Source organism: Callospermophilus lateralis, chromosome 5 (genome assembly GCF_048772815.1).
Source record: "Callospermophilus lateralis isolate mCalLat2 chromosome 5, mCalLat2.hap1, whole genome shotgun sequence".
Taxonomy (NCBI): domain Eukaryota; kingdom Metazoa; phylum Chordata; class Mammalia; order Rodentia; family Sciuridae; genus Callospermophilus; species Callospermophilus lateralis.
Genome location: NC_135309.1, coordinates 123,347,849 through 123,419,937, shown reverse-complemented (window position 1 = coordinate 123,419,937; position 72,089 = coordinate 123,347,849). Strand labels below are relative to the sequence as shown.

Genomic DNA, 72,089 nt, shown 5'->3' with positions numbered 1-72,089 from the left:
TTTCAACAAGAAAACAGAAATAAAAATTTTAGGAATCATAAAAAGCTCTACTAGGAAGTCATTGTCCAAACAGGTGGACTACAGGGTGGCATAAATTTGAGGAATCATTATAGTTTTGGAAAAGATAATTCAATTGACTTTGAGTCTTGAAATGCAATGTAGCATTACAGTTTGAGGGGCATGGGATTACACTTCTTTTTCTACAGGTATAAAATACTAGTTGGTTCTGCTGCAGTTACAATATTATTATTGTAAGTTCTATCTATTGATGGTTAAATTTTTGAATTAAGGTATAGATAAAACATGGAAGACCTAAAAAAAGGAATGTAAACCTTACAAACCTTGAGAATGTAAAATTAGTAGTATAGGTGAAGATTTTTGAAGGTGGAATAGGGGAGAAGAGAGTTGGTAGGAAGGTTAAAGTAAAACTCTAGAGCAGCATAGTTCAATGGAAATACAATGAGAGCTTCATTGTATCAGGTATATGGTGTCCTGGAGGCAGTGGTGTCTTGGAGCCAGTTTGTATTAGCTCAAGAAGGGTGATCATTAAATTTTCAGGAATTTAGTTGCCAGGCCTAGCCATTGTTAAAAATTAAGTCATATAAATTTAATTAAATAAACTAAACTAAAAACAAAAACAATAAATAGCCGAAACAATGGTAAATGCTACTGCACATCTCTTTCCAGCTTAGTATATCACATTGGTAGCTTGAAATTGCATATTGTAGGAGTATTTGTACCACAGCAATCAGCAAATGCAATGAATGAGAGCTTTTAAATTTTTTCTTTGAGAAACTATTGTTAAACATTTACCAGCATACCACTACCTGGAAGTCAAGAGAAGGTAGATTATCAAGGAGAGTGACTGTGTAAAGTGCTGTTATGAGGTCAGTAAAATGAGATCTGGGAATTGACCATAAGATTAAGCTACCTGGATTTTACAGTGACCAAAAAAAAGACAATCACTGCCTTCATGGCCCTTGCATTTTGATGATTGACCATTGCATTTAACAACTGGTATTTGGCAGTAAATAGAATAGAAAATGAAAAATTTCTGTCTTCTGATCCCTGGTTTAATGTTGCCTAATACATGGACATGTTGAAGGACCTTCTGCTTTCAGAGTGAACTTCATACTATCTTCCAGGCTTTCCATATTATTTATATTTAAACTGCTAATTTGCTGCTTTATTCTGCTGGTGTACATCTGTCTATTCATTCTTTGAGATTTGGCACAAATGTTTATTCTTTTTTTTGATACCAGAGATTTAATGCAGGGGTGCTTGACAACTGAGTCACATCCCCACCCTTTATATATATATATATATTTGTGATGGTGCTGGGAATTGAATCCAGGGCCTTGTGCTAGTCAGGCACTCTACCAACTGAGCTATACCCTCAGCCCCCTGCCCTATATATATATATATTTTTTTTAAATATTTTTTTAGTTGTTGATGGATCTTTATTTTATTTATTTGTATATGGTGCTGAGAATTGAACCTTGCTCGTCATGCATGCTAGGCAAGCACGCTACCACTCAGCTACAACACCAGCCCCTGCCCTTTATATTTTGAGACAGAGTCTCATTAAATTTCTTCAGGCCCCACTAAATTGTTGAGGTTGGCTTTGAACTTTCAATCCTCCTGCCTCAGCCTCCTGAGCTGCTAGGATTACAGGTGTGTGTCACAGTGCCCAGCATATTTGCTCATTTTGAAAGCCTTTTCCAAACTTTCCAGACAACTTCCCTGAACATGCCCATGTTTGTCTCACTCCTATATTTTTCTCACTTCTCTTAACAGTGGCCTGTTTCTATATCCACCCTACAATGAGCCTACCGATGGTTAACAATTGGGAAATTAATCTTTAAATCTCTGGAATTTCTATTACCCTTAGCACATAGTAGATGCTAATACATATTTAGAGACTGAAAGAATGAAGTAATTATTCTGTCACATAAGATATTGAGACCTGATCCAAGGCAGAGACCATAAGACCTGCTCTTTGGAAGGATATAAATGGTGTCAACAGAGCTGTGATTCTTTCAATCTCAGGACCTTTGAGATTCTCTTCCTTTATTCTCTTCTTCCCTGATTTGAATATCTCATCTGGGGTCTGACGTAATCAAAATATTATATTAAAGAAAATTTGTTTCCTTTTTATTCAGAAAGCCCCTTTTGTTGCTAAAATTTCCCATCTGTTACATTTTTTTTCCTGATAAATTTACACTTAAATTTATTTGCTTAATAATTTCCATCACCTCATATTTTCTTAAAACCAAGTTACTTCTGAGCATCATTGTTAAGTTATGAATCATTTGGTTGCAAGGAACAAAAACTTGTTTAAGCTAACTTTAATAAGCAGCAGTTTGTTGCAATCATATAATAGCAATGTCATGGACATCTACAGGCAGGAAATTACACATCAGTAGCTCACATGTTCCACATGTGCAGCTGGAAGTTTGGGATTAGAACTGTTGGCCATCATGTGACTCCCACCTTTGTTTCCCTCTTTGCTTCTCTTTACTTCACTCTTTTGAATCTTTCTTTCTTTGCATATCTAACACAGCTGTCGGGACCCCTGATGTGATAGCACCCTTGTCCACCACTATACAGTTAACTCTCTTTCCCATTCCTAGGTAAGAGAACCTAAAGGGTTAGCATGGGCTCTTAGAACCTGAGATTCAATATGGATGAGAGGATGTGTTAGTTTTCTATGGTTATCATCACAAATTACCACAAACTTGGTGGCTAAAAACAACAGAAATTTGTTCTCTCATCAGTCTAGAGATTGAAAGTACAAAATGAAGTAGTCACCAGGCTTCTGGTGGTTCTGGAAATCCTGGGTACTCATCGATTTGTAGTTGCATCATGACAATCTCTGCTTCCCTAGTTACAGTGCTTTCCCCTGGTGGCCCCCTCTTAGTTGTGTCTCCTTTTCTGTCTCATAATGACACTGGTTATTGGATTTAGGGTTCACCTTAATCCAGGATGATCACATCTCTATTACATCTGCAGTGACCCTTATTATACTTAAGGTCATATTTTGGGGTACAAGGTGGATATCTCTTATGGGGGCCACCTTTAGATTTACTCTGGGAGGTAAAATCAAGGGCGATTTAGCATGGCTTCAAGGCTCCATTTATTTCTGGTAAACGTCTGTAGTCTCCACCTCTACCAGGAATATTTGTTTTTATCATTTTGTATCTTTTCTTCCAAATAACATGATCTGCCAAAACAGTTTTTGTATTGTAGTAACTTTCTGGAGTCCTCTTTCCTTTGGCTAAATTAATGGCTCTTCTTTTCTTTTCCTGTAACACTTTATATACACCTCTTTGACAGCTACTTTTTGTTTATAGCACTTTATTTTACATGTCCATTTTGCCATTTAAGCTGTGCACTTTTCCTGGGTGGGGCTCTTGCCTCACTCAGTTGTATTTCCACAGTTGTATTTCCACGGTATGTGATGCAGCCAGAGGGGGCCTTCGCCAGAGGCCAAACAATGGAGCCCCCTGATCTTAAGCACAAGACCTAATATTAAGTTCTTTGAGGTATGGAGTTGAAAGCCTTGTACTGAGTCTTTCCCCGCCTTCAACCTCATCGTTTCTTTATTAAATTGTATTAATTCTCCATCCTAGCCAGTTTTATTTAATATTATCCTGTGTTATGTTCTTTGTTACATGCTCAGATCTGCCCCATCTCTTCCTTTCCTGATGCTACCATCTAGTTTAGACTTCCTCAGCATAGTCTTGTTGCCTTCTGTGGTTTGGAATAGTTTGTCTTCCAAGGGTTTTTGTATTGGAAGCTTAATCCCCCCATGGCATTGTTAAGAGGTTGTGGGACTTTCTAAGAGGTGGAGCCTAGAGCAAGGTAATTGGGTCATTGGGAGCACTGTCCACAAAAGGAATTAATATAGTTTTTGTGGGTCCCTGGTTAGTTCTCATGAGAGGTAGTTATAAAAGATCAATCAATCTCAGCCTCTCTGGTTTATGTCTCACCATGTAATCGCACCTCTTACATGTGTTGCTGTTGTAATATCTCCTGCCATGATGTGATGTAGTCAGAGGGACCCTCACCAGGGGCCAAATAATGGAAACCTCTGATCTTAAACTTTCAGACCCCCAAATTGTCAATTAAGTAAACCTATTTTATTTAAAGTTACCCAACCTCAGGTATTTTATTATAGTAATGGGAAATGTGCAAGTATACTACCTTAGGTTCAGTGAGCCCTGCATTTCAAGATGCCCCCATGCTACTTTAATTCACATTAATCTTCCCTGTTGTACAGATATGCTCATTCATGGGTATCCATTTTATACATTTTTATATTGGTCTTTAAATCTTAGCCATGGTCAGTGTATAGTATTTTGGAATTGCATTATTAGTACCAAATTGGGTTTGAAAAGGGGATGGAGGGAACGCTGTGGTCCTAGAAATCATAATGGAAAGAAAATTAGGATGTCAGAAAATATTGCTTGGTTCTGCAGGAAGTAAACAATGTTTTTTTTTAAAATAATTTCAAAAGAGCAAAATATGTCAATTTTTTCTGAAGTGTCTTAGGTGGCAGTAGTGTAGTCAGTGGTGGGAAATATGTCCTCCGTTCCCTGTTAAGTTCCCTGTGGCAGGTATTGAATATTGCCAGTTAGAGGCTAATCCTTTTTAAAGGTTGAAGAAAATTAAGCAGCTGTGAATTTTCAGTTGAACTGTCTTCTTTCTTATATTCTACCTGTTGGTCTACCCATGTCTGCTAGAGAGGAGTTGCAGTTTCCAGACAAAATGGTCCATTCTGCTTCTTCTCCTTGCAGTTCTTTCAGGCTCTGTTTCACGTGTATTGATACACTGTTTTTAGGCACATACATATTAGAGATTATTGAGTTTCTTGTAGAATTGACCCCTTTAACATTATATAATGCCCTGATAAGTTTCCTTGCTTTTCATACTTCAGTATGATCTGTCTGAAATTAATGTTATTCCTATTTCTTTTTGATTAGTTACTACCGTGGTGTATCTTTCTCCATCACTTTACTTTTTAATTTATATGAATGTTTATGTTGAAAGTAGATTTCCTATAAACAACATTTACAAGATGTTGATCCTTGTTCTTTTGATCCATGTGAATAATCCCTGTCTTGTAATTGGTGTATGTAGACCATTAAAATTTAAAGTGCTTATTGATTTAGTTGGATTAATACCTATCATACTTGTTACTGTTTTCTATTTGTTGTCCTTGTTTTTTTTTTTTCTTCTTCTTATTGTCTTCAACTACTTTTCTGCCTTATGTGGTTTTTAACTGAGCATTTCATATGATTCTATTTCACTTCTTGTTTATCATATTAAACTTTTTAACTATTTTAGCAATTGTCCTGGAGTTTGAAAAATACATGTACAACTAATTCAAGTCCACTTTCAAATGACACTATAATGCAAATAATCCCAATCCCTCCCTCCTGTGTCTTGATTCACTGCAGTCATTCATTTGGTTTATTTATAAACTATACTCATTCCCAGAGTCTTGGGGGGCTAAGGCAGGAAGATTGTAAATTCTAGGCCAACCTGGGCCTGGGACCCTGTCTCAAAATAAAAATGAAAAGGACTGGGAATGTAGCTCAGTGGTAGAATATCCCTGTGTTCAAATCCCAGTACCACAAACAACAAAGCAAAAACACACACAAAACCACAACCAAAACCCTGCAAAACTATAATGATTGAATACATTGTTGCTATTATTATTTTGAATAAACTCATATGTTAAGTCAATTTACAATAAGAAAAATAAAAGTGTTTATTTTACTTTCACTTGTTCTTTATTTAATGCTCTTCTTTTGTTTAGGTAGATCCAAGTTTCTGACCTATATAATTTTCCTTCTCTAAAAAAAACAAAACCCTTTTTTTTTTTTTGACATTTTTTTACAATTCAGGTCTACTGGCAATAAATTCTCTCAGTTTTTATTTGATCTCAGAATATATTTCTTTTTAATTTTGAGGGATAGAGATAATTTCATAGGATATAAAATTCAAGGTTAATGCATGTTTTTTCTCTCAGTGCTTTAAATATTTCACCCCACTCTTTTCTTCCTTGTTTAGTTTCTGAAGAGAAGTCAGATGTGTTTCTTTTCTTTGCTCCTCTATACATAAGGTGTTTTTTTTTTTCCCTCTAGGTTTTTGGATTTTTTTTCTTTATATTTCACTTTCTTTGGTTTGAATATGATACACCCAGGTCTAGTTTTTCTGAAATTTACCCTGTTTGCTATTCTATGTGCTTCCTTGATGTGTGTGGTTTGTCATCTGACATAAATCTGAGGAAACCCAGTCTTCATTGCTTTAAACATTGCTGCAGTTCTGTTATTTCATTTCTCGTCTTCTCCATCTGGTGTTCCTATTATGCATATGTTAAACCTTTTGTAGTTGTCCTACAATTCTTGGATATTCTGTGATTATTTATTAAGGAGTTTTTTCCTCTTTGCATTCCAGTTTTTTCCTCTTTGCATTTGCGAGTCTGTTGCTTATCCTCAAGCTCAGAGTCTTTCTTCAGTTATGTATGGACTATTAATGAGCTCATCAAAAACCTCTTTTAGAGTTTTTGATCTCTAGCATTTCTTTTTTCCTTTTCCTTTTCTTTTTAGAATTTCCAACTCTCTGCATACATTATTCATCTGGTCTTGCACTCTATCTACTTCTTTCATTTGAGCCTTTAGCTTATTAATTGTAGTTGTTTTAAACTCATGGTCTGGTAATTCTAATATCCCTGCCATATCTGGGTCTCCTTCTGATGCTTTCTCTGTTTCTTTCAAGTGTGATTTTTGCCTTTGAGTATGCTTTGTGATTTTTTGTTGAGAGGCAGACATAATGTAATAGATAAAAGGAACTGTGGAAAGTAGACCTTTAGCAATGTGGTGCTAAGATTTGGAGGAAGGGGAAGTGTTCTATAGCCCTGTGACAAGGTCTCAATATTTTAGTGAGCAGGTGTCCCTGGACTGTGAACTTTACAAGTTGAGTCTCAGCTTTCTCTTTCCCTACCACTTAGGTGGTACGGGATTTCTAGAGAGATTGCAGTTGGGTATTTCCCTTCTCCCATTAGATGAAACTCTGGTTTCTCTCAAGGGCAGGCCTTGTTAAGAACAGAATGCTCTGCTATATTTCTAAATGATTACTCTTTCCCTCCCGCTGCCAGAAGCCTGAGATTTTTCTCCAATCATTGCTATGAGAGCTTGGTAGAATGTGTCCCCCCACATTCCATAACAGGAATGTGACCCATAACAGGGTCACCCTGGGATATTTAACTCTCAGACTTGTCCCCATTGACCCTCCAGCAATTCATTAATTACAATCTGCTATGTAAGCCTGTTGCACTGTTTTCACTTGCGATTTTCCTTGGTCATCATTCTTGGAATTCTGTCCTCTTTGAAATTCTGTGTCTAGGCATCCGTTTTTCCCCTTTTATTTTGGTTTATGCTCTTGTTTTGTGTGTGATTTTCAATAACATTTTGAAGAAGGGTTTCTGGGAGAAATGTTTCTTTAAACTTTACTTTTTTAAAAATACCTTTATTTGATTCTCTTCCCTTGATTGATATTTAGATGCATAGAACATCCTAGGTTAGAAGTAATTTTCCATTAAATAAGGCATTGATCCATTAGTTTCTAGCTTCTGATTTTGCTACTGAGAAACTGAAAAATTTGAAACCATTCTCATTGCTGATCCTAAAAAGCTTTTTTCCCTTTTTTATTCTTTTTTATCTGTTTATTACACTCTTCTTTTTGTTTGTTTTTTATTAGTGAATTATAGTTATACATAATGATAGGATTATTTTGACATATTCATAAATACCTATAATGAAATTTACTTCAATGCAACCCTGAGTATTTCCCTTTCCCTTTCCTCCTCTCTTCCCAGTCCTCTTCCTCTGTTCTGCTGGTCTTTCTTCTATTTATTGATGATTTTAAAATTGATACATTATAGTTATACATCAAAGTGGAATTCATTGTGCATACACCTAGCATTCATGCATACACCTAGCAAAGTTTAGTCAACTTCATTCTGCAATTTCCTCTTTCCCCTTTTCCCATCTATCCTCCCTCACCTTATTTATTTATTTATTTTTTGAGAGACAGGGTCTTTCTGTGTTGCACAGGATGCTCTCAAACTCCTGGATTCAAGTGATCCTAACAACCTTAGCCTCCCAAATGCTGAGATTACAGACATTCACCACAACACCTGACTTTTCTTTATTTTTAATATTCTGAATCTTCACTGTTTTGCAATTTAGTGTTAATTTATTTTCATTAATTATGCTGAGGACAGCAAGGACCTTTCAATCCTGGAACATACATTCTTCAATTCTTAGAAATGTTATTACATTATTTCTTTCCCTCCATTTCTCTGTCCTCTATTTATGTAACTTCTAGTAGTCAGATGTTGACTGATCCTCATCTCTTTGTCTTTTCTTTCATCTTATGGGAAATTTCCTCAATTGTATTTTCTAAGCTTTAAATTTCAGCTCTCAGATTAGTAATTTCTAGAAGCTCTTGTTCTCTGATTATGCCTTTTTCTTAGCAACTTATTTTATTTTATTTTTTAGCATTTAGTAACTCTAGGTCATATTTTATAGATACATTTTTTATCACTTTTTACTGAGGGGTTAAGTAATAGTTTCATGATTAAAAAACTGTTTGTTTTCAGCATTGCCTGTGTTTCTTTCAATTTTTTTTCTAAACATTGTTGAATAGGAGAAATTTAGTTAATTTGACTTTGTGTCTGAAGAAGAAGGGGAAGGTCTTTTTCAGATTTTCAAGAAACTTCCTATTTTCATTTCCCACAATTACAGTCAGTTCTTACTGTTCCTGATGATTGTTGAAAACTCCGAATGAATTAGCAAATACCGAACCACTCTCCATAGAAGAAATACATGGTTGACTTCCCTTGAGCCTCTGGTCACGTTTTCATTAACAGAACTATATATAACCTGTTAGATATGTATTTCTGTTTAAAGATACCTTATTTAATATATATTGTTGATTCATTAACATGGAACTCATGCCCAAGTGCTTCTACTCATGCCAAAATGAAGCTTATCTATCACTTATTTTCCTCATGAGGCACATCATACAGACTTCTTTTTTTTTAAATTTTTAAAAATTTGTAGATGGACATATTACCTTTATTTTATTTGTTTATTTGTTTTTATGTGGTGCTCAGGATCAAGCCCAGTGCCTCACACATACTAGGCCAACATTCTACCCCTGAGCCACAATCCCAGCCCTCATACAGCCTTCTTGTTCTTAAGACACTAGAAAGCAGTTCAGCAAATGCTCAGGGGCCATTTGAAATAGTGAAATCACTACCAAAAGGCACAGAAATGCAAAACTCATGGCACTAAATAAACCATGGGAAGGGGGTTGGAGTTTTAGCTCGGTGGTAGGAAAGCGCTTGCCTAGCACATGTGAGGTTTGATTCTCAGCAACACATAAAAATAAATAAGTAAAATAAAGGTATGTATCCATCTACAACTAAAGATATTTAAAAAAAAAAGACATGGGAAGATGCTTGTGAATAGTCTTAGAGCTCAAACAAGAAGGCAGAGTGTTGCTTTCTCCCAAATCAGCTGGGAATGTGTGCATAGGGTAACTTAAGTTTTCCAATACTGCATGTCTATGAATTAATGAGAAAGCATGGTGAGTATTGATTTGGAAATTATAAATAAATTTTAGCAAGTAGGTGAATTAAAAAATCAGAACTACATGAATACTGAAGGCCAGTTATACTGACGTGATGTCTCGAATTCCTGAGTTGCTGGGGCTGGGGCTATAGCTCAGTGGCAGAGCATTTGCCTGGGTTTGATTCTCAGAACCACATAAAAATAAAATAAAGACACATATTTCCCCTCTCTTTAAAAAAAAATTTCCTGAGATGTGTGTGATGGCAAAATTATGCTTACTTCTTGTCATCCCTTTTATGAATTTCTAGGTTTCAATTTTCTCATCTTTACCAATCCATTTACTACTGATTTACTTCTCATACCCCCCCACCCCGCAATTTTTTAGTATCTTTGTTATTTTCTATTGATTGTTTTCCCATATGTTTTGCTTTGTGGTTCTATACTATTCCTATACATTTACTGTGATTTTTCCGGAGTTTCCTGAGAGAGCAGAGATAAAGTCAGATGCTTAACTGGCCAGGTCTTAACTAGAATTCTCTGACACACAGTACTTTTAGTAAAGTGTTATAAATATAATAGGTGTTTGCATCTGTTACATTATACATATACTATATAGATAATAGATGTTTGCATCTGTTTAGTTGAATAAACTAAAAAAGTGCTTGTTTTTTATGTTAATATTTACCTTTCCTACATAGAACACTATAATGGGATCTTAAGTATTTTATATTTTTATTTACTATGTATAGACTATCTCTTTCCTCCTTGTTTCTGTTAACCTCTCCGACTTAGTGGAACATGAATTAAGGAAGATGAAGAATGGGTTTTTTAAAAAAGGACTAGAAATCATACCTTGTTTTTAATCTTAGGTTGGGTTTCTTTCCTATTGCGGCATAACCTCTTCACTAGTCTATTTATTTTCTTTATGGTTTTATCAGTTATTTATAGAAGGTTGTAAAAAATTGTAGTGCTCAGAGAGAGCCCAGAAATCCTAATTTGACCCTTTGGTTTACAGAAATTGAGAGTCAGGCTGCCTTGGTTCAATTCTTGGCTCCACAACTTAACTCCACTACTTGTTTTCACTTCAGTTTCTTCATCTGTACAATAAGAATAAAGGTACTGCCAATGTCAGAGGATTATTACAAAGATTAAATGATTAATTTAAAAATTTTTAGTACCATCCCTGTCCTATAGTAAGAGCTCTATGTATTATTAATTATCATATCGTTAGTAGTGACTAAGCTGAGGCTCTTGCCTGCCAATTTAGTGGATTTTCCTTTACACATGAATAAGACTTATAAACATTATTTCAGAATCAGCTATCATTATTTTCTTTCCCTCAGTTTTTTCCTTGTTTGAAGATAACTGCATGGTTGCACATTTCTGCTTTCAAGCTAAGATACTCTAGGATTTCACTTATTACCACATTCATAAGAACTTCCTGAATAGAAACTTTAAAATTTAGTCACTTCTTTTATGGTTCTTTCAGATGACACTTCTCCTTTAAAGTTGAGTGGCTTGACAGATGAGTATGATTCTTTCTTTATTTATTTCAGTTACAATAATACAATCCATTTCCCAGCATGAGTGGATAAGTGCCACCCTGGGTTGGGCTGGGCTTAAAAGCAAAGGAAAAGCCCCCAGACAAGTAGAGAGGAAATGCACATCTTTGTGCATATAAATTAAAGTCCAGATCACCCTCTCGCTTCTGATTTGTGCTGTAGAGAAAGGAGTTGCCTTTGAGGTGGATCCTTTGAATCATCACCTGTGGAATACCACCTAATACTGAAGGTGAGTGTCATTTAGAGCAGTGATAACCCAAGCTCTTTTCTTACCATGTAAGAATCTTCTTCTCCTGTCTTCAGTCAAATTATGGGTCAGAACCCATCACATTACAGTTTATGTTGACAGGTACAGGGAATCTACTCTTTCAGCAGGTAATATTTTAACACTGGGTGTTGGTGGGGAGTCATGGGTGTCAGGAATCAGAGACTGGGGAAACTATGTAAATATAATGGATTTATCTTTCAGGAAAAAAAAAGAGAAAATTAGCTGAGGAGAGGCAGAAAAAAAAAATCCTATGTGTACTGGTGTTTCACAACAGGAGAGCTAGGGGAGAACAAATGATGAATAGCTACGATATGGTTTTAGAGGAGAGCCTATGCTTTGGAATCCGACAGCGTGGTTTTGAATCCTGTTTATGCCACTTAGAAACTATTATTTTTAAACTATTTCTATGTTGTCTCTGAGCCTCAGTTGCCATCTCTGTGAAGTGGAGATACCAACTCTACAGGGATTTTAAGGAAAGAATAAAATTCATGTAATGTTATTAGCACTTGTTGGTCTTGTATGTTACATTATGATTCTTTTCTTTCCAATTTTGTTTCTGGTCATCTCAGAATGTTCTTGTATAGAGGCAGCCCAAATCCCAGGTGGGTCTATAGACTTTAAAATGAAGGCAGTCATCTGATAGCTCTTACTCTTATCTTAGGATAGCTATGTACTCAGTGTCCTCATCCAAAAAATAAGGATACTATTACTTTATTAGGTAAAAATTGTCACTGTTTAGCTGTTTTGGGCAATTTTGAAAATAGCAATTCCATATAATTTAACCTAAAATATAATAATAGATGCATTATAAAATACACAAATGTAAATATTAAACATTTAAATAAAAAAATGCAAATATCTTTCCTATTTACCTCAAAGGGGGGGAAGAAAATTCTTGGAAAGTGCCCTGCAAATCTAAGGCGATTATTATTGCTACAATAATATCTGCAGGCTCCAAATCAACAATTAAAAGGGAATAAGAAATTCTAGTTGATCAATGAAGTAAAACTTTAAGCCAAATCCTTCTAGTCTGTGAGGAATTCTGAGGGACCAAGGAAGGTTGGACAGCCTACTGCTTCCTTCCCAGAATATGGGTGGGAGTTTTAAAGAATGGGCAAAGAGGAGGGAGAGAATTCTAGAGACAGTATTCCAGTCAGTGAGTTAACTATCTATAGACTGCTAGCTCTGGGAGGGGGAATCAAGCAGCAAGGCCACCCATCCTCACTCAGTCCTTCAGAATTTCTCACCAACCACTAGAGCTTGGTTTCAAGTTTTACTGTTCTGTGTTTGGCACAGAGTGGCTACCAACAAATATTAGTTGAATGAATGTATGAGCAACTCAGTGAATAAAGGAGTAGAGCCTGCCCTGGGAAAATCACATGGTGCTACATTTTTGTACAAGTAAAATAAGATCAAGTTCAGCCTCTAGGACACAGCCTTGCATGAGAACTGATTTGCCAGAGGATAATATGTATGTGTAGGGTGTGTGTTATGGGGGAGTGCAGGGCAGTACAACAGCCACATTCTGTTTCTTAACTTTGGTCATATGAGATAGGATGTAGGCAGATGGGGATAATTTAACATGATAAAATTTGCAGCATCTACTGGCTGAGGCCATGGCACCCCTCTTTGCTTCTCCATCCTGCCTTGTCCCTAGTCACTGCTGGTAGCCAGCAATAATTGCTTGGATTTATTTCTAGTCATCCTAGTCCTAATGATGGCTACTTGTAAGTTTTTGTCCTTAAAGATAGGACATCATCCCTTGCTTAAGCAGGATTCACTGTGTATTTAAGAGTCTTTTAGTCTAGCATGGCTTGTTCATAGTACTGTTTGAAAATTCTAGGGTTCCATTAAATGCTTTATTCAAATGAAGTCTCTCCAGCAGGAGATTATCTATTTCTAGGAAGTGGCCTCTCTTTAAAAGTCAGTTATTCAAGACTTTTCCATTTCAAAAGTAGGACTGATGAGCCAGGGATGCAGGAAATGGTTGATGGTTCTTCTCAAGAGCACAGCAGAATCTTAGGGAATTTCCTGTATTTCAGATTTGGAGAGGACAATTTGCCTTCAGAAGACTGACATATTGAAACACGTGAGGGATAGAGTTTCCATGGACTGGAAGGTATACATCTCTTGTTCAGGGCTCCTCTTTTGTTAAGTCATTAATCTGAAAAGGCTTCACAGAATCTGAGCATTCAGGGAGGGAGGTTCTTGGTTTTGAGGTGTCTTTCATCAAAGCTGTGGTGAGCTCTTGTGGCTGCACTGCTAGAGTCTATTGCTCTCAGTGAGAGGAAATTTCATCATTTCCTCCTATAGATAATACTGGTTAAAAACTACCAACTTTTGCATATTAGCTATTAATGTTGTACATTCTAAGCTGGCCTCTCCTTTCTGCCCTTAAAGTGTCCTTCCATTTAGGACTCAATTGGTTGAGTGGTTTCCTGCAACTAAAAAGCAATTAAGATTTTTTCAGATCCACCTGTCTGATCTGTTTCCTTGGCTGGAATCCTGAGTAAATGCAAGTTCTCCAAGTGTATAGTGACCACCAAAGACAACTAGGATCACTTTTGTGTATAGATTTTACTAGATGAACTCATTTAAACTTAATTCTAAAATTCTGGGAATTATTTCACATTAGTTTGCATTTACTACCAATAAGCAGTCATTTCTTTTTTTAAAAAAAATGTTCTTTTTAGATATTCATGACAGTAGAGTGTATTTTGACATAATATACATACACAAGTGTGACTTATTCTAATTAGGATCCCATTCTTGTGGTTGTACATGATGTGGAGTTTCACTGGTCATGTATTCATATACGAACACAGGAAAGTTATGTTTGATTTGTTCTGCTGTCTTTCCTATTCTCATCCTCCCTCCCTTCCCTTCATTTCCTTTTCTCTAATCCACTGGACTTCTATTCATCCCCCTGTTTATTTTGTGTTAGTATCTGCATATCAGAGAGAACATTTGGCTTTTGGTTCTTTGGGACTGGCTTATTTCACTTAGCATGATAGTCTCCAGTTCCACACATTTATTAGCATAATTTCATTCTTCTTTATTGCTGAGTAATTTTCCATTGTGTGTATATACCACATTTTCTTTATCCTTTCATCTGTTGAAGGGCGTCTAGGTTGGTTCCATACCTTAACTATTGTGATTTGAGCTACTATAAACATTTATGTGGCTGTTTCACTGTAGTGTGATGATTTTAAGTCCTTTGGATATATGCCAAGGAGTAGGATAACTGGGTGAGATGATTATTTTTTATTTCATGTTTTCCGAGGAATCTCCATACTGCTTTACAGAGTGGCTGCACCAATTTGCAGTCCCACCAGCAATGTATGAGCAATGTATGTATAGAGGGTCTCAGTTTTTAGAATGCTACTCTCTTCAAGGGCTACAACTTCCCCAGCTTCCCCCCCACATCCTTGCCAACATTTAATGTTTCTTGTGTTATTTATAACTGCCATTCTGACAGGAGTGAGATAGAATCTCAGTTTGGTTTTAATTTGCATTCCTCTAATTGCTAGAGATGTTTAACACTTTTTCACATATTTGTTCACCATTTGTTTTTCTTCTTCTGTGAAGTGCTTATTCATTTCCTTTGCCCATTTATTGATTGGGCTATTAGTTTTTTTTTGGTGTTAAGTTTTTAAGTTCTTTCTATATCCTGCAGATTAATGCTCTATCTGAGGTGCAGCTGGCAAAGATTTTCTCCCATTCTTTAGGCTCTCTCTTCATGTTCTTGATTATTTCCTTTGCCGTGAAGAAGCTTTTTAGTGTGATATCATCCCTTTATTGATTCTTGATTTTACTTCTTGTGAATAAGCAGTCATTTCTGTGGTGGTCCTTTAGTGAGGGGGAAAGTGGAAAAGTTTCTGGAGGACAGATAAGCATTAGAATAAGGGTTTTGTCAAAATGGCAATGCTCATTGGCTTTCCACAGTCACTAGCTCATTTCTCTCCATAGGTGCTCTGTGGGATACTATAATTACAGCATTTACTATGTGGTATTTGAAATAAATGCCAATGCTCTATCTCTCCAAGTCGATCCATGGCCTTCAACCCTTTAATGCTCAAAACCATGGGAGGAATTACAACACAAGAATCATCAGTATCTAACTCACTGTAGCATTTGTAGTTTGAAAAAAAAAATGCAACTGTTCTCCTCTCTGTTCTTTATCTTCTTCCCCTTATTAAAAATCACTGAGCTAAGGGGCTAGGGCATGGCTCACAGCAGAGGGCTTGCCTAGCACATGTGGGGCACTGGATTCAATCCTTAGCACCATAAAACAAATAAAATAAAGGCATTCTGTCCATCTACAACTACAAAACAAGAATTTTTTAAAAAATCACTGAGCTAGAATGTGACTTCCTTCAAGTCATGATGGGCTCTTCTTTTATTCCCAGTCCCTAACCTGTGGCTGGGACAGTGTGAATGAATCCAGGAATGCATGAGGTCATTGCCAGCCAATTCATGAGAGCACCAGGGTTGGAACATAGAGGGTCTCAGTTTTTAGAATGCCAGTCTCTTCAACTGCTACAACTTCCCCAGCTTTGTCTCTGGGTGTGATTTAGTACTGTTGACTTTTAATTTTCAGTTTCTTTTTAAAATTTCACAAATAATTGGTATGTATTCTCTTGATGAAGGAACCAAGCAATACTTACCATTAACTTAAAAACATTTTAATATATTAATATTTTATTTAATACTTAGTAGTCATAAGATTTAAAAATGCAAAAATACTTGGCAAAGTAGCAGTTTTAACTTTAGCAGACACAATCACTAATTTATTAAATTATTGAAACTGTCAACATTTCTGTTTTTATAGTGTCCACAGTTGGACCTCCTTCACTCACATTCCGAAGTGCTTTTAGGACATGTAACTAATGGAAGCTGATATTAAAGGTGTGTCTTTTACCCAAGAGATGGAGAAAAGTGAGACAATGTTCTGAATGATTAGACACAAAAGAATGCTATTAGTATTATGATTAATTTTTTAAAGACACATTTATTCTTCTTCCCTTTATGTTTTATACTCATTTAAATCAAAGTGGCTATTTCATGAGAGAGAGGGGAAAAAAACCTTCTACACAATAGCATAGGCACTAACTGTTGCTGTGATGTAACAAGTTTTTGAAAAAATTTTAAACAATTTTATTATAACTATTAATGCAAATTAATTATACAAAAGAATGAGTTTCTTTTCTTTCGATACTGGGACTTGAATCCAGGGGCACTCAACCACTGAGCTACATCCCCTGATCTCATTCCTGATTTTAGAGGAAATGCTTTCATGTTTTTCCCCATTCAGTATTTTTATTTTATTCAGCCTTTTTAATTTTTTATTTTGAGACAGGGTCTTGCTAAATTGCTGAGGGCCTCACTAAATTGCCAAGATTGGCTTTGAACTCGCAATCCTCCTGCCTCAGCCTCCTGACCTGCTGGGACTACAGGCGTGTGTCACGACTTCCAGCTTGGATTACTTGGTGTTAGTTTTTTAGTTTTTTATATATTCTGGACAGAATATATGAATAGCTGGCAAAAATTTTTCTCCCATTATGTAGGATATCTCTTCACTTTTTTTAATTATTTTTTTTTAGTTGTAGATGGACATGAGATTTTATAAAATAAAATTTTATTTTTTTGCGGTGCTAAGGATCAAACCCAGTGCTTTCCACATGTGAGGCAAGCATTCTACAATGAGCCCCAGCCCCAGCCCGTCTCTTCACTTTTGATTATTTCCTTTGCTGTAAAGATGCCTTTTCATTTAATATAACCCCATTGTCAATTCTTACTATTATTTTCTGAGCTATTGGAGTCCTATTCAGTTCATTGTTGCCTATATCAATATCTTGAAGTATTTCCTCTGTTTTCTAAAAGTAGTTTCAGTATCAGGTCTTATATTAAAGTCTTTGATCCATCTTGAGTTGATTTTTATACAAAGTTATAGGAATTTAGTTTCAGTATTCTACAGGCAGATCTCCAGTTTTCCTAGCATGGTTTGTTGAAGAGGCTGTCTTTTCTCCAATGTGTGTTTTTTTCCAGAATCAGATAGCCACAGATGCATGGTTTTGTTCCTAGGCCCTCTGTTTTATTCCATTGGTCTCCATCTCTGTTTTTGAGCCAATTTCATGTGTTTTTGTTACAGTTGCTCTATAGCATATGTTAAAATCATATAAAAACAGTACCTCCAGCACTGTTCTTTTTGTTGAGTATCAATTTTTATTAAGGGTTGCTTTCCTGATTTCTTTCTCAGTGAGTTCATTGTTGGTGTATGTTCTTTTTGTATCTTGCTACTTTGCTGAATTTGTTTCTCAGTTCTAAAAGACTTTGGGCAAACTGTAGAGTTTTCTAGGCATAGAATTATACGATCTGCAAATAGGGATAATTTGACTTCTTCCTTTCTTATTTATATCCCCTTTATTTATATCTTTTGTCTGATTACTCTGGCTAAAGTTTCCAGTGATATATTGAATAAGAGTCGTAAGAATGGGCACCCTAATCTCATTCCTGATTTTAAAGGAAATGCTTTCATTTTTTTCTCCATTCAGTATGATGTTGGCCATGGGGTTTGTCATATGTAGCCTTTATTATATTGAGCTATGTTCTTAATATACCTAGTTTATTCAGAGTTTTTATGATGAAGGGATGTTAACTTTTATCAAAGCCTTTTTTCCTGTATCTATTGAGATGGTCCTGTGTTTTTTTTTTTTTAATCCTTGATTATATTTGTGTGGTAAATTACATCTATTAATTTGCTTATGTTGAATAAAACTTACATTCCTGGAATGAAACCAACCAAGTTATGATGTATGATCTTTTCAGTGTGATGATGACTTCAATTTGCAAGTATTTTATTGAGAATTTTTGTATCTATGTTAATGCAGGATATTGGTCTATAGTTTTCTTCTTTTGTTGTTGTTGTGTCTGCATCAGGTTTTGGCAGCAGGGTAATACTGGCTTTATAGAATGAGTTTGAAAGAATTCCTTCCCTTTTGATTTTATGGAATAGTTTGAGGAGCATGGGTGTTAGTTCTTCTTTAAAAGTTTGGTAATATTCAGCAGTGAATCCACCCAGTCCTGGGCTATTCTTTATTGGGAGACTTTATTATTGCTTCAGTCTCAATGCTTGTTTTGATCTATTTCATTTTTTAATATGCTCTGGTTCAATCTTGGTATGTCATATGTGTTTAGAAATTTGTCCATTTCATCTAGATTTTCCTATTTACTTGCATATAACTTATGAAAATATTTTCCAGTGATCCTCTGGATTTCAGTGGTATTTATTATAACATCCCCCTTCTTGTGTCTACTTTTGTTTTATATGGGTATTCTTCCTTTTGTTGACTTTGGCTAAGGATTTGTCAATTTTGTTTATCTTTTCTAAGAACCAACTCTGTTTCATCAATTCTTTTTTGGTGGTTGTATTTTTAGTCTCTATTTATATTTTAGAGACTAAAAATATTTCCGATATTTCTTATTCTTTTCCATCTACTGATATTTGATTTGGTTTTGTTCTTGTTAACCTAGGAATTGAAATGAATCATTAGGTTATTTATCTGAGACCTCTGTTTTTCTACTGTAGATATTTACAGCTATAAACTTCTCATAACTGCTTTTGCTGTGTCCTATATGTTCTGGCAGGTTTCATTTTCATTTTCATTTGATTCTAGAAATGTTTAAATATCCTTCCTGATTTCTTTAATGATCTACTTCTTGTTAAAAAGTGTATTGTTTAATATTCATGTGTTTCTATATTGTCTGTCATTTGTCTTGCTGTTTACTTATTTTTTTTTTCTCTTTTGGTGTGATAAGAAGGAAAAAGTATTTAAAAATTTTATATTTGTTAAGAGTTCCTTGATGGTGTAAAATATGATCTATTTTAGAGAAAGTTCCATGTGCTGATGTTATAGCTTAGATACGAAGTGTCCCACAAAAGTGATGTATTAGACAATGCAAGAATTTTCAGAGATGAAATGATTATGAAATATAATCTATTCAGTGAATTAATCCACAGATATGGATTAACTGGATGGTAACTATAGGCAAGTAGGGTGTGGCTGAGGAGATGGGTGAGTGAGATGTGCATTTGGGGTTTATATTTTGTCCCTGGTGAGTGGAGCTCTGTTTCCTGTTTCCATGTCCTGAGCTGCTTTCCTCTTCCATGCCCTTCCACCATGATGTTTTGCTTCACCTTGGGCTCAGGGTTATGGAGTTGGCCTTATATGGACTGAATCCTTTGAAACCATGAGCAAAAATAAACTTTTCCTCCTCTAATTGTTCTTGTTAAGTCTTTTTGTCACATGAAAAAGGTTAACTAAAACATCTATTGAAAATAATGTATATTATCTAGTTGTATCTAATAAAATAATCTGTATGTGTCAAGCCCATTTGGTCTATAGTATAATCTGTGATGTTTTGTTCTTGACTTTTTGTCTGGAAGGTCTAACCATTGATGAGAGTGGGGTATTGAAGTCACTATCACTGTATTTGGGCCTACACCATATCTCCCTTTATGCCCTACAATGTTTGTTCTCTAAAATTTGGTGCTCCAACATTCGGTGGATATATATTTATAATTCTTATATCTTGATGGATATTCCCTTTTTTGTCTCTTCTGACTGATTTTGGCTTAACTTCTATTTTGTTAGATATGAGTGTAGCTGTTCCTGCTTGATTTGGGATACTATTTGATTAGAATATTGTTCTACATTTTTTCATTTTCAGTCTGTGGTAATTTATTCTGTATATCATTGCTCACAAGGAGAGTTTCTTGCAGACAGCCAACAGTTAGTCCTTTCAAAAATCCAATCAGTTAGTCTGTGTTTATTAATTAGAGAATTCAGGCCATTTTCATTTAGGGTTATTGACTTGTCCTGTCAGTTTGTTGTTTTTCTTCTGGTTGTTTTTAATGATCTATGTTCATTTCTTTCTCTCCTATTCTTATCATTTTTATGGTTTACTGAATTAATCACGGTTGAGTTATATTGCCATATTTGATTCTTTTTATTGTTTTTTAAATTATGTATGTCATGAGAGTAGAATTCATTTTGGTGTAATTATAAAATAATGGAATATAATTTATTCTAATTAAATTCCCAGTACTTCCCCTTCCCTACCCATTCTCTCACCCCCTGTTCTCTTCCCTCTACTTACAGTTCTTTCTGCTATTTACTCATAGTTTTTCAAAAAAATTAGTGTCTGGTGGATGTATATGATGGTGAGATTCACTGTGGTATATTAATATATGTACATAAGAAAGTTAGGTCAGATTCATTCCATTGTCTTGCCTTATCCATCCCTCTTCCTTTTCCTTCATTCCCCTTTGTTTATTCCTTTGTCCACTGATCTTTCTTTTATTCTTTTTTTTTATCCCCCTCCCAATATTTGGAATTACCTTTCACATGTCAGAGAAAATCTTTGACCTTTGATTTTTTTGGAACTGGCTTATTTCACTTAGCATGGTAATCTCCAGTTCCATCCATTTATGGGCAATTGCCATAAAGTCATTCTTCCTTATGACCAAGTAATACTCCATTGTGCATATGCCACATTTCCATCACCCATTCATCTGTTCAAAGGCTCCATAGCTTGGCTGTTGTGAATTGTGCTGCTATAAACATTGATGTGACTGTGTCATTGTAGTATGCTGGTTTGAAATCCTTTGGATATATACCAAGGAGTGGGATAGCTGGGCCATATGGTGGTTCCATTCCCAATTTTTTGAGGAATCTCCATATAGCTTTCCAAAATGTTCACACTAATTTGCAGTCCCACCAACAATGCGAATCTTGTTTGATTCTTAATTCTCATTTGAGATTCTTAATTCTCATTTGATAGTAAGATTTATTCTTTCCCATGCTTTTATGATTGTGTTTGTCTTGCCTTATCCTTTATGTATAGGATTCCCTTAAGTATCTTCTGTAATTCTGATTTAGTGATCATTAATTCCTTTAGTTTATGCTTATCTTGGAAAGTTTTATTTCACTTTCAATTCTGAAAGATTGCTGGAAGATTAGCAGTTTGTTTTGTTTGTAGGGTTTGGATTATAGTACTACATACCCTCCTGGCTTTTAGAGTTTCTTCTGAGAAATATGATGTTAATATAATGGATATACCTTAATAAATGACTTGGCACCTCTCTCTTTCAGCTTTCAATATTCTTTCTTTGTTGTGTACTTTTGGCAATTTAACTACAATATGACGTGGAGATGTTATTTTCTGGTCATTATCTAAATGAATCCTTTACTTTGATGTAAGCATCTCCTAAGATTAAGGAGATTTTCTCCTGTTATTTTATGGAACAGATTTTCTATGCCTTTAGTCTATACCTTGGCTCTTTTGTCTAAACCAATTATTTAGGTTTGGTCTTTAAATTTTGTCCCATAGGTATTGTATGCCCTGTTTGTGATTTCTTTTTTCCCTTTAATACTCTCTGAATGTGATAATTTGTAATCTTTGTCTTCAAATCTTGATATTCTTTCTTTTGCTCGATTTAGTCTATTGGTATGTTAATCAGCTTTTTATCACTGTGACCAAAAGACCTGACAAGGAGGAAAAGTTTATTTTGGCTCACAATTTAAGAGGTTCACTTCATGGTTGGCCAACTGCATAGTTCTGGACCTAAGGTGAGGCAAAACATCATGCAGAAGAGCAATACAGAGAAAAACTACTCAATTCATGACAGCCAGCAAACAGAGATCTTGAGTGCAAGGAGTCAGGGATAATAAATTCCCAAGGGAAACCTCCTGTGATTTAGTTCCATCATTCATGCCCTACTTGTTTATAATTATCACCCATTGATTCATTCAAATCATTAATTTATCTAATTAATTAATCCACATATTAGGTCACAGCTCTCATAATCTAATCAATTCACCTCTGAATATTTCTGCATTTTTCACACAGGAGCTTCTGGGGGACTCCTCATAACCAAATCAAAATAATTGGTGAGGTTTGCAGTTGAGTTTTTTGTTTCCCTAAGATTTATGACTAGTTTATTTTCAGAATCGTCATCTCTATTGAATTGTTTTCTCATACCTTGTATTCTCTTCCTTAATTCATCAGTTGTTTATTTGTATCTTCTTTGATGTCATTGATCATTTTAAAAATCAATCTTTTGAATTCTTTGGCATTTTATCTAGTTTGATGTTTTTGGGTTCAGTTATTGAAGAGTTATGAACCTTTGGAAGAGTTATATTGCCTTGTTTTTTTCATTTTTTTGTGTTTCTTGTGTTTCTGTATTGAGATTTGTGCATCTTTTGGGATGGTTCTCTCTTCCACTTTTATGTGAATATCTTATTAGCTTCCTTTACTTGATGTCTTGGTCCCAGTACAACTCAGGAGAAAACAAACCATGGTAATAATAACTCATACTTGCAGCATCATCAGGTTTCCCTCCCTACGGGGGGCCAGAGTCATGGACTGCTTTATGCTTTTCTCTGAGTTGCCTTTTTGCTTTTCTCTGCTTTTTAGTTTTCCCATTACCTCTTTATTCATTCTCAGGGCCCTTCCTCTCTTTTTCTTCTGAAAATATAATTTCTCTTTTGTTGCCCTGACTCTTGTAAATCACATAAAAGACACTTTTATTTCACCTCTTACCTGGAAGCCTGTGACCAGTTTTTATTGATGATATCTTTATATTTAAAGATCTACATTCTCATTCTGCTTTATTACTTCAGGCATGTTGGATTACTTATATATTTCAGTTGGTTCATATATGGGAAAATTTTATCTTTGTAAAAACTGCATGTGACCTTTTCTGAAATAATTATTTTATTGAAAACCTTTTTTTTTCTTATGGATGTGTCAAATGAAAATATAGCATCATTCATTTCTTCTGAAACAATGAGTTATTGTTTTTGCATTTCTTTTATCTTTAGACTGTGTCACAATCTCATCTAGGATAAGACAAGGAGCCAGGATTCTTTTTGTCCTAATAAGCCCTTAGGATACACAAGCAATATTGAATGTCTAACATGTAACAGACATTACCTTGAATAACAAGGCCTCAAAGAGGCATCAGAGAGGTTTCACTTTCAGAAAACTGGCTGTGTATGGGGGAAGTTAGCAAGTAAACTGTTACACAGTATTCACTGTGACAGGTGCCATAGCACAGACAACATGTTGGAAGGGATGACTCAAAGGAGGGATTGACTGCTCAGCTCTGTGTGAGAATTCAGGGACAGCATTTTAGAGAGGGTTAGCTTTGAGATGAGTTTGGAAGATGTTTAATTTGCTCAGGAATAAGGGTGTGTGTCAGGAAAAACAAAATGTCTTGATTTTCTTCTAATCTCATACCATAATCATCACATAATGCTTCTGACATCAGGTGGGTAGGGATTTCTCTCACCAGCAAGCAAACAATTAGTTCTGTAGCAGCAGATATGGCTGGGTGTCCTGTAATCCAATTATATTCTGTTGGAGGTAGCAGTAGATCCCACATGTTGGAGGCTCAGTCTCCCAAAATCCCTCTCCCCTATTTTAGATGCCATGATAAAATCTAGGTTGTTTTTTCTGTGCTTCTGATTGACTGGCTAGAAGTTGGAGTTTACAACTTCCTACTTGAATTCAATTAATTTGTTTAAATGGCTCACAGAACCCAGGGAAACAGGTTTATTGGTTTATTATAAAGAATAATACATATATTACCTATAATACTATGTACATATGCAAGGTTATATTATATATATAATATTAAAATAATAATACAAAGAATACAAATATTGGGGGAGGGGTGCAGAACTTCCACCACTCTTCAGGAATGTCCACCTGTTTAGCTATCTGGAAGCTCCTGGACCCCTGTCCTTTTGATTTTTATGGAGACTTAATTGCATAGACATGATTTCTAATAGACTGGGAAAAAACAACAAAACCTGTATGTGTAGTGTTTTTTCCTCAAGAGTATGGGGAAGGATCCCTGTGGATGAGGCGAGTCCTATGGTCTATTGTTTGATAGGACAAGAATAGGTCAGAAAATTTCATTATGTCTAGCTCTAAGACCAAAGCAACAGAAGGTTTGAGTTTCTATGACCCAACTTGGAAAAGAGAAATTCTAGTTTCTATGACCTGTCTTGGGAGGCAGTTTTGATGAAGATCTATATATATATAAAATATCACAAAGGGAAAGGGGCATTGGATGAATGTACAAGCATGGATATGTGACTAGTATGGTGCTTTTGGGAAACTGTGAGTTGTTCCATTTGGCTGGAGTACTTGGAAACTGAGGCAAAGGCCAGAGGATGATTTCAGAGTGGAACACAAACATAGTATTTTTTTTTTCATGAAGCAGATTCTTGGTGGTTGTTGTAGTTTTCATATTACATAGTAGAGTGCAACTGGGGTTGATGGGAGTGATTATGAAGATATTTATGTTATCACAGTCAACAAAACAGAATAAAATTGAATAAAAATAAAACCCTTCCTACCTGCAAAATCCCAAGTACCTGTTTGTCACTTGAAAGGGGTTGTTAAAAAGAGTTAGGAAATAATCTCTCTGGTGACATTTTCAGCTCTCTCTCTCTCCAGCCTTCATGAGCTAATTCAGGAAAAATGTGGATCTTGGCACTATGGATACTTCCTTTTCTCTACAAATTCAGCCTGACAGGTAGGTCAGCCTGACCCTTTTATGAATCTTGTGGTTATCCTATTGCCTTGTTTGAAAAAGAATTTTTTAACTTCAGTGCCAAAAGACACCCACTTATAGACAATAGGGAATTTGTGAATGCCCTGAATTTGTGTATGTTGTGCATGTGTGTGTGTGTGTGCAAGCACATCTGTACTTTCAAGTTTATATATACCCCTATATATGCAAGTTTGGCAAGATGGCTTTTATGACCTCCAAAAAGTTCAGATCACTGTGAGAGTATGATGGTAAGAGCTTGTCTCCTCAGTTTTTGTGTTGATTGCAGTGGCTTTATAAAACACATACACACAAAAAAATACAAAAATAGACAATTTTTACATAATTTGCCAAAAATTCCAAGGATATAAAGGGAAAAGAAGCAACAGCATACTTCTACAATGTACCAACCCAACACTACGGACCTAATATCCATAGAATATTGTGCAGATCTAAGATCTGTTAGTTTCATTCCATTTTATGTTGAAAAATTAAGAATCAATACATATTGGGCTGTGGGAGGGTAGGGAAGGCATTATTTACCAGAGTTTAAGAACTTCTTCTCATATGTCACTGGTCAAGATGAGTCGCATGCCCATGCCTGAGTTCAAAGCACCAAGGAAATAAAATCTTCCTATATGTCAAAGAGAAGGACATATTGATGAACATTGAACATATTGATGAGTATTCATTTTATCTAGCACAAATCTCTAATACCAGTATCAAATGTCCTTCTTGAGACTATTGGTCTCTCTTGCTACATGGCAAACAGTAAGAGCAAAACAAGTGTAGCCCCATATAAACAATGCAGGTTGAGTGGAATTCCATTTTTTTGTTACTTTTTTTCTTTTTTCCTAATACCTGTGACATTTTTGGTCCTGAAGACCAGATATGTGACATACTTTATGGCTTATGACTTTGAATATATGTTAACCAAAGCTGCTTCTTTTATATACTATATGAATTAGATTCTTTAAAAACAATTGAGATCAAATTCATATATGATATAATCTATCCATTGAAAACATACAATCCAGGCTAGGGCTATAGCTCAGTGGTAGAGCTATTGCCTAGCATGCATGAGGCACTGGGTTTGATCCTCAGCACCACATATAAATAAACAAACAAACAAACAAACAAATAAATAAATAAAGGCATTGTGTCCATCTACAACTAAAAAAATTTTAAAAACAAACAACAAAAAAAAGAAAGTTTATAAGACACTGGTAATTGTTATGCTTACAGAATTGTGCAGCTATTACTATAGTTTTCATGACCCAAAAGAGAAACTCTATGACAGTTAGTAGTCATTCACTATTTCTCTCCTTCTCCCCCAAGTATCTTACCTCTTTCAGCTCAAGGAAATTGCTTGTCTCTTTTCTGTCCCTATTTATGTGCTTACTTTGGACATTAAAAAATATAACTTCTATCTATAATTCTATATTCTTTGACCAATATTTTCTCATTTCCCATTTCTCCTAACCACCCAAGCACCTGGTAACCACCATTATGCGCTCTACTTTTGTGAGATCATCGTTTTTAGATTTCACATCTGAGTGAGATCACACATAGCACACACACACATGCACATACATTCACATACTGACATTCTCTCTGAGCCATGGAGATAGGAGTGACTTGGTGAGTGTGCCAGACTCTCAAGACATTGTTGACTGGCCCTTAGTTCTCCTTATTCTAGACTTTGCACATTCCCCATGGCAGCTATGAAGTGTTGAGTCTGTGAATATTCTTACCCACCCAAGGATTCCATGGGGAAAGTTTTAAACTATGTGGGCCCTTTGTGGAATGTGTTAATGGTGCAGCTTCTAGTCTCCATGTAATAAACTGTATTATTTGGTTCAGGTTCTATTAATTTTGGTCTTGATAAGCATTTGGACTTGGAGATCAAAAGCTTTCTTGTGGTTTTCGGTATGCAAGTAGTAAAGTGAAGGACTTAAAGGAAGCAACTTCTCTGGAAAGAGCTAGAAATATTGACATAATATGAAGGCATATGGCTCTTCCTTATTCCTATTTGTTATTTTTAGGGGCTCCTTTACTCATGCGGACAATGCTCATTTTTTAGATTAAATATATAAATATATATGCAAATACACATATCTAGAGCCTTTAAAAAATTTTTAAGACCCTAAACTAAACACATAATAATGATTATATATTATTATTGTCGTTTGTTGACTACATTCATGATAGAAGGGAATTCTAAGTTTCAACAATAGATTAGTAAAAATAAAGATGTAGATGTTTTCCCATTAAAGTTCCTGGACCCCTGAATTCTACCTATGGACTCCATAAGTGTCTAGATTCTGGTTCTGATCCTTGGGTTATTCTCCCAGGTGGGGAACTATCTGGAACAAGATATGAAAATGCAGCTGAAGATATTTCCCTATTATACTATATTCTGGGAAAAGAAAATAATTGGATCTTTTTTAAAAATATTTTTTAGTTGTCAATGGACCTTTATTTTATTTATTTATATGCAATGCTGAGAATTGAAGCCAGTGCCTCACACATGCCAGGCAATGTTCTACCACTTAGCCACTACTCCATCCCCAATTATTGGATCTTTTGCATCAATAACTTACAGTTGAAGTGTGGCATAGTTCAGTATTTTGAACTTGCTCACATGATCTGTTTCCCAATTATCCAGAATAGTTCTATAATTTAATGCTTTACTTACTAATGCTTAATATTTGCCTGTTTTTTAAAAAATAAATTTTATTTCTCAAATGTTGTTTCTTAAGAATATAAAATATAATTATTAAAAAGTAGAATTCTAACTCTTCAAAGGGAATTATAAAAAATTAGAAGAGCTAGAATTAGACTCCTTCATGAATTTGACTAGGAGAACCTATTATATCTAGCAACTAAACCAACAAACCCAGCTTTTGGTAAGCCCGTTTTCAATGAAATTTTTAATGATGGTAATATTTATTGTTTACTAAAATTGTGTCTATGTAAATTTTTTTTTAGCTCTGCCAGCAAAGCCTGAAAACATTTCTTGTATATTATATTATAAGAAAAATTTAACTTGCACTTGGAGTCCAAAGAAGGAAATCAATTATACCGCATACGTTGTTAATAGAACTTAGTAAGTATGAGAGTATGTATTCTTTCAGTGGGGGCCATGGGAAGAGGTAGAGGCTTCTGATGCATTGATGAGCAAAGTTACTTAGGAAGTAAAATGTTTTCTCAGTTACAATTTCTGTATGGCCACTTTGTCTATCCAGTGGCTAGGGTAACATCTTGGCTACTTACATCCATGCAGACAGGATCTGCAGCTACACAGGGAGGGGACATAGAGCCACATGATGATCTCCTCTTAGAGCTGCTGGATTGGCTGAGAGTAGTCATTAGTTACAAGCAGAGTGGAAAAGTCTATTTATTTCTTATATTCAACATACTCCTCATCCTTCCAGCATGTTATACAACTGTCCAATCTTCATGGATGAAGATAGAGTAAGTGGAGCTATGATCTAGCACTGAGAAGTGGATTTACCTCAGTCTGCCACTAATTTATTGTATAACCCTAAACGGTATTCCACCAGGACAATGATTCCCAAATCTTCTTTACTACTGAAAGCATCCCTTTTAATTCTGTTTCTATTAGAATAAAACTTCTATAATTAAAAATCATCATCCCAGTCAAAACTTAGATGTTTTTATATGTGTACTTTTAAAAAAATGTTGAAAATAGCTCATAAAACATTATTTTCTTCTTGTTCCCCTAAAAATAAAGGGACTTATATTGGGACCATTGCAAGATGAACTACTGTATTCTCCATTTTAAAAAGAGAGCCTATGGTTCCAAACTTTTTTTTTTTTTTTTTTTTTTTTTTTAAGCAGAAGATCTTGTTCTGAAAGGGAAATTCTTTTTTGTTTTACAAAGAAAGGGAAAAGGCAAACACTATTTTTTTTTTTTTTTTTTTTTTTTTTTGCAGTATCAATGTACCAATGAGCATCTATGTCAGATCAATGCTTTCAAACAGGACTCAGTAAACTTTCTGTAAAGGATCAGACAGTACAGCAGAGGTGGGGAAATTAGCCTGCAGGTCAGACACAACCCATCTCCTGTATTTATATGGCCCACAGGCTAACAATTGTTTATGTTGTCAAAATGGTCAAAAGCATAAATCATAAGAAGAAAACTTGGTGTCATATGAAAATTATAATGAAATTCAAATTTCAGTGTCCACAAGTAAGGTTTTACTGGAAACCAGTCTTGCCTATTCATCACAAGTTGTCTATAGCAGTTTGGGGACTACTGCAGTAGTGTTTAGTAGTTTTGACAGATCTCCTTCCAGAGGCTGCATCTACAATGCTACCCTGAGGGTATATTTTTCATGGTGTAACAATTATCATAAATCCTTGAGATCCTTTCTGGTTTCAAGATTCTATGATTTGGGCTGGGGATATATATAGCTCAGTTGATAGAGTGCTTGCCTCACAATCACAAAAGGCCTTGGGTTCAATCCCCAGCACCACAAAAAAATAAGCTCTTTTCCTTTCTCCCACCCCAGCAGACACTGGCACATTACATGTTGAACTTCCTTTTATGTTAGTCTCTGTCTCCTTTGCAATTCCCAGAATCATGTTTGCTATGGTTCTACTCACCCATCTGATTCCTGCTAATATAGGTAAAAGTTACAGCTTGATAGGATCTATCCATCATCATCATCTATGTTAAACCCAGGGACACTCAGCCCCTGAGTCACATCCCCAGCCCTCATTATTTTTTATTTTGAGATAGGGTCTTGCTAAGTTGGTTAGGGTCTTGATAAGTTGTTGAGGCTGGCTTTGAACTTGTGATCCTCCTATATCAACCTCCCCAGTGGCCAGGATTACAAATTTGTACTGCTACACCTGGCCATCTATGTGTTTTAATGATTTTTCTGAAAACAATATATGCTAGTGATAAAAGTTCAATCTGAAACATAAAGAATGTTTAAAAATCACAGACTCAAAGGTGACAACTTTAACATTTTTACTAGGGCCTTTCCAGCTATCTTTAGAATAGTTACATAAATACGTATATTGATACAACTGTGGGCATTACAAATTTGATATGCATCTGTTTTTTTTCACCAAAACCAGAATATAGCCATCTTTACATATGAGTAAATATAGATATATTAAAAAGTATTGGTTAAAATCCTACTTATATGTCCACCATAATCTATTTAACAAATCCTCTTTGACTTTTTAAAAATAATAAAGCCTCAAAACTATAATCTGGAATTTCAGAGGCCAATACATTATTTCTTGCCAATAGGAAAAGCATTGTGATTGGCTTTTAAGTGGGCTCACAGGGTTTCCAAGGAGGTCTCGAAGGCTCATAATATCTCAGGAGAAAATAAGCAGGTAACTTTGACCTCTCTTTGAAGCAGAAGGAAACCAAATCCTGAGCCAAGAAAAGAACATCCTGGACCTCAAGAGAAACCCAGAGTAAAACTAAAAATTACTGCTTAATATATTAAGTATGACTACATTTCCAAAATACTATACTAACTTCATATTGAATATTTTTTTTCCTTCAAAGCTCTTTTGGAAAAAAACATGACATTTGTAAAGCCAATAGTTCGACAGGTGCTTCGTGTTCTTTTTTCCGTCCAACTATAACACCCCCAGATTTCTTCACCATTAAAGTGGAAGCTGAAAATAAAGATGGTGTAGCTACATCTGATATTACACATTGGACCTTAAATGACATAGGTAAGTGTTCTTTGATATTCTTAGATAGTTTTTATTGAATAATTACTCTTCTCTTTCTTTTTTCTTTAAAGATGTATTTGTAGATGCAAAGTTCAAGGGAATAGTAGGTATGTGTTATGGATATTCAGAAAACTCATTTTCTTATCAAAGAAGGAAGAAAAAAGTCAAGGAAAAGAGGAGGGGAAGGAAGAAGGGAGGGAGTGAGGGAGAAAGTGAGAAGAAAGCAAGCAAGGAAGGAATTAATTGGCCAAATAAGAAAAAAAGGAATGAGAAGAAATATCTGATCACTGATTTCTTCTTGCAGTTTGTTACATAAATTGAATTCAGATAAACAAAAAGACCCCTCCCCTAAACACATTACAAATTATTGTTGCTCATGAAAGAAGAGTAAAACTCTTATTTTTAAAAATGTCTCACTAATTCTGACCTTTTACAATTCTTTTTTAAAGACTCTTTTTTTCCTGTGTTTTTATTTATTTACTTTTTTGGTACTGAGGATTTTACCTCTGGTGATTAACCACTGAAGTACATCCTCAGTCTTTTTAATTTTTTTGTTTTGTTTTGAGATGGGTCTTGCTAAGTTGCTGAAGTTGGCCTTGAATTTGCAGCTTCAGCCTCTCGAGTTGCTGGGATTACAGGCTTGTGCCACTGCTACTGACTCATGTAATTTTTAGATAACTACTTTATTGAGATATACTTCACATAACATAAGGTTCGCCTTTTAAAGTGTTCAGTAGTCTTTATCATATTTACAAAGTTGTACAAACACTACCACTGTTTAATTCATAACATTTTCATTATACCATACAGAAATTTCAGACCCTTTGGGTAGCAAGTGCCCAATCCTTTACTTACCTTTTCCCCATCCTCAGGAAAGTACGGGTCTACATTTTGTCTCTATGGATTTGCCTATTATGAACATTTCATATAAATAGAATCATATATTCTGTGGCCTTTTGTGTCTGCCTTCTTTCATTCAAATAATGTTTTCAAGGTTTGTCACCCTGTATCATGTATTAGTTCGTCATTTCTTTTTTACAGCTGATTGATATACCACTGGATGGATATATCACATTTTGTTTATCCATATATCAATTAATATACATTAATTAATATATGAATTAATATACATTTTGGTTCTTAATACTTTTTCATTATTATGAATAATGATGCTATGAATATTTCTATAAAAATTCTTATGTGAGCATGTGTTTCAATTCTCTTAGATATATATCTAGTGAAATTGCTGAGTCATATGATAGAGAACTTTTTGAAGAACCAGCAAATGTTATTAAAGTGGCTGTATCATTTAACATTCTCCTCATCCATTTATAAAGGCTGTGGTTTCTCAATATCCTTACAGACACACACTAACAATAACTGTTGTCCCTCATTTTGATTATAGTCATCTTAGTGGGTGTGAAATGGAATCTTATTATGGTTCTGATTTGCATTTACCCAAAAACTAAGGATGTAGAGCATCTTTCATATTTTTTTGGCCATTCATATATGGTTTTTGGAGAAATTTTACTTCATATTCTTTTCCCGTTTTTAATTGAGCTGTCTCTTCATTGAAATTTAAGAGTTCTTTATATATATATTCCTCGTTTACAAAGAAAACTAAACAAAATTTTCTAATCTCTTTTGACTATATTTAGTGTCTATTTAAATATTGTGTAACTTTCCACTGCTTTAAATTTGGAGTATGGAGGAATTTTAGTCTAAAATAGTAAAACTCTAGAATTATAAAATTGATCTTTGAAGAAACTGCTTTTATTATCTATTTCTAGGTTCTGGTAAAGTGTTGCTAAGTAGTAAAATATTTTTGGATTCCTTTTATGAGAGAAAAGCATATAATAAATATATTTATTAATATATAATAATATATTTGTAATTAGATATAATAATTAGAATTGTATTTAAATTCAACTGGATGGGATTATGACAGTGCTTTAAGAGCAATTGAAAATAGTTTGATTTCTAGCTGAAACATGTCTCCCACCACTTAGGTTTACACTGGTAGTTTTGTTTAAACCTTTTTTTCCCCCCATAGATAATGCTGGGGTATACTTTAGTCTAACTTCTGTCATAAGTTATCTGACTAATCACACTTTTGCTATGTTTGATATGTGTCCTTTTTAAAACTTAAAGTCTATTTTGTCTGATATAAATATACCTACTTCTGCTCTTTGGGTTACTATTTGTATTGAATGTCTTTTTCTTAGAAGTATTTTTTTATTGGTGAATTATAATTGAATATAATAGTGGGCTTTGTCTTCACATTTATGTACATGCACATAGCATAATTTGGTCAGTTACATTCCTGAGTACCTCTTCTTTCCCTCCCACCTCTGGATCCCCTTTCTCTACTCTATTGGCCTCCCTGCTATTTTCATGAAACCCCTCCTGCCATTTTGATCTTTTTACTTTCAACTTACTTTTGACTGTAGATTGAAAGTGAGTCTCTTGTAGATAGAATACAATTGAATTATTTAAAAGAATTTGTCTGCCAGTCTATGCCTTTTGGTAGGAGAGTTTAGTTCCTTTACATTTAGAGTAATTGAAAAAGGGGAATTATTTTCACTATTTTGTTCTTTTCCCTGTATGATTTATAGCTTTTTGGCCTCTTATTTCCTTCATCACTGCCTTCTTTGCATTTAGTTGATTTATTGTAGTTATATGTTTTTGTTTTCTTCTCATTTCTTCTTGTGTATATTCTATAAATAATTTCTTTGTGGTTACCATGAGGATTACATATATCACCTACACTTATAATCATCTAATTTGAATTGATACCATGTTACCTTGAATATGCCTTCCCAATTCTTCCCCATTTGATGCCATGGATATCATAGATACTCATTAATAGAGATTTATAATTAATTTAATGCTTTAGTCTTTTAAGTCCCATGTAAAATAAAAGGACTTATGAGCCAGAATCATAATAATAATTGTTTTCGATTGCTTATGTATTCATTTGTACCAGAGGTCTTTCCATCTTCAACTGGCTTCAAGTTACTGTCTAGCATCCCTTTATTTCAACATGAAGGACTCCCTTTAGCATTTCTTTTAGAACAGGTCTACTGGTAATAAGCTCCTTTAGCTTTTGTTTATCTGGCAATGTCTTAATTTCTCTTTTAGTTTTGAAGAACAGTTTTACTAGATACAGAAGTCCCAGTTTAAAATTTTCTTTTTGTTTTTAAAGCTGGGTGCAAAGGCTCATACCTATAATTTCAATTACTCAGGGTGCAAAGACATATATCTATAATTTCAGCTACTCAGGATGTAGCAGGAGGATTGTAAGTTTGAGGCCAGCCTGGGCAACTTAGCAAGATCCTTTCTCGAAATATGATTTTTAAAAAGAGTTGATGGTGTAGCTCAGAGGTAGCTATAGCTCTGGAATCACTAGCACAGGGAATCACTGAGCTCAATCTTAGTACCACACACAACTTAAAAAAAAATCCAGCACTTTAAATATACCATGCCACTGCCTTCTGACCTTTAAGATTTCTGTTGAGAAATCAGTTTATAATATCATGACATATCCCTTGTTTATGAGTTGCTTCTCTCTTGCTGCTTTTGAGATAATGTTTTATCTTTTTACTGTCTAGTTGTGGGTTTTTTTAGTTAGGTTTATCTTACTTGGGATTTTTTTGGGATTCTTGGACTTGTAGATTCATGTATTTCATCAAATGGGAAGTTTCCACATTATTTCTTTGAATAATCTTTGTGACATTTCCTTTCTCTATTCTCCTTCAGAGACTCTCAATTGCATAATTGGCCTGCTTAATCACGTCTCACAAGTCTCTCAGGTTCTATTAACTTTTCCTCATTCTTTTTTCTTTTTGCTCTTCAGATTTAGTTATTTCAATTTTCTCATTTCCAAGTTTGCTAATTTCTTCTTGTGCCAACTCAAATTTACTCTTGCATCACTCTACCAAATTTTAAAATTTTCAGCTATTGAAGTTTTCAGTTTCAGAATTTGTTTTGTTTCTTTTTATAACTTCTTTTTTAACATTTTCATTTTGTTCATACACTGTTTTCTGATTTTCTTTAGTTATTTGTCCATGTTTTTGTTTAGCTCTGAGCACAAATAAGACAATGATTTTAAAGTATTCGTTTACTAAGTTTGATGTTTGAGATTCCTTAAGGACAGTTTCTTTGATTTATTTATTTGAATGGGACATGTTTTGTTTCTTTGTATTTCTTTTAATTATTATTATTGTTGAAAATTTAATATTTGAAACAATAGCCACCTCTCCTAGTGTTTGTATATTGACTCTACTGGGACAGTCTTTCACAGGTTAGCTAGGCCTGCTCTGAGTTTTGGGATCCATCCAAGGTGAAAGTTTACAGTCTGCTTGGGTCTTTTCTTAGCATGCTTCTTGTCTGAGTCTTCATGTACTCTCCCAATTATCCTATACAACAGAGCAAAATTTGAATGATCTAATTTTCCAAAGAATCTTACTCAGCTTCTCTTTAGGACCTTATATTGTCTATTTTATGTTTCCCTACATAATTTATTGCCCCAGGCTTCTACAAGTGTGAAGTCTTTCTATAGCTTTCATTAGCTGTTCCTGACACTTTTCCAACCTGAGATTCAAATTAGGCAAAACAGAGGCCAGCCCTTTCTTCTTCAGACAGGTTAGAATGTGGTAAATAAGGTCTACCCTGTTCCCTCCAGTTGGAGGAAGGGAATTAGGAACTGGGTTGCCATCTCCTTTCTACCAAGACCACTGACACAACACAGACAGTGTGGAGCAAGGCAAATAAGATTGCCATAAAACTTTTTTCCTACCTTTCTGAAGGTGACATTTTCTTGATTGGATATTCTAGATTGGTTAGTATAAACCTCAGATAGGTTTCCAGAGTTCCTGCAAGCATAGTCTACTCAGTTTCTGTCCATTTTTGTTTTTATTTTTTTCAATGTTTCCATGGAGGAACAAAAACTTGGAGTTTCCTAGTCTACCATTTTCTTATGTGACTCAATACACACCAGTTCCTAGTGAACTATTTTGAGAGCCATTTTAATCACAGGAAAAAATTAATAACATATCCTTGGTGATAGAGTTGATTAGTTGAATGGTTATATAACACGAATTTGTGTTTACTCTGACTAAAAACAGTTTAATGCAATAAATATAGGCAGGAACTTTGGCATAGATATAAATGAGTGTTAACTTAGTTGTTACTAGAAATTTATTTATCTTTTCTAAATCTCCTCTGTAAAATGACCATCTTTGTTATGTGGTTGAGAGGAATTGACAAAATGATTCACCTGCAAGAATACTTATGAAGTGTTCCCTAAATACCAGTAATCTTATGGAAATACTTAATATGTTTATTGTTTATAGCTCCACCTATAGAGTGGTCATATATTTGGTCACCCTTTATTTAGTTCAGGCATAAAAAATACACATTATTTTTTGAGTAGTCACTAAAAAGATTTCTGAATATTTTAATGCAGTCAGTGTTTTAATGATATGGCCCTAACTAGGGATTTTGCTTTTCCAAATCCACAATGGTACTATTAAATTCTAGCTAGTGAGGGTGTGATGAGATGGGTATTCACACACTGTTAATGGAAACTGATATTGATGTAGCCTTTTCTAGGAACAAAATGGCACTCTGTGGCTGTTAACCTAAATAAAGGTATTTCCTTTTGAAAAACCAGCCAATCAATTCTAAGGGAATTAAGGAAATAATTAGAGATGTTAGAGGAAGATTCATCTATTACCCTTATTCACTTATCAAGTATTTGATACTGGCTATGTGCCAAGTTTTAATTCTGGACTTTGTGATCAAGACTAGCCTCTGTCGGGCTGGGGATGTGGCTGGGGATGTGGCGGTAGTGCGCTCGCCTGGCATGTGTGCGGCCCGGGTTCGATCCTCAACACCACATACAAACAAAGATGTTGTGTCCGCTGAAAACTAAAAACTAAATATTAAAAATTCTCTCTCTCTCTCTCTCTCTCCCTCTCTCACTCTCTCTTTAAAAAAAAAAAAAAAGACTAGCCTCTGTCATTAAGGAACTTTAAACAAAATATTGGAAACACTATGAATGCACAATAGTAGAGAAGTGGTCAAATAAATTTCATTTATCCGTAAGGTAGATATTATGAAACTTTAAAAAAATGTTTTGAAGAATTTCCTGATTTTGTGTATTAAAAAAATTTGAGCATATGCTACTTTTATAACCAGAACAACACACATTTCCATAGAGAGAAAATTGGGGCTAGAAGATTTTCAGTGTGAAAAGAAAATGAGAAGTTCTTTCTAATGGCGTTTCCTTAATAATGGGGATCAAGGAGAGGGAGGCCAAGAGGAGGGTAAATACAGGGAATAGCTTATTTTCTGGTATGTAGTCTCTCTTTAAATTTCTGTTGTAGTTTATTGTGTAACTATAGTTTGTCTTGATTATCATTTTTATTTATTTGCCTCCCTTCTGGCATAAGATATGACCCAATCAGTAAAAGACTGATTTGCAGAAAAATCTCAGGAATAATCCTCTTTTCATTAGGTAATCCTTTTTTGGAGTTAATTTCGGTTGAGACATTCCTTTTGCACTTCCCTGCTATGCCATCTGCATAAAGCAAACAGCAAAATGTGTACTACTATTTATTTTCTAGGCTTATTGTGCTTTCAGTTTGGGCTTAATGTTATTAGCATCTCATTTTCTTGCAAATATGAGAATAGTATGATTTTTATTTTCAGTGAAAATGGAACCACCTAGGATTCTTTCTGTGAAACCAATTTCGGGCATCAAAAAAATGATGCAAATAAAATGGGAATGGCATGATTCGTTATTTTCTTCATCTAATTTCAAATACATGCTTCGATTCAGGACAATCAATAGTACCCATTGGGTAAGTTATACCTTTATTATATTTCTATTAGAGGACCTGAGGAAGAGATTCATTGACAACTTTGTTGATCAAGAATCTTTTTAACTTTTTACATTGCAAATAGAAAAGTAACATTCTAAGAACTATACTTTTCAGTTGTTTATTCACATCTTTTAGATTGGATAGGTGTTTTACCACAGGTGTATTATAGTCTGAGCACAGTGACACATTAAAGAATGAAAATTTTACTTTTGCATTCTACCTTGGTTTGTTTCTAGGTCTGTTGGTTATCAGATACGCTATGGTTTGACCATTTCTTTTTTTTTTTTCCAACCTTTAGTAAAAATTTTAAGCATAACACATCTTAGAAAGTAAACAAAACATGTATTGCATTTGTCAAATTACTATTAAGTCGGCACTCATGTAAAAACTACCGAAGTCAAGAATAGAACATTTTCAGCATTCCAGAACCCTTTGATTACCTTTTTCTGATGATTACACTCTCTCTCCTTACAGTTAACTACTATCCTGTTTTCACAGTAATCATTTCTTTGCTCTTAATATTTCACAATTATGCCAGCTTTCTGGAAAAATATAATTTAAGGAGTGCCCACTATTGTATAAGTGCCCAGCAGAAATACATGAGGAACATAAAAATTCAATCTATGCAATTTATATTTTTTATGTTTGGTTTTATTCTCCTGATACTGTGCTTTTAAGATTCATTTATAGAATTCTAAAATGACTTCACTCATTTAAATAATTTTTTCTTGACTATATTTCAAGTGTTATGGTTTAGATATGAGAAATCTCCTAAAAGCTCATGTGTGAGATAAAACAAGAAAGATTAGAGGTGAAATGATTGGGTTATGAGAGCCTTAACTTATCAATCCACTTGAATGGATTAACTGGGTGCTAACTGTAGGCAGATAGGATGTGGCTAGAGGAGGTAGGTCACTGGGGATGTGTCTTTGGGGTATATATTTTGTCTCTGATGAGTGGACCTCTCTCTCTCTCTCTCTCTGATTGCCATGATCTGAGCAGCTTTCCTGTGCCACACCCTTTTGCCTTGATGTTCTGCCTCACCTCAGCTTGCCTTTTTGCTCTCTTATTAATGATAAATTTTGATGAACAGAACTTCTTAATTTTGATCGTGTCAACTTTTATCAAACTTTTCCTTTATGCTTAATGCTCTTTATGTTTTAAGAAACCTTTTCTTACCTTGGGGTTCAGCAGATATTCTCCTGTTTCCTTCATCCCAGCCTGAAATTATAACATCCTTCATTTTTTGGTGACCACCTCACATTATGGAGATGTCTTTAAGACTTTTCCCCTCTCATAAAATTTGCTAGAAAAACACATCTTCACTATTGTACAATTTTTTTTTTGTACTGAGAATTGAACCTAGACGTGCTTTTCCACTGAACCAGATCTCCAGCCCTTTTTATTTTTCATTTTGAGACACTAAGTTGTTTAGAGCCTCTCTAAGTTACTAAGGCTGACTTCAAGCTTGCAATCTTCCTCCCTCCACCTCCCAAGTCTCTGAGATTAAAGGTGGACCCCACCATACCCAGTAATTTGTTATATTTTAACCTGAATTCAAATGCTCTATTTGTTCCTATTGAATTTTTTTATTTTGGCCTTATTCATCATGCCACTCCACTTGGAACCTTTATTCTGCTACCCCAAACCTACTTTCAACATTTTACTTCCTTTTTAATACATGATAAACTTACTTCAGATTTAATAACTTAATCCTATGACTTTATCTAATCATTAAAAAAAAGTAGTAACCGCATCAGAACCCTGTGGTAAGTCAGTAGACTGTCCAGGGACATCAATGCTGCCTTCTTTTTTTTTAAATTTATTTTTTAGGTGTAGATGGACACAACACAATACTTTTATTTTTATGTGGTGCTGAGGATCGAACCCAGGTCCCGCCCATGCTAGGGGGGGCACTCTACTGCTGAGCCACAACCCCATCCCCAATGCTGCCTTCTTTGAGTGTAATCATTACTCAGGTTTCTACGAATACACCTGATTACCATGACAATCATTTTTCATCATGTCCAGGAAGCTATTATGAGACCTTTTCCTAGTAGAAACCCTCAGATAAGATGTCTGTTGTGTTCTATCCTATTCTAGAACGCTTTAAGAAAAAAAATTTGTCATTTGTCAAGTTTCATTGTCCTGTATTCAGAGAGAATGATGTTGGCCACTCCCCCTTCCTGCTTCCTTTCTGAGCCAACTCTGAAACCTTCTTCCCCGAACCTGACTATATGACATTGGACTCACCAATTTATAGTTCAAGGAGTCCCTAAGCAGAGCAGGCCTCAGCACAGCACAAACTCATCTTCCTTCAAGCTCTGTGCCATAGACTCAGCAAACCTGAGGAACTGTGGGGTGGTTCAGCCACACAACCAGCACTGACTAGCCACCCCAGTTCTTTCTATTGGTAGGGTCCTAGAGTCACAAAATGTTCTAAGACAGGATTCAGCAAGAAACAAACCAGAGCCTACGTCACTCTGACAAATTACTCAACTGTGTGTAACACTGAGTGAGGCCAACAAATATAAGTTGCTCCCACTCTTGGCATTCTATACTCCACCCTTTAACAAAGTCACCCACAACTGCATTCATCTTTGTCTCCTCTCTTTCTGTCCATGAGGTGAGATGTCCTTCCTTCTGCTCTCCTGGAGAGAGAGCATCCAGTACTCACTCTCTCCTTTCAGATTTCAAACACAAGCAAGTCTCCTCAGTTCTAGACCCAGCTAAGCTCAACCCAACCCACTCCAGCCTCATGTTAATGGTTCCCACTCATGGAAAAAGGTACAAATCCTTAACCTTCTGAGACCAGGCTGCACCTACCCTCCAACCTTGTCTTTCACTTTGCACTTACTTCAGTAGTAATTTTGGATTGCTTGTTTTCCTTGCAGCACACTGTCTCCCTATTCTGTGTCTCTGCCTAGAACACCCTCTGCTTTTGTATCTGTGCTCCTGCTCCTCTATTCATCTTTCAGAACTTAGATGAGATATACTTCTTTCTTAGGATCTGAGCGAGGTTCCCCTTCTCTGTCTCTGTCATGGCACTTAACAATCAACACATTTAAACTCATTAGATTCGCCCCTCAGTAGACTGTAAACTCGAATGCAGGTAACTTGATTGTCATTTTTATTTTTCCTTTGCTTGTCACATGGCTGTGTTCAACAAACATCAGTTTAACCAAACAAAACCATGTAAAACTAATTCTAAAATCCCATCGTGGCTATATAAGAAGACCCATGTTTGTATGATGTTATATGGGTAACAAAATGCTTTCTTATGTGTCACCTATTTAATTCTTGCAAATATCCTATACATGAGGCACTGCTATCCTCACTTATAGATTAGGAAATTGAGATGTAGAGAGATTAATAAACCAAAATCACAAGGTCTGCAAGTTGCAAATCTAAGCCCAAGTTTTCTGACTCCAGGTTTGTCATTCATGTGACCACACTTCAGCAACCTCCAAACCTTCCTGCGGTTCTTGTCGCGGGTTTGCCCCTTTTTATGATGAAGCCATGTGGACATCCTAGAAGCCATGTGGATATCCTAGAAATGGATCTCAAGACTGTTTAAAGAGTTTGATTTAGGCTTTGCACCAAAACTTCTGACTCATCCCTATGACAAACACTTTGGGTGAGCTAGGATTTGGCACGGAGCATAGACTTAGAAACAAATCTGATGGAGTTAATTAGTGTATTGGTAGGATTCCAAGGCCTCGGGGGAGGTGGGGAGGCTTTAGATCTAAGCCTGTGTATGAAGGCCTGGAGTCTGGGAGAGCCAATAGCTCCTCGACTAGACAAAAGCTAAGGTATAAATCCAAGGCAATTTACCTTAAAGGCAAAGTGTTGAAAAGACTGAACAGCCTGTTTTGGTTTTTCTGTAGCCGGGGCTGGGAACAGCAGGTTTAAGTGGTTTGATGAGGCAAAGCTTTCTCAGCCTGAGCATGATGAGAAGTACCAAGTAGGCCAAGTGTGTGCTGAAGGAAAAATTAGGAAGATTATTTTAAGAAAGATTTAAAAAGAATATTTGTTTTTTTTTTAATTTTTATTTTTGGGTACTGGTATTGAGCCTAGGGGCACTTAACCACTGAGACACACAACCAGCACTTTAAAACTTTTTTTCTTAAATTTATAGACAGGGTCTTGCTAAATTGCTGAGGACCTCACTAAGTTGTTGAGGGTGGCCTTGAAGTTGCAATCCTCCTGCCTCAGCCTCCTGAGCCCTTGGGATTATAGGCACTGTGTCCAGCAAATATTTTGCATTTTAAAAGGCATAAAAAGTAAAATAGAGCATTATTAGACCTCCTTACGGTTGGCATATGGATTAGAATTATTTTTATAACCCCATTATGAATGACAGATTGTCTCAAGTTTTGTTCCCAATAATCTTAGTGTGTTGCCATAGTATCTCCTGGGGTTGTTTGGAAGAGGATGCTCCAGGAGCCTGGGCTTTAACAGTGAAAATGCTATTATTGCCTCTAAGTCCTACCTCCTTCCTCTGCCCTCAACTTGATTGGGCTTTCAGAAGTCCCTCTGTAGCTGGGGTGCTCAGCTCTCGGTCACAGACACACTTTCTTCTTTTGCCCAATTACAGTTAGACCCAGGGACTATAATTAAGTACTTCTCTTCACAGCTATTACACACATGTAAGAAATATCAGAACTCCCCTCTCTTGCTGGTTGTGTATTAATAAAATGGACATCCTGTTAGTGAAATTTGTTTTTATTAATCAACTCAATATAAGTTTAATAAACTAACAGCTAACCATTTTCATTATTCCAATAATGTCTGTGCTCAGAAATAAAAAAAAAAAAATAGATTTTTAGTTTTTCAAGGAGGGTTGGCTCCAGAAGGGACTTTTAGAAATTTTATAAAACACCACCTTTATTTTGCTAATGATAAAGTGACACTGATTGAGAGAAGGGAACTGATTTAATTGGCCATTGTTCTTCCCAAGAGAGTGTCAAAATGAATTTATATATCCAGGCTGTTGAGACTTTTAGCAGCTTGATTGGTCACCCCAAGACCAATTATTTATAATGGGATTTTGGGGTAAAAGAAAGAAAGTGGGAGTGAAGAAACTTGTGTTCTGGTTCCAGTTCCACTGATCACAAATGCTGAGGTTGCCTTGGGGTCACTTAACCTTCCTGGGTCTCAACCCTGACCTGAGGGGATTGACCTCGAAGCTGCCAAGGTCTCTAACCCCCTTGAGATCTGTGAGACTGTGTTTCTAGGTACTGAAATCACCTCTGAGTTTAAGCTGAGGCTCAGTTTGCCCCGGGTCATGGAGTTTTGCCTTGTATCTTCTAGAACTTCATTCACCAGGCCCAGAGATGGAAATCTCTGCTCCACAAGCTCAGAGACAGGAAATGGGGAGGGAGGTGGTGGTTCTTGGGGTGATTACATCTATTTAGGTACAAGTTGTCCTCAGGCAGGTGTGGAAGTTTATTTATGAAAATGATGTATTTTAAAATCAGAGATACACTGTTTCTAGTTCTGAAAGGTAAGAGAGCATTGAGTAGTGAAGCAAAAATGTGGAAAGGGAGGATGTGCTGCCCCCATTTCAGCTGAGAGCTTTTTCTGTCTCGCAGGTGGAAGTCAACTTCCAGAGTGATGATCTGGTCTACAACCTCACGGGGCTGCAGGCTTTCACAGAATACATCATAGCCATGCGATGTATGGTCAAAGGGTCATACTTTTGGAGTGACTGGAGCCAAGAAAAAATGGGACTAACCGAAGAAGAAGGTAAGCTGCTCTCTGTAATTCCTTGTCTCTGTGCTCTGGTGTAGGGCTGTCTCTGCCTAGACCTGGTAGATTTTGTCAAGTGCCAGGCTTGAGAATCATGGAATCCTGTGATCCCAAGCCCTGGAGAGTCCTCATGTTCCCTCTCCACAGGCACTTATAGTCCCCACTGAGCCCCTGGGAGCAAGCTATGCTCATCTGAGGATGTTAGTTACCTTAGCATCTTTGTATCCCAAAGGCAAAAGATCTCTTCTTTAATGTTCTTATAAGGTTCTTACATTCTACCTGAAGAGGTATCATATTATTTAAAGGTATCCTTTTATAAACTGAAGATATATATTTTAAATCCTGAAGCTACTACTAAAAATATAAAGTATAACTAATGAAATGGGAAAAAAATCACCTTTAATGACAGAAAGGGAAGGAAAAAGACAAGATAGCCAAGTTCCATGGGGGTCTCAGATAACATCTGGATTCAGCTTCTACTTGGGTCCAACAGTTCATTCTTCTGGCTCCTGCGTGAATTTCCCATGACACCAAGTTGATATTAACAGATGTTTGGCAGATTTACCCCTGTGACAGGATTCCGGAAATGGTCTGATCCCTTGTGAGTCTTGTATTCCCCAATAGATATTCATGCTTAGCCTGGACTTCTCCTTAGTGGCTATGGTTTCAGAACAGGGATTCATGCTGCAAATGGGGAATTGGGTTAGACATCCTCCAAAAGCTCTTCTCACTCTGAGCTTCTTTTCTTATATACATTGCTTTAGTAATATGGAGAAAAAATCACAGAAAATACCAAATCATTCAGTGCTGAGAACTGTGCCTCACACATGATATTTTTATATGTATAAAATATTTATTTAAAAAACTTTTTTTAGTTATAGGTGGCCACAATGTCTTTGTTTATTTATTTTTATGTGATGATAAAGATCAATACCCATATTGTATCCCCACAGCACAGTTAAGTGAGTGTCCTACCACTGAGCCACAATCCCAGCCCTATTTATTTATTTTAAAGAAATAAAAATGTATGTTAAAACAAGGTATGGGCCATGTGTTATCCTAGCAGCTCAGGAGACTGAGGCAGAAGGATCATGAATTCAAAGCCAGCCTCAGCAACTTAGTGAGGTCCTAAGCAACTCAGTGAGACCCTGTCTCTAAATAAAATATAAAAAGTGATGGGGTGGGTTGGGATTGTGGCTCAGCGGTAGAGCGCTCACCTCGCATGTGAGAGACCTTGGGTTTGATCCTCAGCACCACATTAAAAATAAAAAATAAGTGAGGTAAAGGTATTGTGTCCATCTACAACTAAAAAATAAATATTAAAAAAAAAAAGAAAAAAAAGGATGGGGATGTGGCTCAGTGGAAGAGTGTCCTAGGCCCAATCCCTAGTACCAACAAAACAAAACAAACAAAAAACCAAGGTGTGGACCTAATGTAAACTAAAAATATATACATTTGGCACATATTGACATTCTATATATGTCATTTCTAAATGTCTAATCAATACAAATAAAATAGTTTACAAATATCAAACAGGACATAAATTGTACAATAAAAAAATGGCCCAGTGGTATTGTTGAAATAGTTCATGTTGTCTATATTTTAGTTAAACCCCCCCTTTAAAATACTACAATGAAGCCCTGGGATATCATTGATCTTTTCTCTGCTACACCTTTCAGCAGGTAATTTGGTGATTAAGTACTACCTTGGGTGGGATGGTATTTTATCCAGCACTTTTTAAAAATATAATGGGATTTGGGGGTAATATATTTTTAGTTATAGATGGACACAATACCTTTATTTTAGTTATTTGTTTTTATGTGTTGCTAAGGATCAAACCCAGTTCCTCACATGTGGTGGTTGAGCTCTCTCCCACTGAGCCACAACCCCAGCCCTTGGCTAGCACTTCTCTCTGTGCCTGTCACTCTTCTTGTCTGGTGCCTTTATGGCTCAGAGTCTCAAGTCTGGTAAGTTCTTCACAGTCCAGCCACTCCCTAATGTCAGTTTCCTCAACTTGTTTTGCTGTCAGAAACAAGATTTACAATTTCATGTGATCTATTAGCTCAGCAAGCTTGGTTAAGAGTAATTTGCAGAAACACTTGATGCTGGTGTTCTCGTTTGCTAATTAAATCAATCAACGCTTATTTGTCAAAGTTACCCATAAAGAAAATTGGCTCCCCCTCCCCCAGCATTTTCAGGATCCCAGAGGAAATTGATGAAAATGCATATCCAACCTCCCAGCAAATCCCAATTTCTGATTTTCCAACTCATAAACCCTTTGTTTCCCTACTTTACAGTGAAATGCTAGTTGTCTAGTACATATGATTTCAAATCTAATTATTTGAAAAATTCTAAGTTAAATGTGAGGTACTACCTATTTTCTCTTGGATTTCATCATATTAATAGGGCTGTATACCTACATTTTGTCATTAAGTATCTACTTCCTAAGTGATACTGGTATAATTTGATTCAATTTTTAGCTTTATTACTTAGAAGCTTGTGATATTGGGCAATTATTTATGCTTCAGAAATGAGGATTATGAAATATATGATTTGGGGTTAAATAATTCAGGTAAAATGCTTAATATAGTGATACTTACTAAAAGATAGTTGTTATTATTGTTAGTCTTTAGCAAGGCCATCATGCCTGCTTCTTATTGGTTGAGGGGACACCCATATTGTATCCCCACAGCACAACATCTAATTGTTTCTAAATCAGTCCAGGCAATTGATGCCTTAGAATACATAGGTATTTTGATGGACTTGGAAAAATTCAATTTTTCCCCCCACAAATGCAGAGTTTACTACTCCCACTACCCTTTGGTTAGACTATGAATTCATTATCAACTCATGGTCAATGAAAAGTTCACTGTAATAATTGTAGAAGATTTACATGCTAGTCAGGCAGCTTTTTTACTAAAAACTACATCTGATGGAAAATCTATTTAGATATCTGCAAGAAATAATGGCCTCAATGAAAGAAGAAAATGCTCAATTAAACTCATTCATTATTGCTGTCTACTAAAACTAAGTGACTGCCCATGAGATAAATCTAAGGAGAATTTCACTAAGGTTTCTAATCAAAAATAAAAAAGTCAAAATGCCTGGGATGATTATTTAATAATCAGTTTATGTATTTATCCTTGAGATGACTACTTAGGACTGGATTGTAATGATCATTTTGTATTTAGAATTTTCTTTCTTACTCCCAATATTATTATCCCTGAATTTGACTTTCCACATGACTGGAACAGAGAAATTCTGCAAATTAAAGAGAACGAGTCCTTCCAATTCTGTGGGTTACCTTTGAAGGTCTGATGGTTTTGTGGGCCTATACTAAGGCTGTCTCTGAGAGAGGCTTTACCTGCGCTTATGTCTCACTTGTCTTACAAACAGGCTGAAACCAGCCTGTTTCTTCCTGGGAAAATTGAGTACTGGCTGTTCTGTCTTATCATTCAACAAAGACTGTTGGGAAATAGAAAACTCCTGGGAGAGCTTTTAAGGCAACATCTCAGTGGAATTCAGGTGAAGTCACATGTGAAGTCTAAACAGCTCCAATCACCTTATAAACAGTTTAAATGAAATTACAATAGATCTCACTGGGAGATGCTAACCCTAGTAGCTAGCCTATGTTACTCATACTTTTGTTTCTGCAAGAGTAGTTGTAGAAATGTGACTCTCCCTTGATGACAAAACAAGTTATCGACTTAATTGCCCTTTGGTGTACTTTTCTACATTATAAGGTTGTCTTTAGTTGCAGATACTCATTTCACTATAAAATCCCAATCATTTAAAGTTAAAAAGATCCCTGAAGACAGTCTTTCAGTACTAAAATAGTTCAGATTTTGGCCTTAGAGGTAGGCTCCATTCTTTGTGGACCTAATATAGCATCCCCAGCCACACAACTTCCTCAAGAAAGGATTCAGAGAGCTGCATCTCTTCAATAGGTTCATTTCCTCTCTGCTCCAAATTGTAGGCCACTAGTCTCCTGGACATTTCTTTAGTACCTTCTGCTTGCCTCTCCTGGCTGAAGTGTGTGGGTCATTCTTTAATCAGCAGGTCAGCATTTTGACATTGCAGGTACGTGTCAGAGCGTTGAACTACAGATTGCGGTGATCCATCCCTTGTCAGAACTTGCTTGAGACATTTGAGAGAAATAGTTCAGAGAGAAAGTGAAATGTAAATTCCTTGTTTTTGTCCCTGTATAGTTAGATCACCAGAAACCTATACTCTCAGACTGTGTTTTTACTGAAAGAAGTTGACTCAGAATTTATGCCCTTGTGTTTTATAGATGACAACCATGAGAAACATGTTTGTATTGTATTTCTATGCTTTTACTCACCTGGGATTGCAGTTTTTGGTCTTTTTGTCACCCTGTGTCCTTTTTGAGATAAGTCCTATTTATGAACTTAGTGTCCATAGGTAGAAAACAATAATCTCTTCATATGAATTTCTGTTTTCTTTTTATCAGGTTATGAGAAATTATTCTTTTTTACTTTTCTTGCTGGGAAGACCAGCATTAAATTTAGAGCTCAGTATCTGAGTGTGGTGACACACACCTGTAATCCAGTGACTGTGGAGGCTGAGGTAGGAGGATTGCAAGTTTGAGGACAACCTCAGCAACTTAGCAAGACCCTGTCTCAAACTAAAAGAAAAAGGATGTCACTCAATGATAGAATGCTTATTCAGCATGTGTAAAACCCTGGGTTCAATTCCCAGTACAGCTAAATAAATAAATAAATAAAATAAAAATTTAGGAACAGTGAGGAACAGTGAAGATTATTTCCTTGTTACTTTCCCTTTTTTTCCCTACATCTTATACCATTATAAGTACTCAAGTTCATTCTTTTTGGACATACACATGGTATAAATTATATATACATAATTTCTTATCAATTATCTGTGTCACTCCCAGCTTTATAGACATATTTCCATCCAGATTTGGGGGATCAATTATATTACAATGGGATTGTATTGTACTTTTCTTTTTCTCTTTCATTAAGTTTTCAGACCCAAGTACACTTCTTCCTTCCTTCCTTTGGCACTGGAGATGAACAGGTTTTGTTTTGTTTTTTGGTACTGGGATTGAACACGGGTCACTTTGCCACTGAGCTACATCCCAAGTCCTTTTTATTATTTATTTTGAGACAGGTTCTTGCTGAATTGCTGAGGTCTCAGTTGCCCAGGCTAGCCTTGAACTTTCAGTCTTCCTGCTTCAGCCTTCCTGGGATTACAGGCATGCACCACTGCATGCCAGGATGAGCAGTTTTATTTTTAAGTTTGGTTCCTCCCAGTTCTTCAACCGCAAAATGAAGACCACCTTGTTGGTCATTGCAAGGCTGCCATCTCTTCACGCTGCCGTCCTCAGCTGGCTCCCTCCAGCATATTCTTCCCCATTGCCTTTCTCACCCAGTAGCTCAGCAAACTTTCCATCTCCTGTCGCAATTCCCTTCTAAGTTGAGCACCTATCTTGTTCCTTTCAGTTCCAGGTGGCCTGGATCTGTGGAGGGTCCTGAGACCAGCTGAGGTGGATGGAAGGAGGCCAGTGCAGTTGCTCTGGAAGGTGACCTTTCTTTGAGTTTTTCTTTGTTTTTTCCCTGTTTAAACAAACAAATAACAACAACACAACAACAACAACAAACTTTGGTCTTTTATCCTGTGAAAACTATAATTCTTGAAATTTTACCTCCTGAATTTCCTTTCCTAGAGGGCTTTATGATACTTCAAATCTCAATGTTTTCCCAGTTCAGAAGAGCCCCAGAGGTCATCTTGTAGATGTCCTGATGCACATTATAGACCCTGGGTCCCTCTTTGGTCTGAAACATTAACATTTAGGACCATTATGAAGTACAATACAGGAGGCACTGAGACCTTTTGCCAGAAGCCATCCCAACTGGCTGCACTAGAACCTACACACCCAAGAGGAACACTGACAGGGGTCAGCTCAGTGTCCTGAGGTCATTGCCAACATGTCTGGCACATGTGTCCCTTTAAGAACCAGGATATTGGGGTGCAAAGATAGAAGAGGGGCCATGTGGTCCTGTATAGGATGGAGGCCTGGGAGTGAGGAACAAGGAGAAAGGAAGAGGTAATAAGAGAAGGAAGTAGGAGAGGACAGAAAAGGAGGGGGAGAGGTAATAAGTAGGAAAGGAATGGACAAACAGAGAGGGAAAAACTTCATGGGAAGTAGGAGAGAAAACATAGGAAGTTGGGAGAGGAAGATGTCTCTTTAAATGTCTCCAAAATTCTCAAGATAATGCTCATTAAATAATCCCCTACTTGCTGAAGTTCAGACAAGTTTAAATCCTTTTGAAAATGGAGAAATCACTCTGGTTAGCCAAGTAACATCTCAATTCCAATTATTCAGGGTTGGAACACCCCCTGCCTTTGTCCCTCTCCTTTCACACCCTAGGGGACACCCTCAGGTTGTGGAGGCAGCAGACAGGGTTGGGAAATCTTTGAGAATCAATCCCAGACACCGGGATTTCTTTTATCAAGAGTGGAAACAGATGACTCTCTCAACAATTAATTTTTAGGGAGATAAACAATGACACACACCCACATATGGTCTTAACTACGCAGGGGTGGGAAAGGATCAAGTAAGCCAGTCTGTGAAGTAGGCAAGACAGCTTCAATGCCCTCCTCCTACTTCCCCTTGCCTGGGGACTGGCTTTTCTTTTGCCTGGACAGGAGAGCTTTTTCTAAGAATTTGAGTTGGTTTAAGAGAAAAAAAAGTACTAAAATTAGATAGTGCTAATGGTTGCATGAGTCTGTGAATATCCTGAAAACCATGGACTGATACACTTTCGAAGAGTGAATTTTATAGAATATGATTTTTATCTCAAAGCTGTTGTTTTAAAAAGAGAACAGGTTTTCTTGAGAGAGAAAAGCATATTAGTCATTAATAGTGTTTTATCTGGTCTTTTGTGCTGTGGTCTGTGTAAAGGAAATTCCTGAATAAGGAAGGCAATGGGCCAAAGTGACTTCTAAAGCCCTGACTGACTACACACCCAGTCATTCTTCTCCATCTGTGTTTGTAATCAGCAAGAGAGAACAAAAACACTGGGAATCCCTATAAATCCTGGGAAATACTCAGTATGGTGACTACTAGGCAAGACGTCTGATTAGTAGGTCCAGGTTCAAGGCTGAAAATTGGGAGTTTGGCTTGGAGCCCCTCCACCCCATCATATTGGCTCTTGACCAAGGGTCTGGGACTGGTAGGACAGACCAGAATGTCTTAGTCCTCAGCTGGATGCCTGGCTAGGGTGCCTGGTCTAGGGAAGCCTGCTGTATCCTCAGGGGTAAGAGGTATGGAGATGAAAGACAAAGGCACAGGTACTCTCTAGCCCTCCAGGCTTCCAGGAAGAAGTTAGTCAGGGCCAGATCAGAGTTGAGATTGCTCAGGGCCACTGCCTTGTGGGATGGAGGGAAAGACTTGGAGGTGTGTTGCTTACACTGGTTTGGGCATTCTCCTCATTTAGTCTCATGAAATTGGGCTTATGCTAAAGGCTGAAAGGTACCAAGATGCCTTTTAGCAAATCCCTTCTTCTGGTACTTGAAGGTTAATATCACTGCAGCAGGGTATGTATTCATCACTGAAGGATAATTCCCTAATTGTAGGTCAGCCTCTCAGAGCTAACATTACCTCCAACCTTTATTCACCACTTCTCACTGTCTCAATGCCTTTTTTCTTTCTGGTGTTGGCAATAAGTTGTGTTTCCTTTGGCTTTAGAAAGCAAGAGGAGCCCCAGTCCTGGAGAAAACATTTGGCTACATCGTATCATACTTTCCAGAAAACAACACTAACCTCACACAGATAATTAATACCACCACCCAGCAGTGTGAGCTGTACCTGGGAGGTGAGACCTACTGGGTGTCTGTGACTTCTTATAATTCTCTTGGGAATTCTCCAGTGGCCACCCTGAGGATTCCAGCTGTCGAAGAGACGCGTAAGTAGAGTGTGAACTTCTTTTGTGGGTGCCTGGTCCCATCCAACTGCTCATAGCACGTCCTGTCCTCTCAAGGGTAGTTGCTTCTCTTGAGTCAAAATGACAAGGGAGTGGGGACTTTTTAGGTTTCGGTGGAGAATAAATCTACTGGTAGGTAATGAGTCCCCTGAAATATGGTTCTTTGGAACAAAGTCTGTGTTACAAATTAGAGACTTCATAAATGTTGGACAAAGACAATAAAGCTTAGGTGCTCTCCATACAGCTCATGTTTGTCCTGGTCCAAGCAGATGAAAGCTGGGTTGAGCCACTTGCAATGGCCATATTTGATCATGATCCTCAGTGATCAAAGCCTCCCTTGATCTCCTGCAGGTGGGCTTGACCAGTCCCCAGCTGTTGGGTCTGAATGCTCACTTTTTTCTTGTTTTATTCCTTTTTTACCCTTCCATTTGACTCCCAAGTTAGGACAAATTCTAATGTGATACTTGCTAGTCAGTGGCACCTTATACTTGATTAAGAAGCTTTGAAGATCTTACTGCTTCCAGGAAAACTTTTATTTTACATCCTGTTTTGGATTAAAATGTCTTTTTGATTCTTATTGAAGAATTGCAAGCAATAGATTTCCTTTCCTCTGATTTATTTTTCTCTATTAAACTAGTACTATCCTTCATTCCATATATTTTCTCCTTCAATAAGATGCATGTCCAATGGGTAGAATTTCTATTTTCCCTTTCTTCTTCCTTTCTTCCTTTTCTTCTTTCCTTTTTCTTTTTAAAAATCTAATTTCAATTCCTATAGAAGCACAAAGCAGTTAGCATAGAGAACGCTGTCAATGGGGATTTGTCAGCACCATTGTTAGAGAATGTTCTCTCCCATTTGCCATTCTCTCTCTTTGTTTGCCCCAGACTGGCTCAGGCATTTATCTAACCAGCTTTAGAGTCCTCTGCCTTTTCTTCTTAAACTTAACCCATTTCCCCCATAATTTTAGAATTCCTGGAAATTTGTATTTTGTGTTTTGAGCAAAATCTTGATATTATTTTAGTATTTAAAGGTATTCCCTGTGGTCCTTGGTTCCTGACTTTCTAGTTCCTACCTGTCTGGTACTCTCATGATGAAGTTTCTGAGAAATGAATTTTGTCCTTGGAATATGCATGCTTTGTTTGTATGCATTTTGATAAATAGTAATCTCAGTTCCCTAGTATGGCCCCAGAGTGAGGAATAGTGACAAAGGCCCTACAGTCCAACAAGCTCTGAGTTCAAATCTGTGCACTTGCATACGATACCATGAACCTTGGGCAAGTTACCCCATCTCTCTAGATCTAGGCTCCTTGTAAAATGGAGCTATTACATAATAACACAAACTTAATAGAACTGTTGTGAAGATTAAATGAGATTCTGTATGTGAAAATCTTTGTCTTAGTGTTAGTTATTATTATTGTCATAAAAAAATTTCTGGTTAATTGAATTTCTATTAGACATGAATTATCAATTTTAAAATGCTATAAAATATACTTTAGCTAAAATTATGCTAAATTCACGTAGGTTTTCTCTATCTTTATGTTAGAAACATCGATTATAATGATCCTTGAAAAGAAGTGTTGGCCGACTTGTGTCCAAACCTGGTCTGACACCTGTTTTTGTCAAGTTTTATTGAAACACCACCACACCTGTTTGTTTACATATTGTTTATGTCTTCTTTTGTGCAACAGTGGCAAAGTAGTTGTGATAGAGACCGTTTAGCCTGCAAAGCTTAAAATATTTATTTTCTGGTTCTTTACAGAGGAAGCTTACAGACTCCTATACTAGACATATAAGAAAGTACTATGGCAAGGCCCTGAGCAAGTTGGTGAGACCTTGTGTCAAAGTAAACAATAAATAAAAATGGCTGGCCATGTATTTATAATACATCAAAATACACTCTACTTTCATATATATCTAAAAAGAACAAATAAAAAAAAGAATATATAGGGGGAGACATTATTTATTATTTGAATAAAAATAAAAAATGTTTTTATTTCTTTTAAAAATTAAAGAAAGAAGAAATGAATAAAAAGGGTTGGGGATATAACTCAGTGGTAAAGCTCCCCTGGATTCAATCCCTAGTACCAAAAAAAGAAAGAACAAAGAAAAAGTAATGGTCTTCAGAATTTTATTTAATAAAGTAGAGATAACTGGAGAATTGTTATAATTTTTTAAAGTATAATTGTTACATATTGTCCACTTGTATGTGTCGGGCATTATGCTGAGATACCTTCTATTACCTCATTTTAACTTTGAAATGGCCCATGATATAGATGCTGTTAGATCCACTTTCAAGATGATGCAGATATCCAGGAAAGTTTAGTAACTTGTCCAGGGACACTCAGATGAGATTCCAGCCCAAGTTTAGATGAACCAAAATGTTACAATATACTTTATCTAGAGTCTTGGACGTGGTGTTAATTCCGGTCACAGATACTGTGTGATGCTGGGCTGGTTACTTACCTCTGTGGGTACCCGTGTTCTCATCTTTAGAATAAGATTGGAATAGATAAATCTTCAGGCTCCTTCTGCCTGAACATGGGAGTTTTTATGAGACTTCAGCCAGCAGGCAATTGAACAGTGTTCTGAGGCAGGGTGTGAAAAAGCACAGCCACTGTGTGGTGAGGGACCTGAGAAGGAGAAGGGAACTATGCTGGAGTAGAGATCAGGTTGGGCCATGAGAGCTGGCAAAGGGGAAACAGTAATTGAGAATTTGCTGGATCCAGTGTGTTTGTCTTCATGCAAAATAAGAAATTAATGGTGTTTATAGTCAAGCGCTTTCCCCCTTTCCTAGGGAGGAGCTGTGTTTCCTACCACTGTGGAAAATGTGTTGTATTTAGAATAATTGTTCAAAAAGTTCTTGTTGAATGATGGAAAGACCAGCAATTAGTCTATATTCAGTAGAATGATTTGGAAAATTCTTTTTGAAAATCCCCCAGTAAGGCAAGGCCTTTCCTCTTTTATAATTGCCACATGGCTTCTTAGAACTCTTTCCCTGCCTCTCATGATCTCCTCAATCTTGTTAGCACACTGGGCACTTTAGACCTGGCTTCTCCTATTTCTCATAACTCCTGGTTTGGTGAGCAGAAGGAGTGTGGTTTTTTCAACCAGTGCTCGCTCATTTTCAGGTCAGGATCTGTGGGCAAATCATTTATTAAGAAAAATGTCTCTGGAAAGATCAGAACTGCAAACAAGGGAAACAGGCCAGGTAGGGAAGAAGACTGAGCCAAGGGTGCTTTTCAGTGTCCCATGACTGCTGTCACAAAATACCACAAACCATGTGCCTTAAAACAAGAGAAATTTATTGTCTCATAGTTCTGGTGGCTAGAAGTCTAAAGGTGTTAGCTGAGCCATGCTACCTCCAAACTCTTCAGGGGAGGCTGTAGTGGAAGTCCTGAACTTTGACCTTCTTTCACAATTTGGGCAATAATTGGATGCCAAGTGATTGGGGCGTTGGGTCAAGCAGCTGTGAAGCAGTCTTTGTGTCGTCTTTCAGCATTTCAGTGCATTGAGGCCATGCAGGCCTATTTTGCCCAGGACCTGCTGGTGGTGGAATGGCAAAGCTCCGCTCCAATGGTGGACACATGGATGGTTGAGTGGTTCCCAGATTTGGACTCGGAGCCCTCTGACATCTCCTGGGAATCTGTGTCTCAGGCCAGGAACTGGACAATTCCACAAGGTAGCTGGTGCCAAACCTTCAAGTTCCCTCTGTGCAGGATTTGGTTTCATTTTAATCAGCTTTTAAATTTTTAACTTTGGCTTCAAAACTGTAAATTTAGTTAGCAGCATTGACAAGCTTGTACAAGCTTACTGAAGTGTCACACTGTTTGGCATTTCCCAAGTATTGCTGGCACAGAAAACTGTGGGTCTCAGAACATGGAGCCTTTCTCTGTATCCAGGCACAGATGAAAACACTATCCTAACACCCAGATATCTTGATCATCTTGGGGATAACACCACAGTTTGGATACTATCTGTCCTACTTAGGATACTCCCTTCTGTTTTGGCTGCCTGGTTAAGGACCTGGTTAAGGTCCCTTTCTCACATGACTGATATAGGGAATTGCTGATTTTCAAGTAAGTCCCTGCCCTATGCAAGATGTATAAGCGAGGCTTTAGCTTATCACTCTAGCCATTTCCGAATGCTTGGTGGCCTTCATTAGTAATGGCACCTATACTAAGAATTATACTAGTCAGGTGTAGTGGTACATGCCTGTAATCCTAGCAGCCTCGGAAGCTGGGACAGGAGGATCACAAGTTCAAAGCTAGCCTCAGCAACTTAGGGAGGCCTTAAGCAATTTAGTGAGACCCTGTCTCAAGATGAAAAATTTAAAAAGGGGGTACTGGGGATGTGACTCAGTGGTTAAATCACCTGGTACCAAAAAAAAAAAAAAAATTATACTCATGTAGGGAATGCAGGCAGGCAGAGGAGCCAGAATTCATGGTATCTCAGTTCTCCAGGGTGATGTGCTATTGCCAAAAGGATTAAATTTTATTCTGCACTGCCCCTAATCATATGATAAAATCAGTAATGGAGAAGGGACTGGATATCTTACTTGGATGGTTTTGTAATTTTATCAGAGTGGTACAGCATTTAATTCTAAGAATTAATTAGAAATTCTTAGAACAAAAATAGACATTAGAGATCATCAAGGAAATTGTAGAGAAATGAAGTATCTTCCGTTGGAACATTGAAATATATTCCAAGTTATGGTCTTAGACATTAAACATTCCTTCTACTCTGCCATACTCTACAATTAGCTTAGTTTTTTTCCCTTTCTTTCCTTTTTTTTGATATAGATAAATTAAAACCTTTTCACCTCTATAACATCTCTGTGTATCCACTGTTCCAAGACCTAGTGGGAGAACCATATTCCATCCAGGTGTATGCTAAAGAATGTGGTATGTATGAACAAGGCCCTGTGGGTGAAGGGAAACCATGGGGACTGTCCAATATTCAGAGAATGTTGTGAATGTCTATAGCTCATTCATAGTTGCTTGAAGATCCAGTTGTGCAGCACTTCCATCTTGTAGCCATCTCTGTGTTGGATATATTGGGGTCAGGTTATAGAGTCACTAGATTTTATAGGTGGGGTAGACATTGAAGATCATCAAGTTCAATTCTCTCACTTCAAAAGTGGAAAACTGAGACTCAGAGAGGTGAAACAACTTTCTCAAAGTCACCAAAAAATTTAGTGCAAATGGAGCTGCAACCAGAAATAATAATGAAGACCAACTCAGGGACCCTATAGAGTTCATCACAAGTTAAACATGTTAAAAATTATTTTTCAATTTTTTATCACTAGTTATACATAATAGTAGAATGTATTTTCACATATTATACCCATATGGAGTATAACTTCTTATTCTTCTGATTGTATAATCATATACACATTTAGGATAGTAATGTTTGATTCATTGTACTATCTTTCCTATTCCCATTCCCCTACCTTCCCTTCATTCCCCTTAATTTTTTTTAATGTAATAAGTGCTTTAAAATTGATCAGATTTATTTTTACCTCTGTGGAAGTTAACATATTCCAGATTCAACGTTAGAAAATAACTCCTGCTATATATGCAAAGGTAGCCCGTGGAGGCAGTGTTCAACTATTTGAAAATAGCTACACTTAACACATATAAATGAAAGAACTGGGTACCTCATTGGAGCTAGGGGTATATAAATAAAGTATTTTTCCCTATGGTCTTTGATACAACTTTTCTTATTATTTAAGATGCATGATTGCAGAAAACAATCCTTCCAAATAGGGTGACTCATCAGTTCCCTCCTCAACCTCCATTCTCCACTTCAAGGACTGTGGTTTTAATTTGAGTAGGGACAGGGCCTCTGTGGGGAAAGGATCTGCTGGGGTGTGTTTCCATTTGGTCATTTATTTTTCTGTCTTCTCAAGCTCCATTTAAGGGTCCTATAATCAAGGCAGAAAATATTGGTGTGAACACAGTTACAATTACATGGAAAGAGATTCCCAAGAGTGAGAGAGGAGGTTTTATCAGCAACTACACCATATTTTACCAAGCTGAAGGTGGAAAAGAATTCTGTAAGTATGCTCATGACCAAGTTGAAGAAACATAACTCCTCAGATAGATGATGTGGATAGACTTGGAGGGGTAGCTCCTATGGTTGTAACCTGCAACCTTGTATGAATCACTTAGCTCCTTTGAGCTTTGCTGAAAACTAGGTCCCTCTTGAGTTTGGAGGTTAAATAAGAGTGAAATGACTTACCTAAGAGGCCTATAGGAATGGCAGAAATTTGATATAATTATCTTGAACAGGCTTTGAGTGATTTTATCCCCTGATCATTTATTCCTGGGAGAGGTGTGCCTGGCTTAAAGAATGGCATAGGACCAGTAGAATAGAGGAAGGGGACCAGGGGTGGGAGGAAGGGAGGATAAGGGAGAGACTGGAGAATGAATTGGATCAAGTTATACTGTTATATTGTGTGTATGTATGAATAGGCAACAGTGAATCCCACTGTTATATATGATTATAACTCATGAGCAAAAAGGAAAAAAAAAAAAAAGCACATGTCAGAGGGACATGTCCTGTTTTGATGGCACTTACTTTCAAGGTTCTTTACCATGACTTCTACTGCCCACCACTACGCTGTGCTTTTTTCTTGAGTCTACAGTATCTCCTGATATCTTAAATTTTGGGATATGCTTGGTTTCCTGTCTAGGATAAGGCATAATACACATATAACATAAAATTTACCCCTTTAAACAAGTTGTACAATTTATTAGCATTAATAATATTTGCAATATTATGAAACCATCACCCCTATTTCCAGAACTTTTCTATTCTCATTCAAATAGAAACTCTGTACCCTTTAATCAGTCATTTCCTATCCCCTACTTCTTATAGCCTCTGGAATTCACCAAGCTGCTTTATGTTTCTATGTATTGCCTGTTAAGGAACATCTCATATAAATATAATTAGGGCTGGGGTGTGGTTGCCAAGCATGCACAATGCCCTGGGTTCAATCCTAAGTACTGCAAAATGATGAAAAATAAATAAATAAAGTCATACAATATGCAGCTTTCAAACTTCTTCTATGTTATAGCATCAATGAGTCCTTAGGGCCTTTTTATGATGAAATAATATTTCGTTGTATGGTTATTTGATGTTTTGTTTACACATTCATTGTTTGATGAGGCTTTGGGTTGTTTGACCTATAGATCCTATGAATAATGCTTCTATGAATATTGATGTGCAAATATCTGGGTTTTTGCTTTCATTCTTTTGGGTGTATACCTCAGAATGGAACTGCTGAAATTACATAGAAGAGGTTGTGAGGGGAAAGGGGGGGAAACAAGGGAGAGAATTGAACAACAGCAGATGAGGTAGAGAGGGAAGATGGGAGGGGAGGGGAGGGGGGATAGTAGGGGATAGGAAAGGTAGCAGAATACAGCAGTCACTAATATGCCATTATGTAAAAATGTGAGTGTGTAACCGATGTGATTCTGCAATTTGTATTTGGGGTAAAAATGGGAGTTCATAACCCAATTGAGTCAAATGCATGAAAGATGATATATCATGAGCTTTGTAATGTTTTGAACTACCAATAAAAAAAAATGGAACTGCTGAATCACATGGTGCTTTAGCTTATTGAGACACCACCAAATTATTTTTTAAATAGTTTTTTTAGTTGTAGTTGGATATAATACTTTTATTTTATTTATTTATGTTTTTAATATGGTGCTGAGTATCGAACCCAGTGCCTTGCATGTGCTAGGTGAGCACTCTACCGCTAAGCCACAGCCCCAGTCCCAGCCCCCGCCCCCACCACACCATATTTCACAGTGATTACATTCCCACCAGAAATGTATAGGGTTTCAGTTTCTCTGCATCCTTGCCAATGCTTCTTACTTATCATTAAAAAAAAAAACAAAACCCAAAACTATTATGGCTATCATAGTGGGTATGAAGTGGTTTCTCACTTATTTACATTTCTCTAATCTCTACTGTTACAGTCTGTTCATATAGTTGTCTGCCATTTGTATATCTTCTTCAGAGAAATCTATCTTTAATCTTGTTGTCGATTTTAAAATCAGATTGTCTTTTGTTGCTGTTACAAAAATTTTTTATATTTGTGGATATAAACTTCTTATTAAACATATGATTTGCAAATATTTTCTCCAGTTTTGTGAGTTGTCTTTTATTCTTTTGGTATGTCTTTTGATGAATAAGACCTTTTAACTTTAATGAAGTTATGTTTAATCTATTTTTTCTTTTGTTGCTTGTGCTTTTGGCATCATATTTGAGAAAGCATTGTGAAATTCAAGGTCATGAAGATTTACCTTATGTTGTTTTCTAAGAGTTTTTATAGTTTTAGCTCTTATATTTAGGTCTTTGGTCTATGTTGACAGGCTAATTTTAAACAGGTCGTGGATAGGGGTTGGAATAAGTGATGGAAGTATGGGTTCCAATGCTCTTATTTTGGTGCTACTAAAATGAGATTTTCAGTCCACTTGACAGTGGTACTTGATTTCTGTATTTTTCCTTTAGCCAAGACAGTCAGCTCCAGCGTCCAGCAATATGACCTGGAATCTCTGACACGAAAGACCTCTTATACTGTTCGTGTCATGGCCAGCACCAGAGCTGGGGGGAAAAATGGGACGGAGATAAACTTCAGGACATCGTCCCTCAGTGAGTATCCATCTTGGCATTTATGGTAGGTTATTTAGAAGTAGCATTTTCCAAAGGGAAGGGAAGTCAGATGAAAGGACAGTACCTAAATGAGAAGAACCATCTGTTCTCTGGTTCATTTGCCTTCTTGGCAGGCATATAGGTCAAGAGAGAGGTGGGGGGCAGGCAAATTGAGAGTTGAATTTAGAAAGACCAGTTATCTTGTTCCTTCCCATGGGCAGCCCTGATCACCTCCAGGAGAAGTGATAAATTTAATACCAACTTCAGTCTGAGCATCATACCAGCTCCTATGACAAGCCTGTCCTCAAGGTCATAGTCATCAGTTTCTGAATGTGAGAAGTTATTGCACAGTAGGGCTTTGGAGAGAAAACCTTGGTTGATTAAAAACCTCTGACTCACAAGAAAGAATTTAATTTTAGCCTTTGTGAAATTTTTTGAGCAAGAAAGTATATAATTTGCTCACCTTACCAGATTTTACATCTAAAATAGAGAAGAAGAATTTAATAAATATAACAAATAATGTATCTTCATGTGATGGCTTATTAATGCAGATGTTCAAGAGGGACAGGGAGGAGACAAAGTAAGGAGGGAGATGAAGGAGAAGAAGGAACTGTTAATTTCACCAAGTCCTTGAGTGACATAGATTAGATTTTTAAGAACATATTAAAACTTTAAGGAAGGAACAATCTTTTAGATTAAAAATGAGAAATCTTATAAAGTTTTGCAATAATTAGCGTAAGCTAAATATTGTCTGCTTGAAGTTTTTTTGGAAGTCTCTTGTTATTTACATTCTTAGAAGATAAAATAGGACTCTGGAAAATGTAGCATGTGTTCTTTACAAAGAAAACGTTCTGTTTCATGGACTAACTTTGCCTTCTTGGAACTCTTCTTGATATTGCTGCATAAGAGCATTTAAAAAACCATGTTGTATTTTCAAAACACTAGGCACAAAATTGTATCTGCTCATGGAATTTTCTCCAAGGTTCAAACTGAAGGCAAGATTCTGTCTTGAAGCCTAGAAGTTCCTTAATCTGTGGATTATAAAGCACCCCACTTCTATCTTTGACTCTCTACAATCTATTCTCTACACAGCAGCCATAGTTCCCAGGTTTACAGTCCCTGCTTAAAACCCACCAGCTCCTGCTCTTGTATTTTTTTAATATTTATTTATTTTTTTAGTTTTAGGTGGACACAATATATTTATTTTATTTTTATGTGGTGTGGAGGATTAAACCCAGTACCTCATGCATGCCAGGCAAGCACTCTTCTACTGAGCCACAACCCCAGCTCCTGCCCTTCTATTTTAAATGAAATCCAAACTCCTCCCCATGGCTTTCAGGGTCCCTCATCATCTGTCCCTTGCTGATCTCACTTTCTGTCACTTCTGCTTCTGTGTTCTCTGATTTGTTCCTGCTTCAAAGCTTTTGCTCCTCCCAGGAATGCGTTTCTCTATACTTTCGCATGGCAGGTCCCTCTCATTGTTAAGGTCAGCTCACATGTGGCTTCTTCCTTGGTCACCCTATCTGATGTTTCTATCCTGCTTTCCACCTTATCCTAGTTACTCTATTACTCTGTTTTATCTGAATCAATCTTGTTATTTATTGTCTTAATCCAGGTATGGGAACATAGACTCCCTGAGAGGAGGCATCTTCTATTTCTTGCTTATTGTGTTTGTTTTATTACTCACAATGGTGTTTGGTAAATGACGGAGGCTCAGTAAATATTTGTTGAGTGAATGAAGTTGGATGATGGCTTTGGTAAGATCAATGTCTATCAAATACAATGTCATAACATCTGTCACATTAGCAGGGAGGAGACAGCTAGGTGGGGAACCATGAATCTCAGGTTTTTTTTTTTTTTTAAATAGAAAGAAATTGAATTTATTTGAAAGAAAACTAATAAGAAATGTTGATGAGCTACTAGAAGAAAAAGTTAATCTTTGATTTTTGTCAAGAAAGTGAAGAACTTGGTTGCAAAAGACTTTTCTTCTCCTTTTCCCAAAGGTGTCTTCGAGATTGTCCTTATAACTTCTCTGGTTGGAGGAGGACTTCTTATATTCACGGTCCTGACTGTGGCCTCTGGTCTCAAAAAAGCAACGTGAGTTTATACATAACAGTAGGTGCTTTAAAACCTAGGGATGGAAAAGGGTGGAAGACATCATGGGCACATGATACAAGAGGCCACCATGAATATATTGGTAGATATTTATTGAGATCATTAAGGGTCACTTTCTGTGGTTCATAAGAATTGTGACCAATCAAGAGGACTTTCACACCTGCACAGCTCCACACACTAGGTTAAGGCCTTTCTGAGGCAGGGAGTGTCGGCTGCTCTTCCATTTGAGACTAGAGTTGCTAGAGGGACCCCAACAATGGCAAGAGGCAGAGCAGGGAGTTTTGTACTTCTGGGATTAGAACATTGACCAGTTGTATGACACTACAATTTTGTTCCTTGCTTGTGGTACAGTGTTGAAGAGCTGGCTGCAGGGACGTTTGTCCTTCTTACGTTGTCTAGTGTGGAGAAGGAAGCCTGTCTTCAGGATCTTGTGTTTCTCCTCACAGTGAGCCTCATGCTTCCCTGAAGGTCCTTCTTGGTAGAGCTCTCTATCCACTTTGGACACTTGTAGGTCAAGCAGCTGTGTTTAGTTAATAATTAAGCTAATGTCAACCTCAGTTACCAACCATAGATTGTGTCCAGATCACCCACAAACTTTTTGTACATTATACACTTGACTAATTTTTCTCAATTTTTAGCCTCCATCAGAATTGAGCCCTGCCCCAAGGGTTTCTGATTCTGGGTTCTGGAGTGAAGCCCAATAATTTGCATTTGCAATGAGCTCTTTTTGCATTTGCAAATTGGAATCCACTAAAGTAGTAGCTTAAAAGTGTTGCCTTTCCAAGGGAATAACTCAAAGGAGTGACTGTGATGGTGCAGTTTTCAGCATCAGTACAGGTGTAAAGACTCAGGGGTGGGAGAGAAAGGAAAAAAGGAACAGCTTTACAAGGGGAGAGGTCTCCTCCCATCACATTTCATAGATAGTTTACAACTTCCCTCCCCAGACTAATTCACTTTCCCCATCTCTGCCAGGAGACCAGCAGTTTGCCCTTAGTTAGTTAGTGGGGAGCCATGCAGTACTCTTTAGCAAACCTCACTGTTCTGCCTCAGCCATGCAGCATATGTAAGACACTTTGTGAACTTATCTCCTGTTTGGTTTTTCTTTTCTTTTTTCTTATCTTTCATTAGCAAGTTGACTCACCTGTGTTGGCCCATTGTCCCCAACCCTGCTGAAAGTAGTATAGCCACGTGGCATGGAAATGACTGCAAGGTAAACAAACACCCCAGTTTCTGTTCAGGAAGTCATTGTGGGCTGGTGTGGGAAGTGACCAGATGAGTGGAGCTGTGGGGAAGTCGTGAGCTGGGCTTTTATTTAGGGTTCATATAGAGAGAACTCAAGGGTTGGAAAGTTCCAGGGAACATCTGGTAGGGCAGATGGAATCAGCCTTCCTGGAATGACTTTGACCTTGTAATCTGCACAAGAGGAAAGGACTTATTAGCAAGGATCCAGTGTGTTCTCAGTATGGGGCTGGTCTTGTAAAGCTTGGTGCTGAAGAAAGACCCCAACCCTATCCTCAATGACTTGATAATCTAATGAAAGAGAGAGAGAGAGAGAGAGAGAGAGAGAGAGAGAGAGAGAAGTAAAGAAAGAGAAAAAAGTGGGGGGAGGAGAGGGAGGAGTAGGAGGTAGCTTCGATATAAGATTTGAGGTCATTTAAAAAGCAGACAAGAACAAATTAATCTAGGGACCACCTAGAGACCCTGAGGGGATGTGACAATCATGGCGATCCAAAGGCTGCCTCAAATCATTTTTCCAGACTGAGAAAATTCGAGTCACCTTATGTAATTGGGGGTTAGAGTTTTCTAGTATACTTTCTTTAAGTAGAAACCCTCCTGTTTCTAAGTTTTTATATTGAAAATTGTTATGAAATTTCTAAGGTATAATTTCTTGCTTAAGTAGGAATAGGCCCCATCAAATACAATAACCTTTAAATCTTTATTGTGGAAAGACTATTACCAGTTTTTCCTTGTTACAGGCATTACAAATATTAGCCCTATTTCATCTCAGGAGTCTTCTGTGGCATGGGCATTTTTGGTGAAAATGAATTTCTATTTTCTCCCCCTTCAATCTTAAGTCACCCTCTTCACTTTTCTACTTATTGAAAGTTATATAGAGAATAAATGAATTCACAGGCAGTGTGGTCTGATGACTGAAGTGCTTTATGAATAATCTGCAAGCCAGCTCTTAGCAAGCACTGATTAATCGCCTACTGTGTATCAGGCCTGGGCGAGATCCTGGGGATACAAGATGACAAGGACACATCCCTGCAGTGAGACCACCTTTGATTTCTCTGGTGGTATTGGGCAGGACTGTCAGGGATATAGTTTTTCCATCTCCAAAAGTTCTAAATTTGGTACTCCCATCTTGCCTGGGATTTTGTGAACATTGTGTGGAAAATAGCCTTGAGCTCTCTGGAAGACTTTTTTGAATACAAGGTGATGTTTCTCAGGAGCTGTTGCTTCACTCTTGCCAAGCTCACATGGTTGGCCATCACTTCTGAGCCAGGGAGGAAGGTGGAATGCTGTTTGAGGGGTTGGGACTTTGGTGACCCAAGTTCAATGAGGGGTGTGTCCCTTTTTCTTTTCCAGAATAAGTCAAATCTTAAGGAATTTGATGACTCTGTGAGCACAGAAGATAGCATCCTAAAATCATATTGTGTTCCCAGTGACCTCATTGACAAGTTGGTGGTGAACTTTGAGAATTTTTTGGAAGATGTGTCCATAGAAGAAGCTGAAAAGGGCCAGGAAAACATTTGGGGAGGAGAAAAGAATGAGTATGTAACCTCCCCCAACAGGCCTGACTGTCCTCCAGAAAAGAGTTCGCAGGTTTTAACTGAGATTCCTTCCAGAAAATCCCAACTCTCAATGTTAGAAATGTCAGAAGATAACTCTTCAGAAGTTGAAGAGCAACTTCTCTCTTCTGGTGAAAGTTTAGGACCAGACTATTTCTATGAGGAAGGAGCATTAAATCCATATTTGAAAAATTCAGTAACAACCAGAGAATTTCTTGTGCATGAAAAACTTCCAGACCAAACCAAGACAGAAGTCTAAAGGCCGCCATGGTAGGAGACCCTCAGTCTCAGTGTGGATGACCTGGCCTAGAGAAGATATCAAGACTTGGCAAGAAGCGCTTCTTTGGCCCCTTCCGCATTCTGCCTGGATTGAAGAAATTCCCTCTGACCTGAGCTAATAGTTGGGCTTTCCTGGCATAGGTGTGAACTTGTGCTGGGGAGAAGAAGAGACATGGTAGGCCTGAGTGCTTTGTAGAGGAAAAGAAGTTATTTTCTTTTGTTCAGATAATAAGCTCCACTGAAGGACGCCTTGACACATTGACTGAAAATGAAGACCCAGGTTCTGAACTTAAAAGACTTCTTAGGTGGACATCTGGTCTCCCTAGGAACTGAGTCATGGTCACAGCCTTTGCTATAGGGCTATCCCTTATGGTTCCCAGAGGGACTGTGCCAGAAGATTGTTTTTGGTTGGTGCTTGGTGGTCTGGTGGGAACCTGTGTTCTATTCTTCCCATGTAGCCCTAATATCTTACTCTTCTCAACACAGAGGTCTAGAAATGGAGTAGAATTTTCTAATGGTGTGCCTGAGCCTCCTCATAGTCCTTGCTAAATTTCAAGTGTGTATAGCAACATCCCACCCCGAACTTTTCACCCTGTTTTTTTTTTTTTTTTTTTGTATTGGTTATTTTATTGAACCCATAGCCTCAACTTGCTAGGCAAGCACTCTGTCACCCAAACATATCCTGAGCCCTTTACCTTTGCTGGAGCAAAGGAGCAGAAGTCCTGTCCCAGCCTACAGGCCATTTTCCAGCTTCTATTGCCCTTCCATCTTGCTCCCATGCCTGGGAGTAAAAAGGCACCCAATATTGAGTGGTTTTTGTATAGGGATGCTGACCCCTCACACTGGGTCAGAGCCCAGGAATGCTTACTGAGCACACCCTTGAAAGTCCTCTTCCCAGCAGGGACTGAGCAAGACCTTGGGACATGCGATACAATTCCATCACAAGGACTTCTCCTTTGCTCCAGCTAAGCACAGAGCTCGTGACAATTAGTGTAGCCTTTGGTGAAAGTGCTGATTCGGGATTCCTTGCTGAGACTGTGGTCTGCATGGTGGGGGAAAAGGGCATGTAGCCTGGGATACAGGGGTGGCCAGGAAATGACTGAGCAGCCTAAAGGGCCATGAACCCAGCATTTTCAGCCAGAAAGGCTGATAGTATTTTTTCAAAGAGACTTCTAGAAGTTAGTACTTGTGTTGCAGATATGAACTTCACAGGCTTCCAACTTAGGTGCAAAAATATTGCTTTACTTTCCTATAACTAAAATTAATTGCTAGTGCACGACATTTCAAATCTGGTGGGCCAATATGGTGACTTCTGAGTTCCTCTGGGTTTGTAATTCGGTCATAGTTGGGACTTTGACCTTCCAGGTCCTCTCTGGGAGTGATGCTGAGAATGTTCAATGGACCACTCTCAAATGGAGTGATGCTGAGAGTGGTCAATGGAACACTCTCAAATGGAACACAATGGGGAGGGTAGCCACTCAGTGGAATCCTCTGGGATCATGTATTTTTCTAGCCATGGTTTTGTTGCTGGTTTTATGTTTGTGCCTGTATCTCCTCCTGTCCCTGTGGAGTCACCTGCTACTGTCCTCAGCTGCATTCTTACCATGGGCACAGGGAGGTGTGGCTGCTCTCCCAACCCTGTCTCCCTCCTCATTATGTTCAAATGAGAATCCTCATGAGGTCTAAGGTGGCTGCAGACCCAGTCCCAGGGCTTTTCAGGCCTAGTTTTCAGAACAGTGACTGCTGGTAAACCTGTGAGTGAGAGAAGCACGAAGCAGGCATTGGGGCATGAGACCGTTGGCCTCTAGCTCACCCCCTTACCCCTTCATCCTGCTTTCAAGCCTGGGAGGAGAAAGAAGCCAAACAAAAGGGGTACCTGCATTCCTGTAATCCCAGTGGCTCAGGAGGCTGAGGCAGGAAGATTGCGAGTTCAAAGCCAGACTCAGCAATTTAACAAGGCCCTAAACAACTTAGTGAGATCTTGTGGGAGGTGTGTGGGGGTGGAGAGCCTCGAACCTCACCATCTTGTCTGTCTTATATCTGATGAGGCTTTTTTTTTTTTTTAATAAATACTGGGGATTGAACTCAGAGCCACTCGACCCCTGAGCCTTATCCCCAGCCCTATTTTGTCTTTTATTTAGACACAGGGTCTCACTGAGTTGCTTAGTGCCTTGCCGTTGCTGAAGTTGGCTTTGAACTTGCGAACCTCCTTTCTTAGCCTCCCAAGCCACTGGGTTTACAGGCATGCACCTGATGAGGTTTTTGAATCTGAACATTCAATAATTTGATGGCTAGGGAGTGAGAAGGATCCCAAATGGCTCCAGTGACTGGATTCCAAGATGAAAATATTGCTTTCTGCCCGCACCTTCTTAGTCACTGAGGCTGACTTGGTAGTTTGCAGATGCCGCCCAGCCCTTCCTCTGTCTCATTTCTTCTTCCCTTTTCTCACTTCTGGCCTCCTGTCTTTTGCTTCTTCCCCCTACTTCCAGAGCATCATTTCAACTCTTCCTCTTTATTTTCTTGGTTTTTTTTTTTCTTTTTTCTTTTCTTTCCTCTCCATTCCCATCAGCCTCCCTCCATCATCTGCCCTGTTTACTTTCGTTGCCTTCCAGGGGTAGGGAGCTGAGGCTCTCTGCTTTGCTCTAGGTAGACTCAAGGTGGCCTCACTGAAGCCAGTCCAGGGGGCTGCTCATTCAGCTCTCCAGCGCAGACTCAGGGCCAGGCCTCCAAGCTCAGAAACCACTGGTGGCTGCTTCTTCTGGATCAAGTCCTCAAGTCTCCCCACTCCCAGAATCCTGGGCTGCTTCTGTGATTAGAGAAAGGCCATCTGTGTTTTCTGTCAAAGAGGGATTTTGAGGACACAAACAAGGAGACTTGCGTTTTAGCAAAGTCATTAAAAACAGACAAAATCCCTCTTAAAAGAGTTTTCTAGGACTCTGGAAACCCTGCAAAACAATTGGGTTGGTGCCCAATGGTGTCCTCTTTTTTACGATAATAGAAAAAAAAGTCAAGAAAAGTCAGAGAAACCAATCTGTGTTATTTATTTATTTACTTTTTAACAATGAAGCCTTCCTTCTGGTCCTGGAGGCAGCAAAGTGGAGATACTGTGTGGGGCTTTTGGAAGAGGCAGGAGGGGAAGAGTTGAGAAAGGAGCCCTAGCATAGGCCCCTCTGAGGCCTGCTGTTCCTCCCTGTGTGCTGGAGTGTCTGGCCACCCAGGGCTGACCTTTCCTCCTTTCCAGGATGCCTTTAGTTGCTGGTACTGCTGCGGGCACACTACTGCCTAGGGGGTCTCAAACCATGGCCCTTGAGCCAAATCCTGGCCTTGTTTTGGTGGGACTATCAGCTGATAATGGTACTGGCATTTTAAACAGTTGAAAACAAAATCAAAGAATGTTTCATGAAGTGAAAACATATGAAATTTAAGTTTCAGTGCACACAAATAAAGCTTCATTGGAACCCAGCCTTCCTCATTGTTCATTCATCATCTGTGGCTGCTTCTCCCTGTCAAGGCAAATGAGACGGTTGTGCCTGCGGAGCCTGTGATGCTCACCATCTGGCCCTTGTAGAAAGTGCATGGAAGCCTGCTGTAGCTGATGCAAGTGAGGCTCTGGATGCTTTATGTTTTAACTTTGAGTTAGCTGTGAATCTTAAAAAAGTCAGGATTTGTCATTCTGGATCTCCAGGTGAATAGGGACTGGCTGCTTTGGAAGGGCACACAGTCTCTGGCTCCCCCAATCCTTATCGCTTCCCGCCTCCTGCCCACAGCTGAGGTGGAGAGTTGGTGTCTGTTTATCATTCTCACCAGTCCTTAACTGTGATTTGGCCTCTCAATCTCCACTCTTAGACTTCCTGGAGGTAATTTTGATTGTCAGGAGTAGGAGGGTGCTGCTGGCATCTAGTGGATAGAAGCCAGCAGTGCTGGTAATCATCCTACCATGTTGGGCCCCAAATGACGGCGGTGTCGGGGATGAGAACCCTGTCCTGCCTAGCCTCTGCCTTTGAGACTCATAGGGTTCTCCTGGGTGTCACTCAAGCATCCACAGATACCTCTAGATCTCTTCCCCCACTTCCCCTCTCTCAAGTTGAAGCTTGCTTGGTCTTAATATTAAAAATTCCGAGAACTTTAATTACCAATTATTTACATCATTCCTGATTCACTCGTGGCATGATATATGTACACCTGTATACATTTTCATCTGTGTGCAAGTATATATTGAATCTATTGTATTCTACCTTTACTTTCATTTATTAGTTCATATATAAAATGCATGCATGAATATAGCTTGTAGCATTTTGAATGGTCATCCATACTTTTGTTTTGTACCTGCATATTATGGTTTGTTAAGGACTTATTATTAAATTGGTACCAGGGATTGAACCCAGAGGAGCTTAACCACTGAGCCACATCCTTAGCCCTTTTTATATTTTATTTAGAGACAAGGTCTCACTGAGTTGCTTAGGGCCTTGCTCAGTTGCTGAGGCTGGCCTTGAACTCGAAATCGTCCTGCCTCAGCCTCCCAAGCCGCTGGGATTACAGACATGTGTTGCCTGCCTGGCTAGTTGATAGACTATTTTAAATATCTTCCTAGTATAGAGAGAGTGCAGCAAACATCTTTGTACAAAATTTTCTTTTTTGACCTTTGTCCTATCTCCTTGGAGCTGTTTCCAAAAGTGAATAGCTGAGTCATAGCTTATGTTTATTGTCACATCCTGCATGATTACACTCCCAAATGCTATAGTTACTTATAGTATCATCAGAGATGTATGTCTGAGGTATCTTTTGTTCATTTCCACTGATAATCATCTGTTTACTGCTGTAAACTTGATTTTGCTTTCATTAATTGATGCAAATGTTAATGATCAATAAGGCCTATCTATAATCAAAGTGTGTCACAATGCTGGTGTCTTGCACTCATATTGTGAGAATCCAAAAGAGTAGAATGTGACAAAGTATGTTAGTAGACCTCATTCCCTCCACAGCTGTCACTGGACACTGGGGTCCATGGGAGAGTTTTCTCAGCAGCACAAACAGCCCCAGTTCATGTTGGAAGTATCCAGAGGCCACCTTTGCCCTCTGTGCTGAGCTCTGTGCAGGGTGGTCCTGAGCAAGATGGCTGCCTGTGCTGTGGGAGACAGCAACAGGAAGAACTCAGGTGAGGGCAGAACCTGCAGTCAGCAGAGGCTCCCATGCTAGTTCAGGGGAAGTTAGATTTATGTTCTACCAATTTCATGTTTAGGAATGGAATTCTCTTGTCCTACTCAACTTTAATATGTGTGGAGTAGGATACCAGAAATGTGTCCCAAGGCCTGGATTTGGAAATAGAAATCAAAATGTGCAAACCAGAAGAGGCTTGCAGAGTGTTCTGGAAGATTGTGGCAACAAGGAAGATGGAACCTGTGTACTCAGGAGGCTGGCTATGCTCTTTCCCACAGACTGATCATCTGTTCACGCAATACAGGGCGTGGAAATGTGCACTATCAAGTTAAGGATGGAAACATGGCCATGACAATGGGAGTAGCTTTTAAACTGCTTTATTATAAGTGCATTTGTATTTTAACCTGTCAGACAATAAATCTGTAATGCCATTTTTATGTAATGCTATGCCTGTCTTTTAAAGTTTTGCCTATTCAGATGTCTAAATGGGAACATGGCAGAGGTCAGGGAGTCTAGTGGTTATGGGAAAAAGCCACAGATGACTGGACTTACCAGGTTAGCCATGCTTTTGCACTTCCTGGCAACTATTTGGCGAGGCTTTCACATCTTCCTATTTAATTCCTCACGGCAGTGTCTCTACACTCCTCCCAGCTCCTTGAGTTCCCTCCAAGTTTCACCTCACTGCTCTCAGCAGATGACAACATCCCCACCTTACTGAGCTTGTACCACCAGCCTTTCTCTCTTGTCCTGTTCAGGCCAGACTCCTGGGAAGGGCTCAAGGTGGCAGGTGGCCCTGCTCCTTCCCTGAGCTCTGCCCCCCAATCTCTTGGCAGTTTCAACTTCCTTTCTGGCCATTCCTTTACTCAGCTTCCAAACATGCTCCCTCTCAGCACTTCCATCTTAAAAGAAGGAAAAGAAAGGGCTCCCTCCATCTTCATTCCCCGCTGGCTTTCTGTGGTTTAAGGGTGGGGTCCTCATTCTGTGTAGCAGCTTCTCCAAGCATCTTTTCCTTTTTGGGTAGAGAGAGAATTGCACTACTCAACTTTATGGAGGCATAGGAAGTGAGCAGTTGAAAGCAGACAATTTTGGGACAGAGAATAAAGTCAACAGAACAGATGAAAAAGTGCCCCAATGTAAGGCGAATATCTAGTCATCCTTCCAGGAGAAGCTCCGGAGCAGGGTGATATTTCACATAGTTACCCTGTCCTGTTCATTACTAAGGTGACAAAGAACTAACGTTTATCAGCACTTAACTTGTGTCAGGCACTGAGCCAAGGACACTGCATGTGTAATTCAGAAACCCCATGACCTCTCTGTGGGTCAGAAGGATTATGCACTTACAGGTGGGGAAACTGAGCTTAAAAGGCTAGGAGACTTGGCTAAGGCTCTGTAACAGGAAGCGATGGGTTGGAATCCCAGCCTCTGATCCCCCTTGTACTATTCTATCTCTGGTTATAATAAAGATGGCTTTGTTAACTGGTGATAACAATTAATTGAATATTTCAAAATACCTAATAGTATGTTCAGTGTCTCACACACAACCACACACACACACACACACACACACACACACATGCACATACACACAAAGATCTGAGGTGATGGATATGCCACTTACCCTTATCCTGATCATTACAGGGTAATGT

The 72,089-nt window shown here is 37.5% G+C and overlaps 1 protein-coding gene across 1 annotated transcript; it reads left to right on the top strand.

Annotated features, from left to right (window-relative positions):
- The first annotated feature begins 25,001 nt into the window (after positions 1-25,001).
- Positions 25,002-65,266, top strand: Il31ra (interleukin 31 receptor A). Its single transcript, XM_076856128.2, has 14 exons — positions 25,002-25,086; positions 28,093-28,210; positions 30,659-30,831; positions 37,546-37,697; positions 43,313-43,466; positions 48,953-49,032; positions 51,202-51,418; positions 54,933-55,115; positions 56,236-56,337; positions 57,345-57,491; positions 59,960-60,100; positions 62,104-62,197; positions 63,344-63,425; positions 64,805-65,266. The coding sequence occupies exons 1-14, from the start codon at positions 25,032-25,034 to the stop codon at positions 65,264-65,266; spliced, it is 2,160 nt and encodes a 719-aa protein (XP_076712243.2). The 5' UTR covers positions 25,002-25,031.
- Positions 65,267-72,089: the final 6,823 nt, after the last annotated feature.

Excerpts from the sequence above, each read along its gene's own strand:
- Il31ra (XM_076856128.2), top strand. The coding sequence starts at position 25,032 with ATGTGGATCTTGGCACTATGGATACTTCCTTTTCTCTACAAATTCAGC. Across the intron at positions 25,087-28,092 it reads CTACAAATTCAGCCTGACAG|CTCTGCCAGCAAAGCCTGAA; the intron begins GTAGGTCAGCCT and ends ATTTTTTTTTAG. Across the intron at positions 57,492-59,959 it reads TGAAGGTGGAAAAGAATTCT|CCAAGACAGTCAGCTCCAGC; the intron begins GTAAGTATGCTC and ends TTTTTCCTTTAG.